The sequence below is a fragment of the Mus caroli genome, unplaced genomic scaffold (assembly GCF_978045245.1).
Source record: "Mus caroli unplaced genomic scaffold, Mus_caroli_1 scaffold_12, whole genome shotgun sequence".
NCBI classification, from domain to species: Eukaryota; Metazoa; Chordata; class Mammalia; order Rodentia; family Muridae; genus Mus; species Mus caroli.
Genome location: NW_028227267.1, coordinates 110360370 through 110432458, shown reverse-complemented (window position 1 = coordinate 110432458; position 72089 = coordinate 110360370).

The following is a 72089-nucleotide window of genomic DNA, read 5'->3' as shown; positions in this document are numbered from 1 at the left end:
AAATTCCCTTGGAAAGTGGTTGGTTAGACTACTGGGCTTGGCTATCTCATAGTTCAGCAGCACTAGACCTTTCCTCAGTAAACAGGAGATAACAGCAAATAAAGATATTACTTCAAGTCTACCTGTGACCTCCACATGCTCAACACACACACAGATACACACACAGATACCCCCTACACACACACACACACACACACACTCTCCTGTATGCATTGATACACACACATGAATACACACACTGACATACACATCATATACAAATTCAAAACTTGATAAAAGAGTACAGACGACTAATGTCAGTTTTATTAATAATGTGCAATTATCCTTTTTTCCTTTATTGTGGAAATGAAATGGAAATGGAAGGTAAATTATTTTTCTCCATTTTCAAGACTGCAGTTTCATAATCATAAATTTCATATTCTATTGTCGTGGAAAACATTAAGTTCTAAGAGGCTTATAGTATGACTAGATAATTTATTTTATTTTATCATATTCATTTAGTTACTTTTTGCACTCATATAATATATCCCAATTATGGTTTCCCTATCCTCTGCTAAATCCTTCCCATATTCCCTCCCCTGCGGTTTCAATCCTTTATGTCTCTATGAGAAAACAAGCAAGCCTAGTTAAGAGGGGAGGCCCTTGGTCCTGTGAGGGCTTGATGCCCCAGTATAGGGGAATGCCACTGTGATAGGTAGAAATGAGTAGGTGGGTGGGTGAGCACCATCATAGAAGCAGAGGGAGGAGGGATGGGATAGGAAGTTCCAGAGGAGGAACTGGGAAAAGGGATAACATTTGAAATGTAAATAAAGAAATACCAAATTTTTGGGAGCCAGCCTGCAGCTCTCAAGTCCGGGTTCGAGCCTGGAAGGCATCTTGGAACTGAAAGAGAGGGAAACTAGGCGATGAGAGAAAGATGGAACAAACACAACTAGTCTGATCAAGGTTCAAATGTTTAATGATGGACAGGCTTTATAAAAGAGGGGGGAAAATCCATTCCTGCCAATTCATTCTTGGAGCCTGGAACCAGCTACAGGTGAGGATGTCAGTCTCCTATGGAGAATATGCTCCCAGGGACCTCTCAGCAGGTAGCAGTATCTTGAAGGAGAACAGCTGCAGTGGCAGAACAATAGAGTGATCTAGGGAGGAATGCTCCACCCTAGATAAGCTCCTTAGTGGCAGCAAGGTCAAGTTCTGGCTTAGCCTGCTTCAGGCTTATGGGAGGCTACACAAATTTAAAGAAGAAGAAGACAAGCAGGCTTCAAAGTAATGATATTGAAATAAAATGTAATATTAAAAGGTCAAACGAAAGCTAATACATTGAAATATGCCAAACCAAACAAAGAAAAGGAGTACAAAAAAGACACCAAAAAAAGAAGCAGGTTAGAGAGCAACGCATTCCACCCTTGGGAATCCTATACAACATTAAACTGGAAGTTGCAAAATATCTCCAACGATCAGTGTTGAGGGTCCATATATGACTTAAGAAACGGTCATGCTGTTTTTATGAACTTGGGTGCAATCCTTATGTTAGTGCATAGATATCAAGAATTACATTGTTCTTTCCATGTATTTTTGCCTTTGATGATACCTATGGCTTCTAATTAGTTTCAGTTTCAAGTGCATTCTGTCAGGTATTAAGAAGGTTCCACCAGCTCTTCTTTTATCTTAAGGTGAAGTCTGTCCTGACTTTAACGTGTGTGCCAAGAAGGTAACAAAAAGATAGATACTTTTACTCACTCCATTCTGAAAGTTTGTTCTTTGTGGAGATAATTAAAGCCATTGACATTGAGAAATATCAGTGAGTAGTACTGGTTGATAACGGTTATTTTGTTATTGTTCTTGTGGTAGTGGTGATGGTCATGGTCGTGGTGTTGGTATGTATGTGTGTGGTTTTTTTCCTGTTTTGATTTCTTGGTCTGGAGTGATTTATTTCCTTATGTTTTCTTAGTATGTTTTTGTGGTTAATCTCTTTAGATAGAATTTTTCTTCTTGCATATTGTATAGGACTGAGTATGTGGATACCTTTTACTTACATTTTTTTTAACATGAATTGTGTTCATTTCTCCATGTGAATGAAAGTTTAGTCTGGGTGCAATGGTCTGGGTTGGCATCTATGTGAACATGGAGTTGGTGGTGTATCTGTCAGCACATTTGTCCAGGGCCCTGGATTTTACAGTTCCATTGAGAAGTTAGATCTGACATTATATTTTATTTGTTTATTTCCCCTTGTAAGCTGTCTTAGTCAGGGTTTCTATTCCTGGACAAAAACATCATGACCATCAAAGGCCATGGATGTTCCTTACTGGCTTGCTTCCCCTGGCTTGCTCAGCCTGCTCTCTTATAGAACCCAAAACTACCAGCCCAGGAATGGGCTGTGTGGCAGAAATTTTCCAGTCAACCCCAGTCTAGTCCTTCATGTCTGTACTGGCTAGTTTTGTGTCAACTTAACACAGCTGGTGTTATCACAGAGAAAGGAGCTTCAGTTGGGGAAATGCCTCCATGAGATCCAGCTCTAAGGCATTTTCTCAATTAGTGATCGAGGGGGAAGGGCCCCTTGTGGGTCAACCATTCAGGGGCTGGTAGTCTTGTTTCTATAAGAGAGCAGGCTGAGCAAGCCAGGGAAGCAAGCCAGTAAAGAACATCCCTCCATGGCCTCTGCATCAGCTTCTGCTTTCTTACCTGCTTGAATTCCAGTCCTGACTTCCTTGGTGATGAACAACAGTATGGAAGTGTAAGCTGAATAAACCCCTTCCTCCCCAATTTGCTTCTTGGTCATGATGTTTGTGCAGGAATAGAAACCCTGTCTAAGACAATGTCTGAGGAAGCAAGTACAGCTACCAGACTGGGTGATGACAGCTGTCCAGGTGAGGAGCTGTTCTTAGGCCAGATTTAGCAGATGAAAACCAGACCCACCCCCTTCCCTGTGTGGTGTGGGTCTTCTTCCTGCTTCTGTTGCTGTGACAGCCAAGTGCCAATTATCTCCCAAGCGTGAAAGCAATTATTGTGATAGCCTAAGAAACCTACCAAAGGGGACCAACCACAAGGGGACCTCCCAACTTGATCACTAATTGAGAAAATGCCCCACAGCTGGATCTCATGGAGATATTTCCCCAACTAAAGCTCCTTTCTCTGTGATAACTCTAGCCTTTGTCAAGTTAACACACAAAACCAGCCAGTACAATTGACCCCTTGTCAACTTGACACACAAACACATCACTAGTAAGACTCAACCCTTACATTCTTATTCATCCCAAAAATCTAAATAACTTTAAATGTCCCACAGTCTTTACATATTAAAAGTTCAATCCCTTTAAAATATCCAATATCTTTTAAAATTCAAAGTCTTGTAAAAATTCAGTCTCTTAACTGTGGCCTCCACTGAAATATTTTCTTCCTTCAAGAGAGAAAAATGTCAGGGCACAGTCACAATCAAAAGCAAAAATTAAACGCCAACTGTCCAATGTCTGGGATCCAACTCACAATTTTCTGGGCTCCTCCAAAGGCTTGGATCACTTGTCCAGCCCTGCCCTTTGTAGCACACAGCTTTTTCTCTAGGCTCCAGATGCCTGTACTCCACTGTTGCTGCTATTCTTGGTGGTCATTCATGGTCCAGACATCTCCAAAACACTGCATGACTCCTTCCGTCCTGGGCCATCAACTGCAACTGAGGCTGCACCTTCACCAATGGCCTTCCATGGCCTCTCACAGTGCGGAGCCTCAGCTGCTCTCCATGATCCCTTCATGCCTTCAAAACCAGTACCAACTGAGTGACCCTTACACATTACCAAGTCCTGCTGCAGCATGAGGTAAAACTTTGGCTATCTCTGGAACACAGCCTCTTTGTGCTTTCAAAAAACACTTCCCAGAAGATGCCCCCACAATGATGCTGGTCTCTTCTTAATTACTGCTAATCTCTTAGCTCCAGCTAACCAGCATCAATAGTTCCAGTAATGCAAAGTTTTCACTTTAGTAGTTCTGTATCTTGTTAATCACAGCTGATTATTCAGCCCCAGCCTACCAGAACCACAGAATCTTCACAATCAAAATAGCAATGGTCCTGAAAAGAGTCTTTAATTTTCCCTCTGAAATTTCACAAGCCAGACCTCCATCTTCTGCACTGTTGTCAACATTATCTTCCAAGCTCCTACACAATAGTCCACAAAGCTCTTAACACTGAATGGATCTTCTAGCCTAAAGTTCCAAAGTCCTTCCACAGTCCTCCCCAAAACATGATCAGGTTGTCACAGGAATACCCCACTATGCTGGTACCAATTTGTCTTAGTCAGGGTTTCTATTCCTGGACAAAAACATCATGACCAAGAAGCAAGTTGGGGAGGAAAGGGTTTATTCAGCTTACACTACCATACTGCTGTTCATCACCAAGGAAGTCAGGACTGGAACTCAAGCAGGTCAGGAAGCAGGAGCTGATGCAGAGGTCATGGTGGGATGTTCCTTACTGGCTTGCTTCCCCTGGCTTGCTCAGCCTGCTCTCTTATAGAACCCAAGACTATCAGCCCAGGGATGGTACCACCCACAAGGGGATCTCTCCCCTTGATCACTATCTGAGAAAATGCCCACAGCTGGATCTCATGGAGGCATTTCCCCAACTGAAGCTCCTTTCTCTGTGAAACTCCAGCCTATGTTAAGTTGACACACAAACCCAGCCAGTACACAAGCTTTGAATTTTTTCTTTGTTATGCACATTTAGGGAAGTGATTATTTTAGACTGAGGGGAATTTCTTTCTGGTCCAGTGTATTTGCTGTTCAGTTTGTTTCTTGTGTGTTGACAGGTATCTCCTTTGTTAGGTTAGGGAAATTTTCTTCTATAATTTTGATGAAAATATTTTCTGTACATTTTTCCTGGGTTTCTTCTTTTTCAGCTATTTCTATTATCCCTAGACTTGACGTTTTCATGGTTACTCAGACTTCCTGGATGTTTTGTGCCATGGGTTTTTCAGATTTAATATTTTCTTTGAACAAAGATACATTTCTTGTTTTTCAGTGCCTGGGAGTCTGTCTTCTGTCACTTGTATTCTGTTGGTGAGGCTTGCCTCTGAGATTCCTGTTGAATTTCCTAAATTTTTTATTTCCAGAGTATTTTCAGTTTAGGTTTACTTTATTAATTCTACTTGTACTTTTGGGTTTTGAATTGTTTTTATTTCCAATGTTTGCACTGTTATATATTACTTTAATAGAATTATTCATTTGTTCTTTAATGACCTCTATCTTATTCCTAAAAGCTATTTAAATGTTTTTATCTTGTACTTCAGCTATGTTGAAGATCTCAGTCTTCTGTAGTAGAGCTGCCAGGCTCTAGTGAAGACATATTGTCCTAGTTATTATTTATTATGATTTTATATTAGCATTTCCTCATCCTGGTTTTTTAAAAATTATAATTCTAGGTGCTGATTTCTTGCCTTATCTTTACTGTATAGCTGTTTTGCTCCTTGATATCTGTTGCCCTGGTTGTTAGGAGTGTGGATTGGCTATGTGTTTACTGATGGTGAAATGTTCCTGGACCCTGCTAGGTGTGGCCAGTGGTAGTTCTGGGTGAAATATGTTTTTTAGGTTTTGAAAGCTTATAATTAGGAAATGTGATTGGCTGAATGGGTGTAATAAGAAGGTCAACAAGAGGGAGGAAATGTGTGTGTTCCACCAGGATCTACTTAATTACTTGGGAATGGGGACAAAGAGTGAGGAGAGACCACAATAGTCATTCTGCTACAGAGGGCATGATGAGAATAGGGGAATGGATTTTGAAGAGAGACGGTAGGAATGAAGATATTAGGTTAGCCAGCTTGCTTTCCTGGCAGGAAGAGCCAGTCTGTTCCCAGGGACTGCCTGTAAGAGTTGTGAGCTGGGATAAAGAGATGAGTAGGGACAAGAAAGTTTTAGGGGAGCCCAGGGAGGCCATGGTGGTGGGGGAGATCTATGTGATCTATTGGGGGTGAAGTAAGAGAGACCACAGAGGCTTGTACACTGAAGAGCTCAGGGTGAGACTGGGAAAGTGAATTTGGAGGAGAGGAGAAAGATGCAAAGAGTGTCAACTAGCCCTATTAATTAACTTAATAACTAGTATTATTTCAAATTAATTATAAGAAATATTTAAACCATTAGTGTATTTAATAGGTTACATTGTTAACATAATGTTTAGTATAAATTAATTAACATGAATATCAATAATATTCTAAATATACTGAACTTATTATTTTAATCTTATTTTAATGTAATAAAATTATATACAAACATACTAGTAAAATTCAGATGTCAACTGTATATCTTTATGTCTTCAAAGTGAAAATATTTTTCTCTTAGCTAGGGAACTCAATCAACCTGAGTATTTTACAGGTTTTTAGTAGCATCACAGAGCTCCTTCTGCTCTTTCTGGGTGAGATAATTTTATTCAACTCTGGAAAACTTTTCCTGAGTTTCCATTTACTATTATACTCTGCAGAATCATTTATATTACATTTAAGTTTTGTATCAACTTCTACTAGAAAGAAAAATCATGATGCTAACCAATTGAATTTTAAATAATCTATTGACACTTTCAGTTTAAGTTAAGGTTCCCTTCCTAATATCTAATCTGCATAAAACACTTAGCATAGTTTAAATTTACTAAATATTCTTTTGTTTCAATCACACATTTTGTTTCATAGGGATAGGCAAACTTCCTGACAAACCTATTATGGCTGAAAATGTGAAATGCAGTGGGTGATCCATAAAGGACACACGCACGGTTCACAGTACTGTGTTGCATGTTCATCATCGGTAAGCTTCACCAAAGCCTGGCTGCCTATGCACCTCTACATGTTATCACCATCTTGTTCTTTAGGAAAGAATCACACTTGTCACTCCAGGTATAAAAGTACTGAATGCATGTAGTGGTGGTGGTGGTGGTGGTGGTGGTGGTGGTGGTGGTGGTGGTGGTGTGTGTGTGTGTGTGTGTGTGTGTGTGTGTGAAGTTGTTTAGCTTCTGAATGATGCAGGGTAAATACCAACACCTTAGACACTAATTCAGATGGTTAAATTGATCATATGTGTCTATTATAGTAGGCCTTTTTTTTCCAAATCTTATGTTTGTGACTCAGTTTTTATGAAAAGAACATAAGTAAGCATTCTTCTCTAAAGACATAGAGATGAGGTGGAACATGTTGAAAAGTTTGTGGCACAGAATGATGGAAAAAGGCAGACACAAGTCTTAGAGCCGAAAACCAGCTGCCCAGCATCAGGCTAGGTTATCATTCTCAGATTCTTCCCAGATTCATATCAATCATATCTTTTTTATAGAGGCTTTTAGCTACATGAATCTTATATGTTTTGTTAATGGAAATAATGAATAAGAAAGTCATGTTTGCATCTTAGCACAGAAGGAATAACCCATGTCTAATATTTTTGATTGGTAAAATAATTACATCCTGTAAGTGGAACTTTTACTAAATTCAAATATTTAATATCATTTAAGAAAATTCTTGAATAGCAGTCAAGGTAAAACAATTAATTACAGGGCACAGAAGCAATGGCCACTACTTCAAACATTAATAATTTCTCAAAATGCACATTAAAATTCCATCACATGAATTTATTATTTAAAATTCCAGTAAATTTAGTACTATTTCTAAAGCAACTGTTAGAGATGCATAATGGATTTCTTAATGGGATAGCATGTTAGTCACTGTAGACTGAGACTAATTAGACTGGAGGCTTGAGAACTAGCCAGTGTGTGAGATTATTCTAGTAATGATTTTGTGTATTCAAAAGAATGAAACAAAAATTATTCAAAGCATTGAAAGAAAATGCACAAACTACAAACTTCATTTACTACTGCTACTTTTAATAAGTATGATATATATCAGAATTTCTTTACATATATGTGTTGTGCCTTTTTGTTAAATTATTAATGTATTCACATTATAAAAATTAATTCAACTCACTCTTTGCATTTTAATTACTATTGTTACCTTTAGAGTCAGTACACTAGTGTGTGTAAAGAAACATATTTGAGGTAGGTTTCCTGTGTGCAGTATGGGATACAGGAATGAGAGATGTTCTAGATTATACATGGATGCTAGGATCTGAACTCAAGTTCTCATGATTGCATAAGTGTCTTAACCAGTGAGCCATCTCTCTAGCTGTTATTTTAATATTGTGTCTATTATCTAATATATTTTGATTTATACTTAGTTATATTATTTTCTCAAATAAATACATGATGTTTCTTAATGATGCTGGCTAAGTGTCTTTGTAGGAGAGATGTCTTTCCTAGAGGTACCCAACTACACAGACTTTTGATATAAATGTAACATTGTATTAACATTTGGGGGGGGGGTAAATTTGTTAACAAAATGTCCTTTTCTGCAAAGCATTGATGTTAAGGAAGTGATTTATGAAGTTCCAGTTTTGAGATTAAATAATACTAGTGTATTTGAAATAACACAATTAATAAAATTGGGCTCCATGGAAAACAGCCATATTATTGCTTTATTTAGCCAAGTATTAATGTATTCTCATCATTTTCAAGAGTCACTTTTTTTTTGTTACCGATTTCTTCATTTTCCATGGGTCTCTAGCTGTGAAAAATATCACAGCTTCATTCTGTAGATTAGCTGTCTTCTTTCAAGCTCCTAAACCAGAAAAAGAAAAAAAAAATCATTGAACAGGCTTCAGGAAGGGTTCATAAAACTGAAGAGAAGTTTTCAAAACCCGCATATTTAACATCTGGATCAGGAACACTGTGTTCCTGATTCCAACATTGGGTAGTTGGAGTATCTTCTTTTACTACTTTGTATTAGTGAGACCTCTACATTTATTTGATTTCTGACAACCCACCAAACAGTGCAACTACAAATGTCATATACACTGCAGTTTTTAAAAACTTTAACAGAAAGCCCAAGGTATTGATATTGTTCAATAATTTTTAAGAAATATTGTTATATATTTTAGAACATTCAGTGATTAAAATTTTTGTTTTTCTGCAGGTTGACTTCATTATACCTTTTCCTATCAAGTGAATTTCTCCTTTGTTTAAAATATTTTTAACTCTGAAAGCATACATATTTTTCCTCCAGTATTCAAAACAAATGTGATTAAAATGGTTAATTTTCCATAATTCAAACTATTAGGCAAATGATGTTGATGGCCATGACTGGGATTTAGTCATCAGCTGCCTGGACTTTCTTAGGATTCTCTACTCTAGATGGGCAGCTCCTGTGTGCAAGGATGCAAGCTATGACAAGCCTGAGTCCCACACTGCAATACTCCTCACAAGATGTAAAACAGATACAGGGAAAGCACTAATGTCTCTCACACCTTAACTAATTAATAAATCTATGTTATAAACCAACTTCTTGTCCACAATTAATTTGTATAACTGACTTTGAAAAGTATAAGATCAAAAATTAAAAGAAAATAGTATGAAATCAGATCTCCTCATTTGCTTATACTAAGCAAACATGAATATTTTATCCTGCATATAATTACTATGTACTCAAACTATCTTTTAAAAAAATTTTGGTAAAGAATGCAGTTATTTTAGATGTAGCCTGGAATGAGTTTCATAATATTGGAAAATATCTAATCAGTAATTAATTTGAGAATATCTGATAAGTCTTAAGTCTTGGTAAAATTACTTTTCCTTAAAGGTAGTTATGCATAATTCTAATAAAAATATTATCAATTCATTTCTCAGTTGCTGAACATTTTATTTAAAGTTTTCTGTCAATGAAATGATTTGTTAATATATTCTATTATCCTGTATGTCATCTGTAAAAATATGTGTAAAGAATATAGGACAATTCCAATGCCTTGAGGATTTGCATTAAAATTGAAATGATCTATAATATGACTTTTTGTAGTTTCAGGTTGTGGTGATTTATCTGAATTCAGATCAAACACAAGATGTTTCATTATACAATAATTCCTCTGTCAAGCTCCTGGGCTTTAAAAACACAAAATATCAAGCCACAAAATGTTCCTGAAAATACCAATCTATACTTCTCAGGGTTCTTATACTACATATGGATGATGTGTTCGCTACTTAACAATATCTCTTCTGTTGTAAGAATTTCCAACATTAAAAAGTTCCCTTTGCCAATCTCCTCCAACAGCGACATATCTATGTTTTCAAAGTACCATATTATTCCTGGCACACAAAAATGCTCAATAAATTACCTTCAGTAAATGGATGAGTAAGTGGATGGGGAAAGAGTAAGCTCAATTTTAAATCAGAGCAGGAATTAAATCAATCACTAGGGAAGACACTTGAGCCTCCATTTCATTAACGGGAATAATCACTTTTATAGAGTTGATCTGTGAATAAAATCGAATTATTTTTCTGAACACTACGTTTCTTTTTGGCACAAGTTATTTTAGGCTCATTTTTCCATTTCCTACCTCATCCCTGGAATATTCTGTGTCTCTGAAGAGAGCTAATTCATTATAGTAGACAGAGGATTGGCTTGCTAGATTTAGACTGTATTTTAAAGTTGAAGCTTGCAGATGAAAATCTTATCAGGTATATAAATCATCTTTCATAGCAGATGAGAGTGCTAAATAAGTAAATGATGGTGTATTTCATTAATTTTTATTTATAGTATCTTTATCACTCTGTACTTATATGTAATTATTTAGTATTGGCAGAAAATGCCTTAATATGACAAATATGTTAAATGCCAAAATCATTTACATGATTTACTCAGGAAAATAAAAATGAAATATCAGGCAAACATTAGTTGTTATTACTTTTAATTGTGTGTGTGCATGTTTGCATGTGCAAGTGTGTGTGTGTGTGTGTGTGTGTGTGTGTGTGTGTGTGTTTGCAGTTGGTCACAAGACCCAGTGTCTTTGGATATGTTAAAGCTGAAGTTATAGGCAGTTGTAAGCTTCTTAGTATAAGTGAAGGGAACAGAGTTCTTCCTGGTATCCCTCCTTCCTTTTATCTCATTAATACTATCAGGGATTGGTGTCCATCAGTGGGATGGATCCCAAGTTGGGCAGGTCATAGGTCATCCATTCATTAAGTCTCTGCTCCCTTTTTGTCCCTTAATTTCTTTTAAAGAGGAGCAATTTTGGATCAAAAGTTTTGTAGGTGGGTTGATGTCCCCATCCCTCCACTGGGGGTCTTGTCTGACAACTGGAGGTGGTCTCTTCAGGATCCATATCCCCACTGTTGGGCATTTCTGCTATGGTAACCCACAATGAGTCCTGTGAGCCTCCCAGATCCCAGGTCTCTGGGACTTCCTAGAGATTCCCCTCACCCCTTACCCCATGCAGCTGCTTATTTCCAGTCATTCACCTGGACCTCTGGGCAGCTCTTCTGTCTCTCCCCATACCAGATCCTACACCCCCCCATATTTTCCTGTCCCTCCTCTCTCCCACCCAGGTCCCTGATCCCCTCTGCCTCCCATGTCTATTTTGTTCCCCCTTCTAAGTGGAACTGAAGCATCCTCACTTTAGCCTTCCTTTATGATTACCTTCTTCGGGTCTGTGGGTTGTATCATGAGTAGTCTGTACTTTTTAGCCATTATCCATCCACTTATCAGTGAATACATACCATGCATGTCATTTGGGGTCTGATTTAACTCACTCAGGGTGATATTTTCTAGTTCTATTCACTCGCCTGCAAAATTCACGATGGCCTTATTTTAAATAACTAAATGGAAATGAACTGCATTTTCTATATCTATTCTTCAGTTAAGTAACATCTGGGTTGCTTTCAGTTTCTAGACTAGTTCACCAGAATATGACTTCAAGCTCCCTCTAGTCATGGTCCTCTCTTCAGTGAAATGAAGTAAACACTAACTTTCCTGAGCTTTTCACTAGACAAATACAGGTATCGGGTCAGTTGGCCCAAAGGAGAAAATAGAACAATATAATTGCATGTTGGCTCTTTCTTGCCATAAAATCATGATCTTGTCATTTTAACATGGAAACTCAAAAATGCGCTTGGGAAACATGTGTATATAGGGAGATTAAATATAACCATTTATTTCTGTTATATTTCTCAGTGATTGCATCTACATGATTAAAGCCTCTTGGGAGCCCATTATCAGGAATCCATATTATTACTCTAGTTTCCTTCTGTTGGATAATATTGGATATCAGGTGAAATTGGAAGTGACAAATTGAGTAAGCAAACTATTTTAGCTAGTACCTTAAAGGGTATGTATACCATACCTCAATTATGCAAGAAGAGACTGGAAGTTCTGTATAAAAAATCAATGGAAATTACCATAGTTTAATTCACCACTGAGTAAGATTTCTGCTATCTTCAACTGTTTTGCAGAAACTAATTAAACGCAGCAGAGGCTCCATCTAGCACCTGACTGAAACTCAAGGAGGCCCATAGCTAAACATCGGATGGGTCTTGGGGGCTTTTATGGAAGATCTGGGGGAAAGTTTGTAACCCTAAAGGGAATAAAACTTCACAGGAAAACCAGTGTCAACTACCCTGGACTCTTGGGGGTTCTCAGAGATTGAACCACCAAAACCAAAAATAACAGTGCTGAACCTAGACCCTGTGCACATGTATAGCAGATATGCAGCTTGGTCTTCATGTGGGTCTTTAACAACTGGAGGGGGTTCTACCCCAAAATATGTTGCCAGTATATGTGACATTTTCTCCTAGCTGAGCTGCCTTGTCTGACCTCAGTAAGAGAGGATGAGTCTAGACCCATAGAAACTTGATGTGCCAGAGTGGGGGATACTCAATGGGGTCTCCACCCTGTAGGAGGAGAAGGGAGAATGGGGGAAGGAAATGTAGAAAGGGGGACAGGAGGACATTATGATGTAAACAAAATAAATATGTAAATAAATAAATAGAAAACAACCCCCCCAAAAAAACAACAAAAATAGGCATCAGTTAAATGTTAAAGTGTTTTTAAAAAAATAAAAGTGAGAGCAACTGAATTCTGATCTGCCGTAATAGCAGTAAAAGCTCTGAACCACTGAGACATCTTTACAGCTTGGTTGGAAAATTGCTTTTGTTATTTGTAGTTTTCATGTTTATGTTTCTCTCTCTCTCTCTCTCTCTCTCTCTCTCTCTCTCTCTCTCTCTCTCTCTCTCTCTCTCTCTGTGTGTGTGTGTGTGTGTGTGTGTGTGTGTTCGTGTGTGCGTGCGTGCGTGCGTGCGTGTGTGATGTCCACTACTATATACTGATCATAAAAAAGTAGCATTCTCTTGCTGCTTTAGAGGCAATATATATGGAATGTGTACACGAAATTAGGAAGTATAAGTGAACTGAGATATTTACTATAATAAAATGGTCTAAAAATTAAAATACATGATCCTCACTTAACATTGTTTTGAGTGTTATTGAGCTTTTAAAATATTATAATTTCTCAGAAAAGAATCACTAATAATTCATATTTCTATGTGACACCGTAAGTCTCAGCTGTCAACTTAACAGAGACTTCCAATTAATTAGAAAGAAAGAACCCCAAGTTAAGAATTTCCTCCTTGAGTACACATGGAGGGACCCATAGCTGCAGTTGCATATGTAACAGAGGACTGCCTTGTTGGACAGGTTGGAGAGTTTCTTGGTCCTGTGAAGTCTTGATGCCCCGTTGTAGGGGAATGCCAGGACAGGTAAGCAGTAGTGGGTGAGTTGGTGAGCGGTGGACTTTGAAAACAAAACTGAAAACCTGTAGTTCAGAGATTCCTGGAAACAGCAATTTTCCAAAGGAGAAAGCTCTTGAGTGTTGTGACTCTGAGGCTATGAGCGGTTCAATGCCAACCACAAGAACCTCCAAGCTTGAGGCTGTGATGACCATCTCAGGAGCTTTTGCCAGTTTCTCAACTGAATACAGTCATAGCAGAAAGAAGGGAGAAGGAGGCTGAAAGATGGAAACTTTGTACATATAATGTAACATTATAATATATTATAAACAATATAATTAAATTAATATAACAAATTTCTTGGCCCTTTATTGTCTAGAGTATTTGTTAATTCTGCTGTAAATTTTCTAAGGACTAGTAACTATTGGCATAAAATACACTGTGAAACTTTCAGACACAGAATCCTATATGTTCTCTTTGAGATTCATTATTTATTTGTGATTTGTTGATACATATACAAATCTCTTTTATAAGAAAACTTAGTTGCATATAAAACCTTATTTAACAGAAGTTAATTTATGAGCTTCCATAGTTTTCTCACATAATTTTACAGAGATATAGATACAGATAGAGATAGATTTTGAGTATTTCCTTAAATAATCATTTTTCTATGTGTGAGTATGAAATTCACTGCACATATTTTGTGAAGGCTTATGGTGTCCTTCTGTAATAATTTCCATCTTGTCTTTTAAGCCAGGGATTCTCTCTGAACCTAACATTTGCACTTCTTGTTAGCCTGGCTGGTAAGTGAGCTTTAGCTATCTGTCTGTTGTAACATGCACAGCACTATGGTGGTAAGTGCATCCTGTCATATCTGGCTTGATAAGGGTATTAGAATGTAAATTCATGTCCTCGTGCTTAACAACAAATGCTTTACCCTCACATTCCTCCCTCCAACACCAGTATCTCTATATTTTAAATTTTAATTAATTTGAAATTGTTTTCAAATGGTTAAATTGTCTTTTTTTTTTTTTTTTCCAGAGCTGAGGACCGAACCCAGGGCCTTGTGCTTGCTAGGCAAGCGCTCTACCACTGAGCTAAATCCCCAACCCTTAAATTATCATCTATATATTTAAATGTCACATATGTGTGTGACACATGATAAGTATTTATATATAGATATGTGAAATATTTTTATATAACACATGTATAGAACATGTATATTATACATGTATTTATATATACATATATATATATGCACATTTATATTTTATGATCTAGCAATTTTATACTGGTTTTTACCTACATAAGCATGTTCTTTTTTGAACAATATAAAATTTTAGATTCCATATATGGAAATACACCTGAGTTAAAAAGGTTTATTTATAATATCTTTTAATATTTACCCAATAATATTTCTAATAGGTGGATTCTGGGGATGGAGGGAAGGGGAGGAATAAGGTTGACCAAAAGATTTGGTCTGCAAAAGATACCTGTAGCAGAATTGTAGAAACCAATAGGAATCATTGCTGCAAAATGAATTGAACTAGGACTCAAATCCTGTAGAATTCCTGTGCCAACCACTTACTGGTCTCACAGAGAGTTCCCCCTTCTGCCTTCCTCTGAGACTTTCACCCTGTCAGGTCTAGAGCTCATTGCTGATAGGCAGCAGTCTCTTGTCCTCCCACTGAGATTCTAACACTTTCCTCTGAGGAGATACCAGGATGACTCTTCTTACCCCAGGTGGGTCTCTGCCAGGAAAAGAGAAGCCAAGCTGAAACTTAAATGGAAACTTCCTTTCTGCTGGTGAGCTTTCAAGGAGTGAAGTGAAAGCTATGGAGGTGAAAAAGGCATTGGTGATCTTACCTATTGTGAACCATTGTGCCTAATTCCAAGATACCAGGACATTGATGTTCACCAATGTTATAATGGCATGGCCATTATGGAGAAAAATTATCACTCCCTGATTAGATTCGAGGCCATCTCTACAAGAGGCGCTTCATATCTGGAAAGTACTATTCAGTTATAACTGAAGAGGTTGTAGGCACTAGAGCAGATCTCAATATTGTTTTATATAAATGATCATGACTCCAAAATGTCTTCAAAATATTTATGTTTGTAACCATAGACAAATGCTACCACTCACTTTAATCTAAGAAACTGTTCTTTGAAAAGAACAGCCATGAATATAGAGACATATGCGTGTCTAAAGCACTGAGAATAAATGATGTTTGCTTACTTAGCCCTATAAAGAACCTTTATGACATGCCAAGACTCAGAGAACAACATGGAAGAGATGGCAGAAAAAGTAAAAACCTCATATATAAAGAAGAGATTAAAAAAAAAAAAAACTCTCTTCCATGCATACCAAGAAGAGTTCATTCATTATCTTACACTTCCTGTGGAAAGATGTGGGCCTATATAAGAGACTATTCATTAACAAGAAATTAAGAGTCCAAGAGGAGTTCTACATCTCTCTGCAAAACTAAAAACCCAGGTGAATCTCAGTAGCTCTAAGAAACTGTGAATTTCATTCTCAGTGCCTATATCAACTTATAAATCTAGTTTTAGGTCATTCAAAACATTATTCTGGCCTGTGGGAGCACAGTTTTCATAGTGGACAGTCACATATGAAAAAATATTTAATAGATTTAATTAAAAATAAATAAATAATATCATTAAAATTCGTAAAAATAAAAAACCCTGAATAACTATTTATGTTTATGATCACTAGCTTTAAAATACAATGTAACATAAGGCTATATATGGTTTGTATTGTATGCATAATTTTGTTATAAGAAGAAATCGAAAGTATCCATATTAAATATGAGATCAGGAACTATTCTGGGAACATGAATGGCAAATGAGTAAATGCCATAATTTACTTATTATCAATTGCAACTTTTAAATATAAAGAGTAGGTATATGAGTTAAATATCCAGGAACTTTATATATATATATATATATATCTACACATCATTATATGCTTCCAACACTAATAGATTATATTGGTAGGTTCCCTCAAAAATATTGAGCAATTAGTTCATAAATAAGTTTCAAATTATATTGGTTTTACTATATTCCTATTCAGTATATTGTTATGCATTTCTAAGGGTGCAAATCTTTATTAAAACTATATTGTCATCCTTCTCAGAGAATAAGTATTCAAAAACCAGTTTTAGTTCAACCAAAGAAAAAGAAAATGATCTCTTTGGTTTTTGAAGGAAAAACTTTTGAGTAGAAGTGACAATGTATTGAACCTCTGGGTAAGAAGAAAAACATAAGCTTCTTTTCATTAGGCAAGGGGCTATGACAAGTGGAACTTAAACTACCTCGTGGCTATAAACAGTGACTTCCTGCACAGCGAGCATGACAGAATGAGAACTCTCTTTTACAGCTGGAAATGGGGTGCTGAGGTATAGACCAGTGCATTCTCAGACACAGCCCATGCAAAAATAAAAATCAGGAATTCAAGTGCATTCTGCTACATAGGACATGCAAAATTAAAAAAAAACGGAAATTATCTATCAAACTTAAAATGATTATTATACAATGATCTCTACCAAAATATGTATGTACGGTATTATTATCCTCAGCAATGCATTATTCAGTACTTAAAATTATTTTTAATTACTCATTTTCACTCAAAATCAGAAGTACAAACATGAGAAATTCTGAAGGTTAAAAGGAAAATTTGCTGATTCTTCCAGCCAAAACTAATAAATATTACAGTGGTAAGAAGCTAGACACCAGAAACATTGATGAAAATATGAATCAACTTTTATGAAGTGTTTACCATACACTACTCATTTCCCAGAGTTTTTGCATACTACTTTATATATATATATATATATATATATATATATATATATGCTATTTATTTATATATGCTAAGATAAGCTTTCAGAGTTGGTACTATTGACATAGCAAGCTTTAAAATAATTTCATAAGTACCTCATTTTCGTTATATCCTATTTATAGTTTGAAATGCTTATTATAAAACAGTATGAGATTATTTAGTGTAGAAATATAAGAAAACACAGGCAATGAAAATTGGTGACCTGGAGAAATGGGTCAGTGGTCGTGACTTCTTGTTTTTCTTGTTGAGGAGCCTGCTTTGATTCTCAACATCCACTGGGTGGCTCACACCATCCATACGTCTACATCCAAGGGATCCAATGTCTTCTCTTAGGCTGTGCTAGCACCAGAAATGCTCATGATACACAGAGATATATGTGAACAGTTAATCCATACACACATAATAAAGTAAAACAAATTTAAAATTATTTATGATCATTATTGCTGTGACAGAATGAGAGACATGAAAATTCTGGTGCACGACAACAGTATTTGAGAGTGTCTCTATTTTAACTTTTTTCCTATGCTACTACTGCTGTGGATAATAACACTTACTTGTAAGCCATATCTGGAACACAAAGCAAAGTCTGGTTTGATGTATGCTACTGTTTGATTATCTTAATTCAGAAGTTTAAGGAAATTACAGACAAGCATGTTGATACTCTTGAGTGATCCAATACTGTAAAGGCTGAGGATTATAATTACAACATATCCTGGACCACCACCTACCTGTTCTCTGTATTCCACCTAACATAAAACCAAATGAATGAATAAATAAATAAATAAATATGTAAACAATCAAACAAATGTTTTAATTTAAAAATTATTCCCTGTGATATTAGAAAATATTTTAAAAGTCTCCCTATTTCTTCAATATTTATTTGATTGGTTTGATGATTTAAAAGCTGTTTTAAGAAAAAGCTATACAAATACAATTTCAAATAAGACACTTGAGAGCAAAATCATTGAAAAATAAAATAATACAAAAAAAATAATCTGAGCCTGCTGGAGTAGCCATTCTAATAGCGAATAAAATCACCTCTCAACCGAAATTGAGCAGAAAAGATAAGTAAGGACATCTCATGCTCATCACAAGAAAAAACTACCAAGATGAACTCTAAATTAGGAACATCTATGCTCCAAATGCAAGGGCACCCACATTCCTAACCGGAACTTTACAAAAGATCAAAGCATACATTGAACCTCACACAATAATAATGTGGGACTTCAACACCCCTCTCTCAGCAGGGAACTGATAATGGAAAAAGAAAATAAACAGAAGCACAGTGAAATTAACAGAAGTTATTAACCAAATGGATTTAACAGATATCTATACAATATTTTATCCTAAAGCAAGAGAATATACCTTCTTCTCAGCACCTCATAGTATTTTCTCCAAAACTGACCACATAACTGGTCAAAATTAGGCCTCACCAGATCAAGAAGAATGAAATAAAACCATATATTCTAATAGATCACCACAGACTAAGACTGGTCTTCAATAAAAAAACAAACAATACAAAACAAAACAAAAACAAAAACAACAGAAAGGTCACATAAACATGGAAGGTGAACAAAGCTATACTCAGTGATAACTTGGTCAAGGAAGAAATAAAGAAAGAAATTAAAAACTTTTTAGAATTTAATGAAAACAAAGGCACAACATACCTAAACTTATGGGACACAATGAAAGCAGTGCTAAGTGCAAAACTCATAGCACTGAGTGCCTCCCAAAAGAAAGCCTCTACTAGCAGCTTGATAGCACACCTGAAAGCTCTAGAACAAAAAGAAACAAATACATGCAAACTATTCCATAAAATAGAAACAAAAGGAATGCTTCCCAATTCATTCTATGAAGTCACAATTATGCTTAGACCTAAACCACACAAAGACCCAGCAAAGAAAGAGAGCTTCAGATCAATTTCCCTTATGAATATTGATGTTAATATACTCAATGAAGTTCTTACAAACCAAATGCAAGAACACATCAAAACAATCATTCATCAAGATCAAATAGCCTTCATCCCAGGGATGCAGGGATAGTTCAATATATAGAAATCCATCAACATAATCCACTACATAGACAAACTCAAAGGAAAAAAAAAACACATAGATATCTCATTAGATACTGAGAAAGTTTTTGACAAAATTCAATGCCCCTTCTTGGTAAAAGTCCTGGAAAGATCAGGAATTCAAGGCCCATACATAAACATAGTAAAAGCAGTATATAGCCAACCAGTAGTCAACATCAAAATAAATGGAGAAAAACTTGAAGCAATCCCACTAAAATCAGGGACTAGACAAGGCTGCCCACTCTCTCCCTACTTAATGAATATAGTACTTGAAGTCTAGAGCAATTACACAACAAAAGAAGTTTAAAGGGATACAAATTTGAAGTGAAGAAGTAAAAAAGTCGGTATTTGTAGATGATATGCTAGTATACTTAAGTGACTGTAAAAATTCTACCAGAGAACCCCTAACCCTGATAAACAACTTCAGCAAAGTGACTGTATATAAAATTAACTCAAACAAATCAGTAGCCTTACTTTATGCAAAGGATTACAAGGCTGAGAAAGAAATAAGGGAAATGACACCCTTCACAATAGAACAAGTAATAAAAAAAATACCTTGATGTGACTCTAACCAAAGAAGTGAAAAATCTGTATGACAAGAACTTTAAGTCTCTGAAGAAAGAAATTGAAGAAGACCACAGAAGATGGAAATATCTCCCATGCTCATGGATTGCAATGATTAATATAGTCAAAATGGCTAACCTGCTGAAAGCAATCTACAGATTCAATGCAACCCTCATCAAAATTCCCACTCAATTTTTCGAAGAGTTAGAACGAACAATTTGCAAATTCATTTAAAATAACAAAAAACTCAGGATAATGAAAACTATTTTCAACAATAAAAGAACTTCTAGGGGAATCACCATCCCTGACCTCAAGCTGTATTCCTGAGCAATACTGATAAAAACACTATAGTATTGGTACAGAGAGGTAGGTGGATCAATGGAATAGAATTGAAGACCCAGAAATGAACACACACACCTATGTTCACTTGATTTTGGCAAAGAAGCTAAAGCCATCCAGTGGAAAAGAGACAGTATTTTTAACAAATAGTACTGTTTCAACATAGGTCAGCAAGTACAAGAATGCAAATCGATCCATTCTTATTTCCTAGTACAAAACTCCAAGTCCAAGTGGATCAAGGACCTCCACATAAAACCCCATACACTGAAACAAATAGAAGAGAAAGTTGGGAAGACCCTTAAACACATGGGCATAGAGAAAATTTTTCTGAATAGAACACCAATGGTTTATGTTCTAAGAGCAACAATAGACAAATGAGACCTTATAAAATTGCAAATCTTCTGTATGGCATAGGACACTATCAATAGGACAAAGTGGTAACCAACAGATTGGAAAAGATCTTTAAAAATCCTACATCTGATAGAGGACTAACATCCAATATATACAAAGAACTCAAGAAGTTAGACTCCAGAGAATCCAATAACTCTAATTAAAATGGGGTACGGCACTAAACAAATAATTCTCAACAGAGGAATAACAAATGGCTGAGACGCACTTAAGAAAATTTCAACATCCTTAATCATCAGGGAAATGAAAATCAAAGCAACTTTGAGATTCTACCTCACACCAGTCAGAAGGGGTAAGTTTGAAAACAAAGGTGACAGCAGATGCTGGCCAGGATGTAGAGAAATAGGAACACTTGTCCATTGTTGGTAGGATTGCAAGCTCATACAAACACTCTGTAAATCAGTCTGACAGTTCCTCAGAAAATTGGACATAGTACTACCTGAGGACCCAGCTATAGCACTCCTGGACATATACCCAGAACATGCTCCTAAATATAACAAGGACACATGCTACACTATGTTCATAGTAGCCTTACTGATAAGAGCCATAAGCTATATACAACCCAGATGTCCTTCAACCGAAGAATGGACACAGAAAATGTGGTACATTTACACAATGGAGTACTACTCAGCTATTAAAAACAATGAATTCATGAAATTCTTAGGCAAATGGATGGAATTAGAAAATATCATCCTGAGTGAGGTAACCCAATCACAAAAGACCACACATGGTATGCACTCACTGAGAAGTGGATTTTAGCCCAAAACTTCGTCATACCCAAGATATAATTCACTGACCACATGAAGTACAAGAAGAAGGAAGACCAAAGTGTGGGTGTTTCAGTCCTTCTAAGAAGGGAGAATAAATTATTCATGGGAGCAGATACAGAGATAAACTGTGGAACAGAGAATGAAAGAAGGGCCATCCATAAACTGTCCCACCTGTGGATCCATTCCATATACAGTCACCCAAACTGGACACTATTGTATATGCCAACAAGTGCCTGCTGACAGGATCCTGATATACCTGTCTCCTGAGATGCTCTGCCAGATACTGACAAATACAGTGGTGGATGCTCACAGCCAACCATTTAACTGAGCATGGAGTTCCTAATGGAGGAGTTAGAGAGAAGACTAAAGGAGCTGAAGAGGTTTTCGACCCCATAGGAACAACAATATCAACCATCTAGACCCCCAGATCTCCCAGGAACTATACCACCAAGCAAGGAGTACTCATGGAGGGACCCACGTCTTCAGCTGCATATGTAGCAGAGGATATCCTTTTGTGACACAATGGGAGGAGAGGCCCTTGGTCCTATGAAGGCTAGATGTCCCCGTGTAGGGAAAAGCCAGGGTAGGGAGATGGGAGTATGTGTTTGTGTAGGGGGAAGTAATCCCCTGTTAGAAGCAGGGGAAGGGGGATCAGATAGGTACAGAGACAGACATGTTGATCAATGGAATAGAACTGAAGACCCAGAAATAAAACCATACACTTAACATCACTTGATCTTTGACAAATACGCCAAAAATATACAGTTTTAAGATGAAAATAATTGTGTAAACCTGGCTTCATTTCTGAGCTCAAAAAATTGTAATATATAATTTCAAATATTTTTCATTAGTTAGATAATATTGAACAGAACATACAGGTACAGGTCACACTCACAGGTATGAATAAAGTATAGAAACTTAATAAAAATAGTAATAAATATATTTTTCTGTCTGCAAAAACTAATGTAGAAGTTTCTGAGAATTCACAAGCAATTGCAAAAAGACCTTGACAGGCAGCCTTTCTGAAACAAAGAGCTACTTGCCTTGCTTCTTTCTTTATTTCTAAAAGTGATAGATCCAGAGAGTTCAGAAAACTTTGAAAAACCTACTTCACAAATAAGTGAAAGTTCTCTCCAATTGCATAGTGAAATAGAGGAAGAATTTCATTAAATCTTTTAATGCCTCATCAATGGCAAAACCGCTTTGTGATGAAGGAGTTTGGGGCCCATTCTTTCATTGTTCTTTAATTAGATATTGTTTAATTTGAAAGTCATGTGTGAGTTTAAATATTATATGTAAAGAAACATAAAATCACCATATATCATATTGGGGTGAATCCTGACAGTTTAAATAAATAGAAAAAATACATTATTTTTATATTTTTATTGTTTGTGTTTACAGAAGTATGTAACTCATTATTTTTTACATTAACAGTTAAAACGGGTAACATTTTGAAAAAATTATAAAATATTTTAAGACATTTATGTACCATAAGATTATACAATAAAGTAACATAATTTTCTAATTTTGGAAATATCAGAATATATTAAGCCACTGTATAAAAGTAGAATCTTTCACTAGTTAAATCACATCATGTGTACAAATTTCATCATTTGAGTTCTGTAATATTCCCTGTACTAAGTCATTTAGACTCTTCTGTTTCCTAATTTTGGTTCGTCAAAATGAATGGGTTGAATTGAATTGGTACAATTGGTACAGAGACAGACATGTTGATCAATGGAATAGAACTGAAGACCCAGAAATAAAACCATACACTTAACATCACTTGATCTTTGACAAATATGCCAAAAATATACAATGGAAAAATGGAACCATGAAAATTGAATGAAAATAGACCCATATTTGTCACCTTTGGTAAAAAGCTCAAGTTGTAGCTGTATCTACTCAGAAACCATCAGATCACAAGAACTCAGCCTGTGTTAAACCATCAGTAACAAAGTACCACCAAATAGGAACACAAGTACCATGCATGTCCTTTTGGGTCTCAGTTACCTCAATCAGGATGATCAATTCTAGTTCCATCCATTTGCCTGCAAAATTCAAGTTGTCCTTGTTCTTAATAGCTGAGAAGTATCCCATTGTGTAAATGAACCACATTTTCTATATCCATTCTTCTGTAGTGTGACATCTAGGTTTTTACCAGCTTCTAGCTATCACAAATAAGGCTGCTACAAACATTGTGGAACACATGCCCCTGTGACATGGCGGGGCATACTTTGGATATATTCAAAGTAAGAGTGGTATAGCTGTGTCTTCAGGTAGATCTATTTCCAGTTCTCTGAGGAACCTCCAGATTGATTTCCAGAGTGGTTGTTCCAGTTTGCAATCCCACCAGCAATAGAAGAGTTTCCTCTTTCTCCACATACTCTCCAACATATGTTGTCACCTGAGGTTTTGATCTTAGCCTTTCTGACTGGTGTAAGCCGTCTTACACCAGAATCTCAGGATTGTTTTGATTTGCATTTCTCTGATCACTAAGAACTTTGAATATTTCTTTAGGTGTTTCTCATCCATTCGAGATTCCTCAGTTGTGAATTCTCAGTTTAGTTCTATACCCCATTTTGTGATTGGGTTGTTTGGTTTTTTGGTGATAAACTTCTTGGGTTCTTTATATATTTTGGATGTTAGTTCTCTATCAGATGTGGGGTTATTGAAGATTTTTTTTCCAATCAGTAGGTTGCCAATTTATCTTATTGACTATGTCCTTTGCCTTATAGAAGCTTTCCAGTTTTATGAGTCCCCATTTATCAATTCTTGATCTTAGAGCATGAGCCATTGGAGTGTTGTTTAGGAAATTTCCCCCTGTGCCAATGAATTCAAGGCTCTTTCCAACTTTCCCTTCCATTAGATTTAGTGTATCTGGTTTTATGTTGAGGTCCTTGATCCACTTGGACTTAAGCTCTGTACCAAAGGTGATAAATATGCATCTATTTTCATTCTTCAACATACAGCCAGTTAGACCAGTACCATTTATTGAAGATGCTTTCTTATTTCCATTGTATATTTGGCATATTTGTCAAAGATCAAGTGATGTTAAGTGTATGGTTTTATTTCTGGGTCTTCAGTTCTATTCCATTGATCAACATGTCTGTCTCTGTACCAATACAATGACATCTTTATCACTATTGCTCTAGAGTAAAGCTTGAAGTCAGGGATGGTGATTACCCCAGCTGTTCTTTCATTGCTTTTTTATTAGATATTTTCTTCATTTACATTTCAAATGCTATCACCAAAGCCCCTATACTCTCCCCTGCCCTGCTCCCTAACCCTCCTACTCCTGCTTCCTGTCATTACCATGCACTGAGGCATATGATCTTCACAAGACCAAGGGCCTCTCCTCCTATTGATGGCCAACAAAGCCATCCTCTGCTACATATGCAACTAGAGACACAGCTCTGGGGGGTATTGGTTAGTTGATATCATTCCTTCTATAGGGTTACAGACCCCTTTAGCTCCTTGACTACTTTCTCTAGCTCCTTCATTAGGGGCCCTGTGTTCCATTCAATAAATGACTGTGAGAATCTTCTTCTGTACTTGCCAGGCATTGGCATAGACTCACAAGAGAGAGCTGTGTCAGGGTCCTGTCAGCAAAATCTTTCTGGCATATGCAATAGTGTTTGGGTTTGGTAGTTGTATATGGGATGGATGCCAGGGTGGAACAGTCTCTGGATGGTCTTTCCTTCCATCTTTGCTCCAAACTTTGTCTCTGTAACTTCTTCCATGGGTATTTTGTTCCCCATTCTAAGAAGGAGCAAAGTATCCACACTTTGGTCTTCCTTCTTCTTGAGTTTCATGTGTTTTGCAAACTGTATCTCAGATATTCTAAGTTTCTGGGCTAATATCTGCTTATCAGTGAGTTCTTTTGTGATTGGGTTACCTGACTCAGGATGAGCAGGTGAAAGAATAAGAGGCATCCCAAGTCACAATATTAGGAGTCCCAGAAGAACATCAGCTACCCAACAATAACAAATTTGTTAGAAGACCTTATACAGACACATGCAGGCTCTGTTGTTATCACTTAAGCCCCAATGATCCCATCTGAATACATTCTCTTGGCCATACTCTCATGGTGTCTTAATTGTTTTAGCAATGAAATTCATTTTAAAATGTATTTGAATTGTTTTGATATAGATTACATACTTCCTAGTCACAATTTTTTGACATAAAATAAAATTGAAGACAGACAAGTTGTGAGAGAACCAACTTTTATGTACATATTATTTTTGTATTAATTCAAAATCTAATTAGTTGACAGAGCATTATAGTATATGAAATAAATGCTTAATGGCTACCACATATTTCATTGGATACTAAAAGGACTCATAATCTCATCTCATCCACATGTTAATTATCTCTTTACAAATGATGTGTCTTTGCCATATAGTTATTAGATAAAATGCAGATAAGTTTGCATTTCCTAAATGTCAAATTGTCATGACCATCCAGAATATACGTAGAATAAGAAATAATGTCTCAAACTTAGCAAATTTTCAGTTTCAGTTTACTTTTACTTTTTGGAAATCAGATAAAAAAGAAAACATCTAAAAAGGCTGCTCCATCCATAATGTGCTGCGAGTAAGGATGCTTCAGTGTTTGCTTTGTTTCTAATGTTTATGTGATTTTAATGTTTTTCTGTAGGGAAGATTTTCCATGCATCAAATCCTTACCCAAAACTGTAGCATATGGGTCAATTAAAAAGGAATAAAGTAACATACTAAACATCATCATCCATTCCAATTCTGCTGCACATAGAATTTTATCAATGCCTATAGATTTCTAAAGGGAGATCGAACGTGTTGAATCAAATATAGAGTGTTCAAGATTTAATTGCATAAAACTATAGTAGTAAAAACTCACAGAAAACCCAAAAAATGCATTCTGTCTCATATCATACAGTTTTTAAGTAGATTCTATTTTTAAGAATGTAATATAGAAAGTTATTCATTTCCATAGGCTAACAATGTTTAGTATACTGAAAAGATAACAGTGCAGAGATGAATAGAAGAAAAAGAGAGCTGCCTGTGGTAACATACAGCTGTAATCTCAGGTACCGTGGGGGCTGAGGCAAGAGATCAAAGGTAGAGGCCAATACACACAATACAGAGTGTTCAAGGACATTTTATGTAACTTAGAGAGCCCTTGCCCCAGAATAAATATAAAAAGTAACTAGAGATGTAAATCTGAGATGAAGAAGTTGGTTTGCAAGTCAAAGCTTGAGGTCTATCTCAACCATTCGGGAGGAGGGGAAGTATTGCTACTTGTTCTTCCTATTTAAACCACTTGCTACTTTATGGTTAATTTTCCAGATATATAACTTTTATAAAAGTGCTTATCAATAATATCTGCTACTTTTGTTAAATAATTATTCCACTCTTAAGTTCAATTTGTCTTTTAAAATTCATAAGAAATGTGGTTTTTAATTACTAAAAAGTAAAATTCTAGTACAACATTACATATCTTCTAATATCTTCAATTTTTCCTTCATTTTTTCCATTTTCAATTTTTTCCCAGTTTTAGGAAATTTTTAATTTATTCCTCATAGAAAATTTTGAGTATGTTCATATGTGATTTGGAAAATCTTTTCCATAATTTATTTACTTAAAAATTGAAAAGAGGTTATTTATAACTTATCTCAAATATATCCATACCTAGATCTCCATTTATCATTAGCATGTTGTAGAAACACCTAAAGTCATCTTTAGTGGGATGTTTAAAAAAAAATGTCCTACAGGTATGTTTTTCTCTACTAGGCAGAAAATATACATATACTTTGAAAATCAAGAACCAAATTTACAGTCTCCTACTATATCTCTAATAAAGTCTGGTAATGTCTCTGTTTTTAAGTTCTTCAACTTTCCTGTGTAATGAACAAAACATCTCTCATAAGGAATAGAAATTATTTTATGTCTGATTAAGAACACTGGCCAATAATCATATGAAACTACTTTCCGTTTGCAAAGCCCCTTAGTAATTTAAATTGTACAAGAAAACTGTAGATTTTTTAATTCTACTTTTATATTTTATTGATGGCATGTCCTTCCAAAAGACTCATGTGCTGAAGAGTTGGTCTCAATTAGTGGTGCTTTTTAGGGGGGCAGGACTTAGCTGAGAAAATGTAACTGATAAAAGGTAATGTAGGACTTGCCTTTGAATATTATACCTCATCACTGGTCCTCTCCTCTTTCCCTGCATACTGTCTGGATTGATACTCACAAGCACCTTAGCAATACTATAGCCATGGTGTGCCTCTGCCCCATGACCCCTGGCTCAAAACATCCTTGTTCTAGAACTAAATCCTTGAGACTATGAGCTTAGGTGGTTTTTGTCAATTCCTGGGCATATAATGATGTAGTTATTTAAAATAACTACTCACAGACATGGGGCCAGTAGCAAGGAGTCAAGAACCTGTGTACAATATCTGACTTTGAGAGAGATGATAAATTGCCTGAAAGCATGTTTTCAATAAGTGTGATCTACTGTACTAGATGCTGCTCTTTGTATAATTTTAAGATAATGAATGTAATACTCATCAACCCCATATTCCATTTTTAAAAACTGTGCGACTATGATAGTTAAAATCTCTAACAACGTAGGACAAGATGATCATTTAAATGTCCTCTGTCAGATTCACTGAAAACCTGTTATTTGTCATTGACTAAAGAAAAGTCTATTAGCATGTCTAGCAATTATATCCGCCATAACACATTGTCGAATATTCCAGATACCTGGGTATTAGTCTGAGTATCAAATATGAAATTTCTTTTTCTCTTGGCAGAATTGTATGGTGAAAAGCCAAAAAAAATATGCCAGTTTTGTATGTATCAAAAAAAAAAAAAAAAGCCAACTACTATCTTATGCCTAATATGGATGTTTGGCTACTTTGAAAATAACTCACTAGCAATCTTAATTTAGAGAGTTTTTCAAGAATTTATTATGAGTTATTCCTGCTTTGGACATATTATATTTTGCTCCTTTTTGTGATACTATTTCAAGATAAGCAGTATTTGAGAAAACATTTTATATATATATTTTTTAATTTTTAATATTTTTATTACATATTTTCCCCAATTACATTTCCAATGCTATCCCAAAAGTCCCCCATACCCTCCCCCCTACTTCCCTACCCACCCATTCCCATTTTTTGGGCCCTGGCGTTCCCCTGTACTGGGGCATATAAAGTTTGTGTGTCCAATGGGCCTCTCTTTCCAGTGATGGCCGACTAGGCCATTTTTTGATACAAATGCAGCTAGAGTCAAGAGCTCCAGGGTACTGCTTAGTTCATATTGTTGTTCCACCTATAGGGTTGCAGATCCCTTTAGCTCCTTGGGTACTTTCTCTAGCTCCTCCATTGGGAGCCCTGGGATCCATCCACTAGCTGACTGTGACCATCCACTTCTGTGTTTGCTAGGCCCCGGCATAGTTGTATATTTTTCATAATTTTTATATGACAGATTAGGATAGAAGAAAAAAATCAATATCTTTCAGTAAATTAGATAATACAGTGTAACTGTGATATTAACTTAGTTAATACTTGATCTTTGTCTTAACTTTAATAATTGAAATAATAGAATTAAAATCAATCTTCCAAAGGTAAAATATAAGAAGAGTGAACTGCACTCACATACTTGATCTAATTCTAAGGTAGTGACAAAATTAAGGCATTTATATTCAAGACGAATTATTTTACTTATTTAGCATTCCCAATATGAGTATTCTAAATGTACAGAGTGAAAGGATGTTGCTCCAGTCCATTTATCTTTTTATCTCAGACACTCATAAATTCTCTCTATTAAGTGAATATATCAAGGCCTCTATTTTATAAAGAGAATTCATTTTTATTGAACACACATGTATGCTATGAATATAAATATTTGAAATGGTGTTTAATATCTGTAAGACTCAAAGTTTAATGCCAATAATTAGTAACAAATATAATCATAATGATACTATATTTATAAATCCATTTTCTGAAAGTTTGGGATAAACCACATCAAAATACTGGCTACTTATATTGTATACGTAACAAAATCACAATATAAATTCAAAGGAACACAGATGGCAGTGATGTTCAAAGAAAAAATAATAACATTACTCACTTTAAGTATATCTAATATTTTGCTATACATTTATTTTATACTTAACAATATTCTGGTCTCCATGGCCTGCTAATATTTATGCACCAAATATGTAAATGCTCACTAGGGACAAGAACTCATGAGTAGATATTTTAATAATATAACTTCATTAAGGATGAGATTAATTTCCAGCAATCTGATTAAAACAAATCCAACTTTAAGAATAAAATAATCTATACCAGCAATAAACACATATCTGACATTGTTCATATTAGCGTTTCATTAAGGCTTTAATATCATCACTGAAGTCAGCCTCATGAATACTCTTTAATGACAGAACTTGTTGCTGTTTTATGCCTACAAAAATTCCACTAAAATACATTTAATGATATCAATTAATAGCCTGCCTCTTCAATATACTATGGTAGCTACATTCTTTCATGTAAACAATCCAAGCGGTTAGAGGGAAAAGCTGCAAATAAACTGTCTGTACACTCAACTTCTTAGACTACTTCTCCGTCAGGATAAGAGCCCCAGATATCATACAGCATCGCAATAACAACAATGAAACAGTGTTCAATAAAATACAACCCTACAGAGAGCTAAATTTATGTAAGAGATAAGGTTGTTAGAACAGTTTTTTTTTTCAGTCATGAAAAACTAGTATTTATGTTTTTATATACTTTAATTTATAATCTCCAAATTCTTCCTGGTTAATTTGAGTCACATTATGTCCATAGACTTAAAGTATTTTTAAATACTATGTACACACAATGATAAATCAAAAATGCTTTAATTTTATCACCATTTAAGACACTGCTTTAAATTATTTTAATATCTTTTATTGGTGTGCTCTCTCTCTCTCTCTCTCTCTCTCTCTCTCTCTCTCTCCCTCTACCCTTCTGTATGTGAATAATGCATATTATAGACTATTTGAAATTTTACAAGATTATATGCTTTCACAATGTTTAATAATTTTATATTAACAAGAAAATTTGAATTCCTAATTTTCATATAATGAAGACATACAAAGCATATTAAAGGAGCTACTTACTATTCCTACATGTTGTTGATTACACATATGTTCATGAATGTAATTTGCATCCCTTACTTTTATTTATGTATGCCATTGGAAAATGTGAGACCAATCCACTTAATACTTCAGTATTGATTGCAACCAACTTTGGTTAGTCTAATCAAACATATAAATCTTTATTTTTAGACATACTTTATGAAGTACCTTCTCTGAATTCAATATACTCCAAAAAAGCCACATGGAAAGAAAATACATTATTTAATGAAATTTTCATAAAACGAATGCAAATAATAGTAAACAAACCATTTGAACAAAGTAAAGCCTTTCAAATACTAAGTCATATCATAGTGTATAATGAACTTTTTTGCATAAAAAAACGTGTTTAAAATGCACAGGAGAAATGACTGCTCAGAGCTTGTGGGAGTTGATAAACAATGACTGTTCTAATCTGAAGCCAAGGCCACTAGAGTGAGCTCATAACCTATAACCGACCCTGCGTGGAGGCCAGGATCTGGAAGCTGGATTGCTCTGAGCACTAGGATCGTACCAAACAAACTCATTGTGAGATGCTTCCTAATAACATTCTCCTGTATTTATAAGTCAGTGCCTAACCCAATCATCATCAGACATGATGGGAGCAGGTGGAGAGACCCACACCAATCAAGCTGAGGGTACCCTGCAGAAGAGGGAGAGAAAGAACTATAGGAGCCACAGGGGTCCAGGACACCAAGAGAACAGAATCCACAGAATCAACTAAGCAGGGCTTATAGGGGCTCATAGAAGCGGCAATCACGGAACCTGCAAAAATCTGTAGGCCCTCTGAACATGTTGTCGTTGTTTATCTTGGCAATTGTGTTAGACTACTAACAGTGGAAGGGAGGGTGGTGATGTCTGTGACTTTATTGCCTGCTCTTGGGACTTTTTTTCCTCCCTACTGGTTTGCCTTTTCAGATTTGATAAAGTTTTTACCTAGTGTTATTGCATCTTGTTGTCCTATATTCAGCTAATATCCCTATGAGGGGTGGTATTTTCAGAAGGGAATGGAGGAACAGTGCATCTTGGGGAGAGGGGAGTTGGGGGACACAGAGGAGGTATAAGGGGAGAGGTTTCAGTCCGGTTATATTGTAGAGAGAAAAACAAAATAAAGATATTTTTTAACGTTTCAAAAAGGCATGAAGAATTAACTAAATGTCACTAACAAATTTTGAACATATACAAGTTTGTTTTAGGGACTAATGTTAAAATTCTTAGCAATAGATGACCACCAAAAAAAAATTGAACTCCAGGGTCTGTTTTGAATTTCATTTTAGTCTTATATTTCTTTGTGCATTTTTTCCTACTGAAATTTTTCTTGCATATTATGGTTTTAGTATGTGTTTTTTTAATATGTGTATGTGTGTGTTGAATGTGTAAATGTAAGGATATATATATATATATATATATATATATATATATATATATATATGCAGATAAGTTTTCTTCCTTTAGTTTTGTTTGTATATTTTGTTTTGTTCTTGTTTGCCTTTAAATTTTTCTATTAATTTTGTTTAAAAAAACAAAACAAAACAAAAAACAGAAGGCATGGAGTTGTAAGGGTAATGAGGCACAGAGGCTCTGAGAGGACATGGGAGAGGGGAAAACATTATTAGAAAATATTTTATGAAACACAGGAGACTAAGGTATTTTAATGAAAAGCTTAATGAATCAAAAGCATCATGCTTCAAGTTGTTGGAAAGGCTCTAAGAGAGCATAGTAAACCAATTTTATTTTTGTTGTTGCTGTTGCTGCTGCTGCTGTTTAGTTGTGTTGTGTATAAATACACACTATTGGCGCAATTACTCTGGTGAAGCTGAAAGAGGTTCTGGAGAGTCTCGGGTATAGCTAAGAACATGGTGTGCACACTGCGATGGAACAATACATAAAGTAATTGCATAGATCTCAACCAGTGAAAGAGCAGCCTCTGCTGTGCTTCAGAACTTAGGAATTATTCCAAATTCCAGGAATTTGTTTTGAACTTTGAAAAGAGGTTGAAACCTAAGGTTGTTATTCACTAAGTGTTTCTTCTTCCACCTGAGACCATGCCTCAGTAAAATAGGATTGTACAATATCATCCTAGAAAGGGTTAAAATTGTTTGGAAGATCGACAGAGCCCCTTTCTCATTCTTTCTTCGAAAGGCAGAAGTGTTTGCTGTTTTGTATGCACCTCTCTCAGTGCAAAGCTTGAACAAAAGTTGACTGTTTAAATGACTGGCTAAAAGTGATGCTGCTGCTGGCATTGGGTTGTCTGTACACACCGTGGATCCAGCTTCTTATTGAGGAAGCTGCAACAGTAACACAGAATTTGACCCTTCATTTCTATCTTGTCACTGAGCTTATTTTACCTACCTAAATTCTGAATTGATAATATTGAGCATGGGCAGGTGAAAAGGAGGTATTCTTGTTTATGATATAGTTACTACTAAGGAGCACACACAGCTGAACTGTGCCAGTAGTGGGTGCCCTGTCATGAATTCCCAAGATTATCCAGATTCACCTTCTTAGTCACAGAGATGAAGGTTGAGGAAGGACAGAGGAAACTGCAGATCTTTTACATAGAGATGTTTGTAAGCTAATGAGGTGAAGCCATGGCTAGAGCATATATTGGTAGATAAAGTCTGAAAATATGAGAAACCATATCAGATTTTCTTTCTCAATGGGGATAATGTAAAATAGGACAAGAGAAAGGATTATTTTGGGAATGGAGAAAAGGTCTTTCATTATGAGTAGGAAATGAAGAATTTATATTATTCTTTTATCTTGCTATCTCTACTAATTCTAATAGATATTTATGATGGCCTCTGCAGTTCTGTCATTGCTGATATGTGTATCGAGTGTGCTGCATGAGAAGTAATGGGTGTGGTTGTCTCCTCTTCATTAACAGTGCTATTTTTTTTTTTTTTGATTTGCTGATTTGCCTTTCCTTTGCATAGGAAACTTGTTTAAATTGTATGGGCACCTGATTATTCTCTAAACTAATATTTATGTGATCTCTAATAATGAATTACATAACATGTTATTCATTTAATACATAGGAATGACAAATTGTAATGCTGATTACCTCAATAAAATATATTTCTTCTCTTCATGTGATTCCCTTCTTTCCTCTTGTTTGGTTTTCTAATAATTTTAAATTTTCTCAACTGTTTTTATTTCTAAGTTTGATGCCAGTTAAAATGTGCTCTACTTGGTCTGAAACTCAGGATGTGTATTTGAGATAGGAAATCGTTAGCCATATTTGTTACTCTAAGTTTAACATTAAGCTTTGGATCACTGCAAAGCTTCACGCCTGTTGGTTCATCTCAATATTTCAGTTTCAACAAGTTTCTGTGCCACTGGCTTAATGTCACTGGCAGACAGTCACAAGAGGTTTGCATTTATTTGTTTGTTTGTTTGTTTGTTTTCTATTACAATGCTGGTAAGCCTCCTTCCCCTGTTTCCTAACTTACTTTTACCACAATTATGACAGCACTATTAACTATTTGCACATTAATGAAAGAAAATAAAATAGTTCTTTTTAAAAGAATATGAATACAAATACCTCTTCCTAAAACCTTTTGTAATGGATACTACAACTATTTGATATTAAAGGGAAATTTCTCTAACCAAAAGATTAAATATACTAAACGACAAAATCATTTTCTCATATAAAATACAGCATACACCCTCAATGATGATACGGTGAACTGTTGTTTCTAATGCCTGAGATGACAAATTCTACAGCACACGTATAGTTTATCTAATTACATGGCCTTTAAAAATACTATTCCAAGACTAAATTTGTTTCAGAGTATAAATCTATAGATTCAAGCCTTCAACATTGTTACGTTTGGAAAAGTTATACATTTTCCTACATACTCAGTACTCTCTCAGTAGTGCTTCTTAGTACCCAGAGAGCAAGCTTCTAACCTGGTCTCAGCGATTAGAACTATCTCATTTACGCTCTTTCTACTTTCTTTTATGCCCAACTATTATATTTCATATTCATGACTAGCCCTTCTTCTACTCAGGAGAATATATCCAAAAAGCATACTCCCTTACCATGAAATGGCATGCAACAGAGCTATATACATGCATCAATCTTCAATCTTAAGTATACTTGGTGTACAATATAAGTTTGAAAATTACTACTAAACTAAATTATTTTGGAAAGAATGAATCATTATTTGGATATTTTTTTGAATGCAGAATCCTATTTCTTAGTACTTAGAGGAAGTCCATTTGGAGATGGATTTTGTCTTCCATAAAATCAAATAGTTGTAGTATCCATTACAAAAGGTTTTAGGAAGAGGTATTTGTATTCATATTCTTTTAAAAAGAACTATTTTATTTTCTTTCATTAATGTGCAAATAGGTTTCTTATGCTTCAGCAAGAAAGAAGGATAAAGCAATGAGGAAGGAAATACCTCAGCAGTCCTTGCAGAGGCTTCCTCTGAATCTTCAACAAATCATCTAAAAGCACTTGAACTTGTTTGATCTGAATTTCACACACACACACACACACACACAAAATCACTGAGAAATTATATGAACGAAATCAGATATAGTCAAAATCTTATTTATTTTTTTATTTATTTCTCTTGGTATTTGCTCATGTACTGATTTAGTTCTCACTCGATATGCCATTGTTTAAATCACCTTATATTTGGAAGTCTCTTATAATATTGAAACTAGTTATTTGAGAAACATATTTTAAATATATGAGCTTGAATAAAATGTGATTTTTATCAAGTATCCAGCCATGATAGCATAGCTAGAATTTCAAAATTATTTTGAAATAATTCATACATTTAATTTATTATCTAAATGTGTTGTATTTTATTAGCTCAATGTCAAAGTAAGAAAGAATTAGTTTCTGTAATTTCACCTAGTATTATTTGAAAAATATAATGTGTTGGTTTTAATAAGCTTATCTCATTAGGAGTGGCAATATTAGGAGGTATGGCCTTTTTAGAGTAGGTGTAGTCTGGTTGAAGGAAGTATATCACTGTGGGGTTGGGCTTTGAGATCCTATGATCAAGTTCTACCCAGTAGGAAGAGACAGTCCTCCTGGCTACCTGCAGAAGGATCTCCTTGTGGTTGCCTTCTGATCAAGATCTAGAACTCTCTGCTCTTCCAGTGCCATGTCTGCCTGGACACTGCCAATCTGTCCTCCATGATGACAATGGACTGAACCTCTGAAACTGTAAGAGGTCCTAAATTAAATGGTGTCCTTTAAGAATTTCCTTGTTCAGGGGTGTCTCTTCACAGAAAAAAAATACCCTAAGACATATAAATTAGTTTTTCCTTCTATTAAACAAAACTATGGAAAATCGTTACTTATTTTTTAATGTTAACTTTGCCATTCTCGGCAACGGTTTATCCTGCAGAACCCAGAAATTCAGTTCAAAGAACAAGCCCACACTCTGCAGATAAATAAACAGTCAGGTTATAATACTTATTTTTGTCCTATGGAATTGTCTTAACATTAAAAATAAAGAGATGAAAGTGAAAGTCTGCATGTATCAACAATACCACATTTCTGGACATGGATGCTAATTCATGTTAAGAGCAGGGAGTGCAACACATACGTTGAGAGATGGAAAATGAATAAATTACAGTCTTGTCCCACACTGAGGGAAGAAAATGAACCACTGCAATTTATATAAGAAATTAAACAGAAAGCTGTGATATTTGCATAAGTATGTTTAGTTGTTGCCACAGATACCCAGTATCAGAAGTAAGTTTCTGATAACAGACCAAGAACCCTGATGAGAGAAAATTTTATATAAAGAATCGCATTTCTAGTAGAAATTTTTACCCAAGAGGCCTTTTTACCCTATTTGCAATTATTATATGAAAAAGATAAATATAAATAAATAAATAAATAAATAAATAAATAAATAAAATAAAAGGCAAAAACCTAATGATGATAAAGGAGATGCTAACCAAAGACAATATATATTCTTAATATTAAAGTTAAACACATTTCTTCTTTATGATGATATATTGATTTTTTTTTATTTTATGCATATGGATATCTTGCCTGTGTGTATGTTGGTGTAACACAAGTGTTCTATGTCTGCAGAGGCCAGGAGAAATTGAAGCTATAGATTGTTGTGAGCTGCTATGTGGGTACTGGGAATTAAACCAGGTCTTCTGAAGGAGCAGGCAATATTCTTGCCTGGTGGCTCTCAAGCCTTCACAAGACATTTGTAATTCTGATGTGTTTGTTTGATCTTTTAAGGTATCAAGGTCCCACTCTGCATGCCAAGATGGCCTTAAACTTATAGCAATCCTCCTGCCTTGACTTTTTGAATGCTGCTTTAGCGGCATGAACCACAACACCTGGTACCCTACCTAATACATTTGCAGTTCTGTTGATTCTATTTAGCTCCTCAATTCTTCAAACAGTAGCTATAAAATTAGGTGTTATCTGTGCTTCTGTCCCTTTGTGATAGAGGTAAATGTTATAAATGACACTAATGGATTGACAAAATTATTCCATAGGAATAAAAATTGAATTCTATTGAACGTGTATTCTCCTATTATTACCATTTAATTGAATTGATACTCTCAGTAAATGAGGTCTTTTAATGCAGGAATTCATTGCATTTTTTAAATCATAAGTGGCCATTTTCAATAGCAAAGTGGAGCATAAATGAAAGAGACAAGGCTAAGATCTTCACCTGCTGCTAGTCAAATACTGCATGTGGATGTAAGTTAACTCAGTGATTTCAGGACACCACAAAGAATGCCAATTTAATATCATCCTGTGATATAGTGCATTCTAGGCACTTATGTAAGTATGTGGTTAAGTCCCTTTAGCAAATAATCTCAATTTTTTCTTTATAGCTTTTCCTTCTCTACTGTCAATCTGTTAGCTGTTATTTTTCATTGTTACCAATATATGTTACACTATAGCCTACCATTTTCACATTTCACCTTCATGTCTTCATGTTCTATAAAAATAGCGAAGATTGTTAAATTAATATTGTTGAGCACTCTCCTCTCTCTCTCTCTGGTGTGTGTGTGTTTGAGAGAGAGAGAGAGAGAGACAGACAGACAGAGAGACAGAGAGAGAGACAGAGAGAGAGAGACAGAGAGAGATAGGCTTATAAGGTTTAAATTAAGGAACATTTATTTTGAAAAATAAAGCCCTAAACACTGGACTCATTTATAACAATGGCAAAGCACTTTTTATGAACACAAAGACTAAAATTTTTCTTAATAAGTAAAAGAATTAAATGCAGGCTTTTAAAAAGAAGTTATCTGAGCTTATTCATTCATTATTTTGCTAGTCTGCAAGTATGATTTACTGTAAGCTAACAGTCAAAATTAAGTGTATATTAACTAAAATTCCAGTGTTTCATCTTAATTAAATACTTTAATCAGACATCTTAATAGATGCTTTCATTAGCACCATATTTTAATAACTTTATATTTATTTTATTTATAATTGTAGAAGTATGTTCATATAATCACATTATTAAACTTATTAAATACATATAATTAGTATTTATTATACTAATACCTCATTTATAAAATGAAAGTGATTGAAAATATCATAAGCAAAACTATTTTTGAAAGAAAAGGGAGATATAAAATAGGGAGAGAGAGTAAAAAGTAAAAGACAAAGAGAGCAAGACTCAGAGTCAGGTAGAAGTGTCTAAATTTGGAAAGCAATCCACAAAATAAATTTGTAGAATGTTATCTTGCTATCTAGACCATAATAAATTATAGCTGATAAATAAAGAGAATCAAATACGATAGTGCAATGTTACAGATATGGTGAATGCATCAAATAAATATTTAATATGCATTTTAGATGGAAGAGTAACCATAATTAGATTTTAAATATTGATAATCCTAATAAAGGAAAATGATACAGTTGGACACATTTGAAGACTGGTCAATAGTAAACACATGAGTGTAAGATTAACCAGTAGCTAATGACTTAGCAAGTGAAAAGCAGAAATGGGCACAGGGTCTGTCCAGAGAGGATCTTTCAAAATACTTTAAATGCAGCAAATTAGCTACAGTAAAGATCAGGTGGACACAATATCCCATGAATATAGGATCACATATGTAAAACTGTAAAAATCACCTTTACTTGCCAGATGTAATTTTTGTCACAGAAGCTTACTGCTGATTAAATTTACCCTTTCTAGCTCTTTCTGAAAGCTGCCTGGCTGGTTCCACTCAGCTATTCTGGCTCAAACTTCTCTCCAAGCTGACTGATTCATTCTGGCTTCTCTCAGCTTCTGACTGAATTGCTCTGCTTTATCTCAAACTATATAATCTCTGATTCCTTCTCATTATCTGGTTCATTTTTGTCTTGACCTGCAACCTGTCTCTGTAAAACTGTTCTAGTAAAATCTCTCTCTCTCTCTCTCTCTCTCTCTCTCTCTCTCTCTCTCTCTCTCTCTCTCTCTCTCTCTCTCCCTGCCCCTGTGTCTGTATATGTTGTGTTGCTCTCTTAAGTAGTTTCTTTTTGTGCTGCTCTTTTGAGAGCTGGAAGTATCCTAGCCAGAAGGATTAAAGGCATAAGTATTCTAAACGCTTCTGAGTATTCTAGCCAGAGTACACAGACATAGAAGGTGTTTGGATATGATCCCTTGGCAGAGCAGCCATATTGCTGGGTTGAAATTCCTCTAGATAAATCCCCTTCAGAGTATAGGAGGGTTTTAGTTAACTAAGTACTATCAAAGCAATGCACATATCTCAATTCACAAACATGACTACATGAAAATATAAACTGCATAGCATCTAAGCAAAGCAAAAAATAAGACAGGATGAACCTCAACTTTAATTACAATCATCTTGTCATAATGCACAGACAGAAATTAAACTACCATATTAGAAGATATTTAGAGAGTGAAAAGCTGATGTGAGAAAATCAATTATCAGAAGTTAAAGTCCCAAAATTGAGCAACTTGAAGATTATGAAACAATACCAGTGCAAAAGGTAATCAAATATCTCCTAATAAGTTTGTGATAAAGGGTTCGATGAAGTTCAAACGGTTAATTCAAATAATAGCTGAAAAACTATTCACCAATGCTGAAATAACTATAAACTAATACGCATGATGCTAAAATTAGATAGCAAATGAACTAAAAAAAAATCTACCAGGCAGCACAAAAATAAACTAAAAGCACAAAAATGTGAAAAATCCTAAAATATTTGTGATATAGAAAACATCAGGATAAGGTTGACAAAGGTGGTCTCCATGAGCCTGGACTTTCTCAGATAGAATGACTTATAGAATTTAAAGATTATTTTTTCTATCTGAGGAGGGACTATAAATGAGAAAGAACCATATCCACTCAGTTTTCAAGGTTACATTAGTCTTGAAACATCCAACTCTGTGGAAATTTTCAGTGTAATGTCTTCAAATACAAAAAGCTTCTATTCTATAACAGATAGAAAAATCACTCACAGGCCCAGGCCTAGAATCCAAAAGAAATCAAGACTATTCAGTTGTAATTTCTTGGTTAGATTTAAGCAATACCTTGGAACAGCTATTTTTACCTAGCCTATCCTTTCTATTAGAAGAAAATAGATCAGTGGAAATTTTTATATTCTTGCATGATGGGTGGTGTTGGTGAAGAGAACGCTAATTTTAAGAGGTAACATTCAGTTTTGAATTTATTCTAGGCAGAGGTTCTCAACCTGTTCATCATAACCACTTGAAAAGACATTTTTCCCCCCAGTGGTCTTAGGAACTGAGACAGTGCTTGGTAGCAGAATTAGCTACATAGTAGCAACAAAAATAATTTTGTGGTTGAGAGTCATTGCAACATGAGGATATATATAAAATTAATGTTTCCCAGCATTATGAAGGTTGCAAACCACTTGCTAGGGTCTCTCTTTAATAGATCGTTCACACCCTGAATCTTTACCTAAAAAGGCGAGTGTTTTGACAATTAGTGTTTGTTGTCGTAGGACCTTGGGGCTGAATATATTTACAATGTCTTTAAAATATTACAGCGTTTTCATTGCTAATACAGAATATGCAAATTGTATTTAATATATAATGTATTACTGAATATGTATATATTTCCTTGAGTACTGGCCAAATAAGTGATATGCTGTAGAAGCTAATATACTGGAGAGAAGTGTTATGACTTAGGCAGGCTCACATGAGATGTGAAATCAGTACTTAATCAAATGGGAAATTATTTTAACGCATTTGAATGAATCAAGAAAAATACTTTTAAACAGGACACAGGAACACACATCTTCCCTGTGGTATGATATTAAAGTTTTATAGCTTATTCTAAAATTGTCTTCCAATGAACAAGAATACCTTGAATGCACATAGCTTGAAAACTAAATGTCAAAAGGAACACAGGTCAACTTTCATCACAGTTCGTGTATTTGGTTTTTGGAGGTTTATTAGTGTGAGGATCTAACTTGTGGTCTCACTCCCTGAGTGACGTGTCTAGTGACTCAATTGACATCTTGATTATAATCATACAGCACTGAACCAACCATTCTTTATAAGTGTTATCAGTTGATCCAGGAAAGTTGAAGTATGACTGATCAGTGGCTTTGATCAACTAAGTTTCTGTACCTTGTTGTCTTGAAGTAGAGACTGTGTAGACTAGAGTTTCTTCTCTCTTTTCAGTTTTTTTCTCTCATTTACATGGGTAACTTTATTTTTATTTTTTCTTTTTAAATTTTTATATAACTTAAATATTTTTGTTGAGGCTGTTTAAATACTTTTTAAGTTAAATTTTCAAATAAAAATATAGTGACAAAATTTTTCCTCTTTCCTTCTACCCTCCAACATCACTGATGCTAACCCTTATTCCCTCTCGTATTGATGACCTTTCAGTCAGGGATAATTGCCAATATATAAATGCACATATACATATTCACACACACACACACATATATATATATGTATACATATATATATGTATTCCTATGAATGTATAAATACATAAAAACCTGAGGAATCTGTTAATGTCAATTGGGTATTATTTTAAAGTTTTGGAATGCCACATTGACGTGAAAATTCTTCTTGTTCATCCACATTCACAATATTTCATGTTGAGCATTTTTGGCCACATAAATTGGATAACCTATATTACCCACTAGTCAATTCCAACACTTTTAGATGGATATGACTTACCATGGCTTTCCAAAATATTGGGTATCCTTTTTTTTTCTCTGTCCTCACCACAGTTGTGCCCTTTGCTTAAACTGTGGCCTAGAAATCAGAAAGATGTGTGAACTAGGCAGTGTTTTGATGTCTAGTCTTCCCTTGACCTATAATGAATTCTTCACTTTTGTACTAAGGGTTCCCATCTCTGTCAAATTCAGGCTTTATTGTAAAAGGAAGTTTTACTAGTATATAAATATATCAGCTCCTCCTTATTTCAACTAAAAGATGATCACAAATTTACTATCTTTTACCTTCACAATGTCTAAAATTATTAAATAAGGTAAGATTTAAGATTTATGAGAAAACACTGACAGCTGCCTGCAGAGTATATGTTCACTAAGCTGGACAACCAGAAAGTGGCTTTGACATTCTATTGAGAGTTTTGAACATAGGGAGTTTCATGAAATGGTCATTTTGTACAAGGGCAAAATACCGAATCAAAAGGTATTATGTTTGAACTGCATTAAAAAACATTCATAATAAACTTGCAGTACTAATGGAATCATATTAAGAGACAGGATACCAACTAGATGCTTGCTTTTAAATATGTAATTAAAACAAACTCAGATAGCTCCCAGCTGAGTGTGAAGACCAAGCAGAAACATTCCGCAGAGAGTAATTTTTGTTTTGCTTTATTTTATGTCTCCATGGCTGGATATTAGAAATCTAAGGAATGAACTAGACATGCAAAACTTTGACTAAGTAGAATATTTCCAGTTTGGAAAAAAAAACCACATATTTTCAATTACATCAATTACATCAACATTTTCTCACAGTATTTACCAAAATCCATAATTTTATCATTTAAATTACATTGAATCCATGCACTACAATAAGACTGACAAAACACTTGGCAATTTTTATTAATTTGACTGAAGGACATTGTATTAGCATTCACAATTGTTTCTTTAGTCTGCTATGTAAACTCTTAGAGGATTTAATTTTATTCTTAAGTTAAAAAAGTAATCTAAAGGAGAATGCTGAAAATAGATTTTCATATTGAAATATTAACTAATTGTTTCACTAAAATAATATTTTAATATAAAGCTCACTATTATTTAAGTGAGAAGCACTTTAAAATACAATTAACTATTGCTTAAAGTACTCAAGCAAAGAGAAAATTTGTGATGGCCTCTGTCAACACATTTCAAAAACGTCTTATCTATTAGGTGTTTTCATTCTGTTTATTTTAAAAGTTTCCAAAATTCATAGGAGTTTCTGGTCAAATTTTCAAGAAGTGGTCAGATGACATAAAATCCTCTTCTAAAAGTCAACTACAAATGCAGAGATGAGCAAGATCTAGGGTCCTGCCTTGATCTTAAAACTGACTTTGGGTGCTGTGCTGTTCAATTTTCTCTGCCTTTGAGGGCCTGATCTTTTAAGTACTACCCTATTTCTTTTCCTCCTATATTGGAAAGCACAAAAGCCCAGCCAGCATTTTCTCAGTGCATCTCTCCAGAAATGAGAATCCTGTGTGGCTGACGCCCCGCTCAGGGCTTGCATTACCCGTCGTCCTTTTCACCTTGCTTTGGTATCCTGTCTCTGACTATGTTCTTCATTTACTGGCTTTATTTCTCTGCTCCGAATACGTGCTTTTGCTGGAACTCCTAGCAGCACATCTAGACTTCCTGCCTTCGTTTTTGGCAGCACACGTAAATCTGAGAAAGATGCGCACTCTCTCTCCTCCTCCTCATGGAACCCATTTCCTACTCCCTGTAATTTATTCCTGACAGTGAAGGAGAACATAGAGCTTTTTCATCAACAAAGGATAAAGCACATTTCTTCTACAATTTCAGATATAAAAGCATATCCCATATCCCACATGTCACTTTGTTATTCAAATTGTAGAATAACATTTTATTTTAAACACACACACAGACAAACACAGAGAGACATAAACGCACCACACACACACACACACACAGAGAAAGAGAGAGAGAGAGAGAGAGAGAGAGAGAGAGAGAGAGAGAGAGAGAGTCAGACAGACAGACAGAGACAGAGAAAGAAGAGAGAGAGGGAGAGAGAGGGAGAGAGAGAGAGAGAGAGAGACATTCAGACAGACAGACAGAGACAGAGAAAGAAGAGAGAGAGGGAGAGAGGGGGAAGAAAAAGACAGAGAGGGAGAGGGAGAGGGAGAGGGAGAGAGAGACAGAGAGAGAGAGGAGAGAGAGAGAGAGAGAGAGAGAGAGAGAACTGATTTCTTGTTAATTTTAAAGCAGTTCACTGAAGTAAGTATTAAAGCACAGTAAACTTTATATGCCTCAGTATGGGGAGCGTCAGGGCCAAAAAGTGGGAGTGATGGGTGGGGGAGGGGGGTCTGGGGACTTTTGGGATAGCATTTGAAATGTAAATGAAGAAAATACCTAATTAAAAAATAAATTAAAAAAAAGAAACTATATAGGCTACCAAATAATCTTTCAGAGACTTATGAAAAGACCTTCCAATGAAGGTAATGTTTAGAATAATTTTTTCTGTGCTCTTATGCTTCTATGAGTTTTAGTTTGAGTTACGATTTTAGAGCTTAATAATGTGGTAACAGTCCTGTTATAATCTTAACGAATATATCTTTACTTAATTGAGTCTAATTTTTTTAAAATTTAGTTTAATATGACATATATATATATACATATACATATATATATATATATATATATATTCACAATGTATCCCAGTTATTTGGAGCAGTGATCAATTTTTCAAATGACGAAGGTTCCTAAAGTCAGAAAGCCCCTGTGAGATACTCTATTGGATGTTTTACCTATGAGTCTTATAAAATTTACAAGGTGTGTTTTATTCTCTACATCAGCTTAGGTGTCAGGGATGATATACGTAGCAATCAGTGGACTAGTAGACAAAACATTGGTGAGCTGACAGGTGTTAGATATGTGCTATCTTTTTAAAGATACTGCATTGCATGTGATTAAATTCCTATCTCTGCTTTCACAGGATATGTATGCCTGTAAGCACAGCGATGGGAAATAAAATTGCTCTAATGAGGACCTAAAGTCTGTGTACCCTGAGGGTGTCATTGCAGAGATAGGGCAGGATTTGTTTAAAAATATTTCAGAGAATTCTGAGCCTATGATCAGCTCTGCACTGGTTTGGAAGCTCAGTGCTGTGGTATAGAAATGGAAGCCTAGTTAATATTAGTTGTCTAATTCTAATTAACACTCACAAGTATACTATTTACTGCGAGAACTCTCTTTACATGCTACAGGTCAGTGTTAGTATAGAAAGTAACTCCAAAGCATTGTGCAACAATGCCCTTCTTTGATGCCTAAGCCTGTGCTCTCCCTAGCAGAGAGCCTGTCTCTTATACAGGTTCCAGAGCACAACGTCCTCTGCTTGCTATCAAGAGTGCATGATTTTAATGTGCGGTCATCTAATTCATTGAGAACTTTACTCTCAAATCTGCACACCATTTCTTTTGCTGAACCTTCATGAACTCTATTCACAAGTCTAGGGTTCTACCCTGGTTACTGTTTCCCTAATTTAAACCACTACCAGTTTAGTAATGAGATAAGTTCTGTGCTCTTTCCAAATGTACACACTTACCACGTAGTAACAAATCCCTCTGATCACTCTGCACGGAGACAGTCATATTTAATTTTTAGCATGCACTTTGCACCATGCCCCAAATTTCAGGAAAACTTTCTCAGAAAACTCTAATTAACAAGAAACAGAATAATTTTGGTACAATTCTAATCTGTAATCATTTCCTCCTTCATCAACTCTATGCCTAAGTACTAGTAATCATTCATTCATTCATTCATTCATTCATTCATTTGATTAATAATACAAGTTCTTCCATCTACTCTTAACAGTTTGGTTATTTTAAACCACATGTAGTTTTATATTATCTACAAGAGTTATAAATACTACCTTTTTACATGAAGTCCTTCTAGTAGATGTAGAACAGAGACTTCTGGCACATGCCTGGAATGTCAGGAACGAGAAGGGTGAAGCAGAAGTGTGTCTGAGGGCTTAAGCTCAGCATGCGCTTCACATGGATTCCCGGGACCTGAGCCTCAGGATGTGTATGGAGTTCTCATCAAACAGACAGAGAAACAATTTATATAATGGAGTTACAAGATCCGGGACTTTGTTTTCATATTTAATTTATAGTAATATAGTTGTTCTGGCCAAGGGTCTTTAAATTATAAAGTATCTTCTGAATAAGACAATGGCAGTTTATTACTGTGAAGGATCGCTACACACTCCAATGCACATGGTGATGTACATTGAATTTTAATTAAAATTTTTTAATATCCAGTGCTTTGAGCTGTGTACATATTTTGAATTTTACATTATTATATATATTTTAATAATATATGACCCCATATAAGCTTCGTAAAAACAAAAATACATATTTTTATAATTATATTTACAAATATTTTATAATAATGAAAATTAAAATCAAATTTAGAACTTATACAAGATTTTCATCTTTATGTTAATCTCTTGCTTCTATGACTAAAATGTTTTCCTGCTCGTTTTATAAAGTACAAATTATCTCAATTATTTTCACTCTTTTTTTGATATGTTGTAGGTTGTATTGTCTCCTTTGTAAATATTACCTAGGTAGTAGCATTAAATCATACATATTAATTCATTATGTTGATAATACAAAATGTTCAATCTATATGATCTGTTTATTTTAAATTAGTTATAATTGTACATTATATACAAGAATTGTAAATAATACTTACTGTAGATGATTACCTGAAATAAATATGGAGCTGAGTGTGCTGACACATACCTCACTCCTCCTTCTTTCTTACATCCCTCTGAGACCTCTCACATACCCACCTTTATCATTTTCATGGTCTCTTTTCATTAACTGTTCATATATCTCTTTCTATATCTATAGCATTTATATCTATATCTTGATCTACATCTATATAAATCTATATCTTTGTATATATATGTTTGTGTGTGTATGTGTATGTGTACCTGTATATATGCATATTTATAATACAAATGTACAACTCCTTCAGTCTGTACGTACAATGTGACAGGTGTGTGTATTTTCAGGGATGGCCATTTGTTACTGATGTGCTCATTCCTGATAAGACTATTTTGGTCCCACTCTCAGCATCCTTTAATTACCTATGGTGTTTACATGCAGAGCTGAAGCCAAATGAGCTTCCCCTACCCACTTAGCATATCTACAGATCCGGTCCTTGTTCAGTTCAACTTTGCTCATCCATGTGGATGGAACTGTGTGTCTGGAGCCTCTGCATTACTCAGAGACACAATATCACAGCAAACTGAGTATTTCCTTGTTTGGTGTTTTTGTTTGTTTTGTTTTGTTTTATTCTTTTTAATCTGTTTGTCTCCTCTTCCTCACTGATCTCAGAATCCTTGCTGGGGTGTTTGTAGATGCATCTTTTGGGCCTGGGCTCTACAACTTGGCAATTATATCGGTTTTGGGTTTCAGTAATGATTTCCATCTGCTGAAAAGAGAAGTTTCCTTAATGAGGAATGAGGATCAAATTTATCTATGTGTAAATGAACAAATGTTTAGAATTTAGTTAGAAATTGTGCTGGTTCCATAAAGCGGTAGTTGTAAGTTCTTCTTCAAAACCCACGTCTTCACTAGCACTGTGTAGGTGAGAAGGTCTCCAGTACCAGACATGCTTTCCTCTCTTTGATCAGGTCTTTAGTCCAATTAGAAAGCTGTTTGTCACTAGTGAGGTGCCAATGCTGGACAACTTGGGTTATCATGCCATGTTGGTCACTGTGGTGGTTCACAGGCATCATCGCTGGGTAAGACTGTTGGTTGCCTCTTTGCTTTGGGAGCGTGGATGCAACTGGTAAAATAAATTCTAGTCCTCATGCAAAAGACTTTCAATTTCAATTCAGATCAAGGGCCTCTGAGCCCCAAGTCTGACATGCATGGTATCTACTCATTTTAGAACACAATATAAGTTTGGTAGTTCATAGTATGAATGGCGTTTAGAATGCAAGAGATAGAAAATAATGTGAATACATTAGATCAAATGCAATTATATTAAAAAAATAAAATCAGTAGTGGAAATATGGTCACTCTTCTAAACAGAAGAAGAAGAAGAAGAAGAAGAAGAAGAAGAAGAAGAAGAAGAAGAAGAAGAAGAAGAAGAAGAAGAAGAAGAAGAAGAAGCAGAAGCAGAAGCAGAAGCAGAAGCAGAAGCAGAAGCAGAAGCAGAAGCAGAAGCAGAAGAAGAAGAAGAAGAAGAAGAAGAAGAAGAAGAAGAAGAAGAAGAAGAAGAAGAAGAAGATGCAGAAGCAGAAGCAGAAGCAGAAGCAGAAGCAGAAGCAGAAGCAGAAGCAGAAGCAGAAGCAGAAGAAGAAGAAGAAGAAGAAGAAGAAGAAGAAGAAGAAGAAGAAGAAGAAGAAGAAGAAGAAAAGGAAAAAATACAGGGTGAATGGAAGCTCAGGTATGTGGATCAAGATTCCACGGCTCTAGAAGCTAATGCTGCCAGAAGAGACTTCAACTTTTAAGTAGAAACATGATATGGGAATGAGGGCATGGGAACATGAGAATTAAGTCTCTCTACATGGGAATAAAAATGGGGACTAAGAGGGGAAGAGACATAACAGAGGGTTATGGCAGGTTGATCGCAGTACACTTGTTTGAAATTGTCAAAAAATATTTTGTAAAGATAAATCTTCAAATCTTGCCTGATGCTTAGTGAAAATGGAATACAAAACTCAATACTGGGTAAAAGTAACAGTTTGCTTCCAACCTAAAGACTTAAGTATGTTGAAGAATCCTGACTAAGAGAAAAATCCCCAAAATACCTTAATTTCTTAACATAGAGGAAAACACTGTTACTGTTGTCAGTGGACAAAGGAACTCAGAATTGAGTCAGATTAAGAGAGGGTAGCCTGAATAAAACCAAATTATCAATAAAGATCCTGTGTCCTAAAGGTAAATGACCTGCCCACAGCAAACACTGGGAGTTATTTTTCCCAGATGAGAAAATGTGTCAGAATGAGATATTGAATCCTTGCATTTTGCTGGTATACAGAAAAACAGGCAAAACCAGGAGAAAACAGGGAAACAAAATTAACTCTACCATTTCTTTAATCTAGTTTCATGGGTTTATTGATGTACATTCAGATACAAATAAACTATATACATACAATCCATGCAAATACCTACTGAAATGCATTGTATTTGCTAAACATAAAGACATCAAAATAAGCAGCGAGGTATGCAAATATTTCTTAGAATATGTGGAAAATTAAAATAAGAACCAGGATTGCCTCCTTTAATGATTTGATTCATCCTGTTTATTACTTATATTTTCATAGCTATAAGTGAACTCTTCAACATACTATGCTGTTGACTTTATGATTTTGCAGCATATAAATATACAGGCACAGTTAGGCATAGAGATGTACTGAACAGAAATGTGGTAAGTGGGAGGGAGGAAGGGAGGGAGGGAGGGAGTCTGGCAGGGGTTTAACAAGCACTCTGATTACACTCACCGAAGCTCTTTTAGCCTGGAAGCTTTCCTCACTCACAGCACGAGATTTTTGTTCAAGTGGGGTTGCTACATCTCAGACATCACAAGCACATGGGTGGAGAGAGGCTTACTTCTCCTCCGTAGGGAGCCATGTTACATGGCCTCCCACTGCGCTTCAGTACCCTCCATAGTCTCCTTGAAGCTCTCTATCATAGATGTTACAAGGCACTGCTCCTGTTCCTCCCACACTTGTTGAGAGCAACTGTTTCGAGGGGATCTTTGCTGGTGCAGCAAAGGACAGCCTAGAGAATGCTTCCTTCTTAGAAGGGAGTGAGTCTCATACACAATACTATAAGTGTAGAATTCTGGAAAGTATTGTGACACAAATATAACAACAACAAAAAATTACCTATGGTCTGCTGTTTTGCGACTGAAAAGAATAATTTAAGTATTTTAATCCCTATTTTTGTATTTTATTTAATTTCTTCTTCAAGTTTTTAGGAAGATGAATAGTAAAATCATCTTGTGTCAACTTACTTTGGTAACTAGCCTCTCACTTTAGCCAGCCTGCTGGCTATTCATACAGCATTATGTAAGAGGCACATGAGTTCCGTATTAAGCAACACTTTTCCTCTACAGAATGCTACTAAAACTCTGTACCCTGTAGCTAAATAACTTCCATTTCTCTATGTTGTAGCTGTTTAATCTTGCTCAAGTTCATTTTACTATTTTTATGTTTTTGAGAATTTGATGACATAGATAGATAGATAGATAGATAGATAGATAGATAGATAGATAGATAGATAGATATGTCTTAATCAGGGTTTCTATTCCTGCACAAACATCATGACCAATAATCAAGTTGGGGAGGAAAGGGTTTATTCAGCTTACATTTCCACATTGCTATTCATCACTAAAGGAAGTCGGGACTGGAACTCATGCAGGTCAAAAAGCAGGAGCTGATGCAGAGGCTGTGGAGGGATGTTACTTACTGGCTTGCTTCCCCTGGGTTGCTCAGCTTGCTCTCTTATAGAACCAAGACTACCAGCCCCTGAATGGTCGACCCACAAAGGGCCCTTCTCCTTTGATCACTAATTGAGAAAATGTCCTACAGCTGGATCTTGTGGAGGCATTTCCCCAACTGAAGCTCCTTTCTCTATTATAACTCCAGCCTGTGTCAAGTTGACACAAAACTAGCCAGTACAATATATATATATATATGTATATGTGTGTATGTATATATATGTACATATATTGTATATATACATATATTGTGTGTGTGTATATATATATATATAGATAGATAGATAGATATATAGATATATAGATATAGATCAGGCTGGCCTTGAACTCAGAAATCCGCCTGCCTCTGCCTCCCAAGTAGTGGCATTAAAGGCATGCGCCACCACTGCCCAGCTATGAGTAATGTATTTATATTATTTTCCCTCTCCTTCTCCTTCTACTTTCTCTTACCACCCTTCCATTCGTTTTTGAAACTCATGTTATAGTATTCTTTAAGTGTGTGTGTGTGTGTGTGTGTGTGTGTGTGTGTTATAGCAATTGTTATACACAAACAGCTTTCTAAGTTCTTAAGTGTTGTTCATATGTATATGTGGATTTTGGGCTAGCCGCAGAATTGGATAACCTGTTAGATGTCTCATTTCATTAGAGCCTGATTCTTTGCCTCTTGTCAGTAGTTAGATACATACTACTCCTCATCCATAGTGGCACTTTGCACGCTTTCCTCATTGTTGGAGGAATGTCAACTGATGGTCATTTCTTAGGGCTTGGATAGGCCTATCATTGAGATTTCATGAGAGCAGTTTCCTGTCATAATAGGAGATACTATCTCTCGATGGAATTCTTGGTCCCTAGGATCCTATAATTTTTCTTTTGCCTCTACTGGTTATATTTCCTGAGCCTTAGGTGTAGGACTTATATGGAAAATGTGCTGAGTCTCCCCTTCTAAATGGTGCATTGTTCTCTGAATTTTGACCATGTTATAGATTTCTGTAATGGCTTCTTGCATATAAATAGTTTCCTTAATAAGGAGTGAAACCTAACCTTATCTGTGCGTACAAGTACATATTTAGAATACAGTTAAAATTCATACTTGGGAAAGTAGCAGTAGTATAATCTCATCTAGGGTCCATGGCTTCAAAAGCCCTGGGTAGATGCCTTTGTTTACAGTAGCAGCCATGAACCTACTTGTACTGAACAGGCCTTAAGTTTAATTTTAAGGCTTTTAATTATTACTAGGATATAAGCTTCACTATTATTCCTTTTGTGGAATCTTGCCTTTTCCAAATGTCCCATAAAGACTTATTTCTTTAGGTTTATCAACTATAAAATAGGATTATTACTAATAGATGTTAATGCTTTAAAAGCATCAATAGTTTATTTTGCTATATCGACTTTAAGTTCAGATACCTAATAAGCACCAAGTGCTAGAGATTGTCATATTTAATATATCTATTTCAGTACTTAAAACATTACTATTCCCCTTATGCCTTCTAAACTGTGACTATCAGTAAGTTAGAAATTTATGTTGCTTATTTTATTAATATTTTGAAAAATCACCCTATATTCATTTTATTCTGAGATTTTTTTTATACACAAAATTAACAAAATTAACATGTAATTTTCTAGAAAATACTATGTTTCACCAATCAGGAAACAGAAGCACAACTCTGTTTTTGGTAACAACAGCCTTTCAGAGTAAAATTTTTTAAGAACTTTGGTTCAGTCTAAACTGAGATTTATGTTCAGAAAGAAAAAAAAAAAACAAGACTATCTGCTATGAAGATTTGAGGTCTAAGAAATATAGTTATATAGATTTAAGCTATAGTGGTAAGAGAAAGAAAGGTGGTCAGATACAGAGAGACATCAGAGAAATGAGAGAGACAGTTAATTTTCCTTTACAATAAGTAGATATTGCACTTTGATAAGTTTTGAACGTGGTATCATCAGAAGATAGCTAAGGAAGCTAATAATACAAGGTGTCTCTTAAAGACCTTGTGGCAAAATTACAATAAAAAGACATAAATTTAGGTCACAAGAGTATTTGATGAATGCTACTTCTACTGTACAAAGTTAACAGTGTTGTCTGAGACAATCAGAAAACATCTGAGGAAGCATGGAATGTCATTCCCGATGTTAAAACATTAAGGCCTTGCTAATTCATTGCTATTTTGAGATATTTTTTTTTATGTAGAAAGAGAATATTATCTCTATGTAAACAAGGATGTAGAAAAGAAATGTTAATTTTCTTGGAATCTTGCGAGATGCTTAGATCTAATTCCTTGATGATGGCTCATTTTCTTTCCAATGTGCACATATATCTGTCTACCTTTTTGTTCCCCCTTATATCTATGACTGAATAAGCTGTATATTTTCAAACATTTTCCCAAATGTTTGCTATACTTGGTGACACACTTTATTTGACAAGGACATAAATGTTGTAACACCTTCACAGGAACTTTCTTAAAATAAAGGCAGGTCAGTGGGTGTCTCCTTCTCTATGGCTGGAGAGGATGACCAGGAAATTCAAATTATAAAATGAGATTTATTACAAAATTTTCTGTGGAATAACACTATGTGCTGGTTATCTAGGTTATATGGTAATTAGAAAACAAATGTCCTCATCAACATATCTAACTACATGTATACGAATATAGTGAATAAATAAATAAATAAAAAAAACCCTGGAAAAGAGTTTGAAGAGCCACAAAAATGAACATATTCCACTACCATTATTAGGCTTTTAAATGTTAGAAATGTATAATCAGAACTTGTTAGAAGAAAGTTGAAGGGGAGTGTTGTAACCTGATATAGTTGGATTCGATCCTCAAATTCTGCACAGCCTTCCAGGCCAGTAGAAGGAACTTCTCTGCCTATGTTCCCTACAATTTCCTCTTCACTTGAAAAATATATAATGTCATAAACAAGAAGTTTCTATTTAAAGGGCTACATTAGTTTTCTTGCTTTGAGATAAAAAATTCTGTAATTCATAGCAACTTCCATGAATGGCAAACGTTACCTACAGAGGTCTAGGGATCACGTGAGAGAATATAAATTTAAAACACAACCAGTTAATGTACCTGGGCTCACTAATCCTAGAAGCTGCAACCTATGTGTTAGTTTGTACTGAACACTAACAACCTGGACAGAAAATCTTACTAGGGTGAAATCTGAACGTAATTAAAGTTTAACTTAAATTAAACTTATGCCCATCATTGGTATATTACAAATGAAGATATCAAATATCTTAGGGAGACTGCTTCTCTTTTAGAGTGGGTTCCTCTAGATATTCTATCTTTTCCTATGAAGAAGAACGAGACAATATTTTGGCTCACTGTAAATGCAATGAATCCTGACATTGAACTAGTCTCCCAAATTTAACATATCAAAAAATTTAAAGCAAAGCCAGGGTCATCATTTTAATGGACTTCACTGTCAGTATGATAATCAGAGTAATCTGTCCCACAGATATCACATTTGATTGACAAGAAGAGAAATCAGCCTGCTGTAATAATCATGAAACAGGAACAGATAGGAGTTGTGAGGAAAGTGTCACTTAGCATACGATGTGAACTATTCGGAAGTCAGAGAACACAAGCATGTCTCCAATCTTGTTAAGTTATGAATCCTCAGTCAGTTATCTGTCTCGAGACAGATCACAGACCCCCCCAAGCTTCTTAAATATGTAGGACACTGAACTTCAGTGTGCAAAGAACCAATAACAGTTCAAACGCATGTATTATGACTATATTACATGTCACTTCCAAGGAACTTGTAGTGATTCAACAAGTAGTGGATTCATGAAAGACAAATAAAAATCCATTGGAAAATAGTATCAACTCAAGAATAATGTTAATTCTGAGAAAAATCAACATGCCTTAGTAGACTCCAAATCAGAGGCAAAATCAAGAAAAATAATGGAATTTTCATTTAGTCGGTGACAATTTCAGTCCAGCATTTCCTCAAGATCATCCTACTATTATTTTCCTACTCTTGGGAATTTATAATTAGATATGTGAAGACAAGCATATCCAGACAGTGTAGTGAAATATATCTGCTTAAAAACTGACAGTGAGTAAGAATGGGACAGGGAGCCCCCTGGCTCCTTAGGAAAGCAGCAGGCAAATGTTAGAAGAGATTATGTCTTAAAGTTACTGGAGATATCTCATAATGACTCATTCAAACTATTTCTGTATAGTGATTTGTACTGTACAACTACTTGAGTAATCTGAGTGACCTTTGTAGAAGCAGATAGATTTTGGAAAGTTACAAAGAATCATTTTCAATATAAATTAGAGACCAGTTGTGTCTAACTTTCCAAACATGTGTGGAGTCCCAGGTCAAGTTAATATAGTTTTGAATCCTTGGTAAAAAGCTATGACCTAGGAAACACCTTATCTATCATTTATCTATTAATGGTGAAAATTGGATGAGTTTATACTAGAACTGAAAATTTTAAAAAATGTTTCATATCTGTGGGCACGTTAAAAATCTTTTCTTAAATTAAATTGAAGACTTTACTTTTACACCTTTCCAATGATGTACATTGGAACTGCTGAAGAAGTTGAAGCATCTAAGAATATCTATAAGACATAAGGCAGAGGTAAAGCAGGTTCCATGAACTTACAGAGACTTGCAACATCACCATATTCATTCCTTATTATGGCTGTCCTTTCTCCTAGATACTAGTTCCAGACATGGAATGCTTGCTTTGAACTTGGAAGCAGTGTAAAATAGAATATATAAGCATATTCTTTTAATTTAACATTTTCCTATAATTCTGTCTTACAGAATAAATTATGTTTTGTGGTAGAAGTCAGCAAAAATATGACCAAACACATATTCTCATAGAGTCATTCCAAGGAGACAGATTGAAATAGCAGCTTTAGTGCATCACAACAAAAATACTTAGGATGTGGTATACAAATATCTATCACCAGACATCTTCCTAAAGATCCACATAATAGAAAATTTTTCTAGACTATGATTTTAGTTACCAAGACAACATTGAATAGGACTACTCTTCAAAAAAGCTAAGCATTGTCTAAATAAGTACAAAAACAAGCATACATTATTACCTGTAATCAAAAGAAAAATGTGTGTTTGAGTGCACGTTTTATCATATTCTTGAGACAGAGTACATTGTCAAATAAGAGACTTAAATACCCAGGTTTTTTTCTATACTTCTCTTTGTATTTTCTCATCTGAATTCAGACACCTTTGGTCAACATGTTGAATAAGAACCAATGACTTTGGTTGACATATGGTTTTGCATTCCATTTTGATACCTTTGGGAAGAAACCCATCCCAGAGTGGTTCTTTTTTTTTTTTTTTTTTCATTTCCGTTTTTTTAATTAGGTATTTTCTTCATTTACATTTCAAATGCTATCCCAAAAGTCCCCCATACCCTCCTGCCCCACCTCTCCCCTACCCTCCCACTCCCTCTTCTTGGCCCTGGCATTTCCCTGTACTGAGTCATATAAAGTTTGCAAGACCAAGATGGTCTCTCTTTCCACTGATGGCCAACTAGGCCATCTTCTGCTACATATGCAGCTAGAGACAAGAGCTCCGGGGTACTGGTTAGTTCATAATGTTGTTCCACCTATAGGGTTGCAGACCCCTTTAGCTCCTTGGGTACTTAAGAATGGCAGAAAGGAGAAATTCTTCTGGTGGCAGATTTTCCAAATGTTAGAACTGATCTTTCATTTATATTGAAGGGTCAGTCACTGATCTAGAGATAAGCACTGTTATATGAGCTGTGATTACCAGTTTGACTTACAAGAAAGATTCAAAGTACACACTTGGCAACTATACTACAGATTTATCAAGAAATACCTTGAAGGTAACTTTAATTCAGATGATCACATAATGTGAAGAGACTTGTATCACAAGCTTTTGCTCATCAAAGGAAAATTTAAGTTACAAGGTTGTGATGCCTTGAGAGAGATTCAGTAATTCACTCGCCCAGCCATTTTTATCAATGTCTAATACCCCCAGAAACAAAGTACCCATAGTGGCAGGGATATAAATTGAACATGAGGTAAGAAACATAGGTGTCCACTCGCAGAGATAGATGTGGCTGTTGCCACTGTGGAATGTCCTGTCTGATAATATCCAGGATCAGCACTGATCCAGAGATTCCCCCAGGGCTATCAGCCATATATATTTTGGCAGGCTGATAGATAGCGCCAGCTCCATCATGGAAACTTTGTTCTAGCTCAATGAGAGGATTCATTGTCAGTGAAATAGACAACTATTCTTGAAAGGGATTTGTCTTCTTTCTGTCAATAGTTCTTTCAAATAACTATCTGTGGACATAGACAGTCACTTATCTTCTCTCATGCTGTTTTGTGCTACATTGCCTCTGACCATGGAACTCATCTTACAGCAAGTGGATGGTAGAAATGACCTTACAGTCGTTGCTTTTACTATTTTCTCCACCATCCTGAAACAACTATTTTAACAGTATTTTAAAATGGACCTTAGGAAAAAAATGGTTAATGTGACAACTTGGGCCAAAAGCTTGGAAAATTGGTTCTGTGTTGCCCAAGATTTGCAATATACTCTAAATCCTAACACCATATACTCTGATGTCTCTCATGGCTGCGTTTCACCAATGTAGAAACTGAGTAGTAGAGATAGGCTAGATTTTATTTGCTATTATTCTGAGTGACCAAGAAGAAAATGTTTGTTTCAGAATTCTGAAGTATTGAGCTTTCAGGGCACAAAATAGTTTTTGTTCTCAAATACATGGTCTCTCATTATAGGCCCTAACAGTAATTTTACTAGCATAGAAATTGAAACTGAAATGTAGACTGCTTAGATTATCCATGTCCACAAGTCAACCAACAAAAGTGGAGTTAATCTCCAGTCAAAGAATATTGACATCTGAGGTACACCTCGAGTTATTGTCAAGCATCTGAGGTAAGGAGTATGGCTAGCACATAGACAGTCCCTGTGTGTTATTTAGTACTACTACAGGAGGGTAGAAAGTGTGGAACATAGTATGAAAAAATCACCTATAATCACAAATGTAGCTTCAAAAACAAAATTGAAATAGTTATAAGCAGGCCACAAACATTTTGTATGAATGCATGTTAATATATAAATGTACTTCATCTTTAATTCCCCAAATCAAGAACAAGAGAGAAAAATAATAGTAGTCACTTTATATATCAACATTCAAATTACAATTACTATGATGTAACTCAGGTACAAAAGCCACAGACAATCAAAAAAAAAAAGAAATTATTTTATCTCAGGAAAATAAATGTGGCCCTATGTGCATGTGTGATACCGGACTCATGTCTATTTTAAACCTGACTCCCATATTATCTTCATTTCTATCTATCTGTCGGTTACCACTTATCCATCTCTGTGTGTGTATGTATGTATGTATGTATGTATGTATGTATGTATCTATCTATCTATCTCTCTATCTATCTATCTACCTACCTATCTAGAGATAGCTGTTTATGTTTAATAGCTTCTTACTTATATACAATATATTATGATAATTATTTCCCAATAACCTTCCTGCATCTCTCCACCACTACACCTTACCCCTTTCTTGACCCCCCAACTAGTCATTTTTTCTTATTTTTTGCCTCTATATACAGGTCTTGTGCAGTGAATATGGCTAGCATGTGTTTTAATTCTCGTGTCTATGCTAATTTACTTTGAGTATATGTATTGTAGAAAATAATAAATTTGTTATGATGCCTTCATATGTATATCCACCACACATTTATCCAACACTAGCTTTTCCATTCTCTGCCTCTATTTTCCCCCAAATAATTTATGTGGTCTTTAATAGAATGGGGAAAGCATGTAATATTTGTGTCAGTCAGGATATCTTAGTTTAACATGATCATATGAAGTTTCATGTGCCTGGAAATGACTTGGTTTCAGTATTTGCTTGGCTCTTGAGCTCCGTTTGGGTCCAGGTTTTATGAGTTGCCCTGAGCAGACAACTCTCAAGCTGGCCCCCTAAATTACGTTTCCTCAGATTTCCCTACCAGACTTTTCTGCTTAAGGAAAACCATGAGAGATTTTTTGGTAAGATTTGGATGGTGGAACTGAAGCAACCCTCACCTTAATTTCTCCATCAGAAGACTGCAGTGGAAGGATGCTACTTAGCTCAGGTACGCTATCCGCAGCTAAGGAGTTGTCACATCAGATCAGGGAGGAGGGTAACATACATGAGCCTAAGTACTTGACTACTGAAGCCTTCTGATCCTGAAATCAGCATGAGTGCTGGGTCAGCACAAGTGACCTGAGTTCTCACTGATAAACATAATGTCAAGTTTTCCACTTATTTTTAGTATATGATTTCACATATCTTACATATATGTTCCTCCTTCATAGCCTGTTCTTCCATTTCAAGATAATGCATCAACTGAAGAAGAGAAAAAATATGAAAAGAAAAGTGTGACAGATTTTTCACAGATTATTTCAGTTATTTTTCATAAAATCTTTGCAACAAGGCACGTGGTCATTTTGTTTTCAGTACAAATTTTGTTTTATTCACATGGTTACAGTTGTTAACACTTATTATAAAATCTCTAAGGTTTATACAGTAAATTACAGGATTCTGAGTAGATATGACAATATAGAATGTTAGATATGCTAGTAGCTCATATGGAAATTTAACATTGTATGATGTGGCATCTTAAGTTGGTAACCAAATGGGGAGTTAAATATATACAGTGTTAAAATACCTAGTAGGCTATTACAGAAAAATATAAGTTGTGTGTATTTTTCATTCTGTATACAAATTGTACACCCAACAGTACTGAAGCAACTGCTAATTTTATGCCAAGCTGTTTAGTATCTGTTACAAACCATAAAATGATTTTAATTACTGAATATAAATCAAAATATTTCCATCTGCATATGTGTGCAATTGTACATTTAGGTAAAATATAATTAATAATAATAAGTAGCATGCCATATGCTATGAATTAGAAATATCACAGCTTGTCACAGATAAATGGTATACAATAAAATATTAAATGTCTATCACTATTATTCATACATTAAAATGTTTTTAATTATGTATATCGATGTGTCTTTTTGTGTGTGCATGTAAGTGCAGGTATGCACAGAGTAAAGAGGAAATTTATTCTACTGAATTTGACCAAGTAAGCTACTTGACCTGGTTTCTGGGAACTGAACTCTGGCTGTCTGCAAGACAACTCACTCCTAATCTCTCAGTCATTTCTCCAACCTCCCTCTCTTCTTTCATGTTAGTTATGGTGACCTTATCTCCAGCATAATTATGGATAAAAAGGCCAATATTGTATCAAACTTTTAATTAAGTAATTTTGATCTGAAAACTTTGACCCTTTTACCTTCTGATTCGCATCATTCTTTTTTTTTAAAGGTTTTACATTTTGTTTATTTATTTTTATTTTTTTAATTTTTAATATTTTTTATTACATATTTTCCTCAATTACATTTCCAATGCTATCCTAAAGTCCCCCATACCGCTCCCCACTTCCCTACCCACCCATTCCCATTCTTTTGGCCCTGGCATTCCCCTATATTGGGGCATATAAAGTTTGCAAGTCCAATGGGCCTCTCTTTCCAGTGATGGTCGCATCATTCTTTAATATTGGTATGTATCTACTACTTTATTTTGGTTACAACTAAATAATACTTGGGTATATCTAGTACTTTACCTTGATTATAACTAAAAATAGCATAAGTAGCCATGTGCCTTTATTCACAAAACCTGAAGGCCATTTTTTTTAAATTTTTAATATTTTTATTACATATTTTCCTCAATTACATTTGCAATGCTATCCCAAAAGTCCCCCATAGCGCCCCCCACTTCCCTACCCACCCATTCCCATTCTTTTGGCCCTGGCATTCCCCTATATTGGGGCATATAAAGTTTGCAAGTCCAATGGGCCTCTCTTTCCATTGATGGCCGACTAGGTCATCTTTCGATACATATGCAGCTAGAGACAAGAGCTCCGAGGTTCTGGTTAGTACATCCTGTTGTTCCAACAGTAGGGTTGCAGATCCCTTTAGCTCCTTGGGTACTTTCTCTAGCTTCTCCATTGGGAGCCCTGTGATACATCCAATAGCTGACTGTGAACATCCACTCCTGTGATTGCTAGGCCCCGGCATCATCTCACAAGAGACAGCTATATTTGGGTCCTTTCAGCAAAATCTTGCTAGTGTATGCAATGGTGTCAGCGTTTAGAAGCTGATTATGAGATGGATCCCTGGATACGGCAGTCTCTAAATGGTCCATCCTTTCATCACAGCTCCGAACTTTGTCTCTGTAACTCCTTCCCTGGGTGTTTTGTTCCCAATTCTAAGAAGGGGCACAGTGTCCACACTTCGGTCTTCATTCTTCTTGAGTTTCATGCGTTTAGCAAATTGTATCTTATATCTTGGGTATCCTAAGTTTTGGGCTAATATCCACTTATCAGTGAATACATATTGTGTGAGTTCTTTTGTGATTGTGTTACTTCACTCAAGAAGATGCCCTCCAGGTCCATCCATTTGGCTAGGAATTTCATAAATTCATTCTTTTTAATTGCTGAGTAGTACTCCATTGTGTAAATGTACCATAAATTCTGTATCCATTCCTCTGTTGAGGGACATCTGGGTTCTTTCCAGCTTCTGGCTATTATAAATAGGGCTGCTATGAACATAGTGGAGCAGGTGTCCTTTTTACCAGTTGGGACATCTTCTGGATATATGCCCAGGAGAGGTATTGCTGGATCCTCCGGTAGTACTATGTCCAATTTTCTGAGGAACCACCAGACTGATTTCCAGAGTGGTTGTACAAGCTTGCAATCCCACCAACAATGGAGAAGTGTTCCTCTTTCTCCACATCCTCGCCAGCATCTGCTGTCACCTGAATTTTTGATCTTAGCCATTCTGACTGGTGTGAGGTGGAATCTCAGGGTTGTTTTGATTTGCATTTCCCTGATGATTAAGGATGTTGAACATTTTTTCAGGTGCTTCTCTGCCATTCGGTATTCCTCAGGTGAGAATTCTTTGTTCAGTTCTGAGCCCCATTTTTTAATGGGGTTATTTGACTTTCTGGAGTCCACCTTCTTGAGTTCTTTATATATATTGGATATTAGTCCCTTATCTGATTTAGGATAGGTGAAGATCCTTTCCCAATCTGTTGGTGGTTTTTTGGTCTTATTGATGGTGTCTTTAGCCTTGCAGAAGCTTTGTAGTTTCATGAGGTCCCACTTGTCAATTCTCGATCTTACAGCACAAGCCACTGCTGTTCTATTCAGGAATTTTTCCCCTGTGCCCATATCTTCAAGGCTTTTCCCCAGTTTCTCCTCTATAAGTTTCAGTGTCTCTGGTTTTATGTGAAGTTCCTTGATCCACTTAGACTTGACCTTACTACAAGGAGATAGGAATGGATTGATTCCCATTCTTCTACATGTTAATAACCAGTTGTGCCAGCACCATTTGTTGAAAATGCTGTCTTTCTTCCACTGGATGTTTTTAGCTCCCTTATTGAAGATCAAGTGACCATAGGTGTGTGGGTTCATTTCTGGGTCTTCAATTCTCTTCCATTGGTCTATTTGTCTGTCACTATACCAGTACCATGCAGTTTTTATCACAATTGCTCTGTAGTAGAGCTTTAGGTCCGGCATGGTGATTCCACCAGAGGTTCTTTTATCCTTGAGAAGAGTTTTTGCTATCCTAAGTTTTTTGTTACTCCAGATGAATTTGCAGATTGCACTTTCTAATTCGTTGAAGAATTGATTTGGAATTTTGATGGGGATTGCATTGAATCTGTAGATTGCTTTTGGCAAGATAGCCATTTTTACAATGTTGATCCTGCCAATCCATGAGCAAGGGAGATCTTTCCATCTTCTGAGATCTTCTATAATTTCTTTCTTCAGAGACTTGAAGTTTTTATTATACAGATCTTTCACTTCCTTAGTTAGAGTCACGCCAAGATATTTTATATTATTTGTGAGTATTGAGAAGGGTGTTGTTTCCCTAATTTCTTTCTCAGCCTGTTTATTCTTTGTGTAGAGAAAGGCCATTGATTTGTTTGAGTTAATTTTATATCCAGCTACTTCACCGAAGCTGTTTATCAGGCTTAGGAGTTCTCTGGTGGAATTTTTAGGGTCACTTATATATACTATCATATCATCTGCAAAGAGTGATATTTTGACTTCATCTTTTCCAATTTGTATCCCTTTTATCTCCTTTTGTTGTTGAATTGGTCTGGCTAGGACTTCAAGTACAATGTTGAATAGGTATGGAGAAAGTGGACAGCCTTGTCTAGTCCCTGATTTTAGAGGGATTGCTTCAAGCTTCTCACCATTTACTTTGATGTTGGCTACTGGTTTGCTGTAGATTGCTTTTATCATGTTTAGGTATGGGCCTTGAATTCCTGATCTTTCCAAGACTTTTATCATGAATGGGTGTTGGATCTTGTCAAATGCTTTTTCCGCATCTAACAAGATGACCATGTGGTTTTTGTCTTTAAGTTTGTTTATATACTGGATTACGTTGATGGATTTCCGTATATTGAACCATCCCTGCATCCCTGGGATGAAACCTACTTGGTCAGGATGGATGATTGTTTTGATGTGTTCTTGGATTCGGTTAGCAAGAACTTTATTGAGGATTTTTGCATCAATATTCATAAGGGATATTGGTCTGAAGTTTTCTATCTTTGTTGGGTCTTTTTGTGGTTTAGGTATCAGAGTAATTGTGGCTTCATAGAATGAGTTGGGTAGAGTACCTTCTGTTTCTATTTTGTGGAATATTTTGTGAAGAACTGGGATTAGATCTTCTTTGAAGGTCTGATAGAACTCTGCACTAAACCCATCTGGTCCTGGGCTTTTTTTAGTTGGGAGACTATTAATGACTGCTTCTATTTCTTTGGGGGATATAGGGCTGTTTAGATCATTAACCTGATCTTGATTCAACTTTAGTACCTGGTATCTGTCTAGGAACTTCTCCATTTCATCCAGGTTCTCCAGTTTTGTTGAGTATAGCCTTTGGTAGAAGGATCTGATGGTGTTTTGGATGTCTTCAGGATCTGTTGTTATGTCTCCTTTTTCATTTCTGATTTTGTTAATTAGGATGCTTTCCCTGTGCCCTCTAGTGAGTCTGGCTAAGGGTTTATCTATCTTGTTGATTTTCTCAAAGAACCAGCTCCTTGATTGGTTGATTCTTTGAATAGTTTTTCTTGTTTCCACTTGGTTGATTTCGCCCCTGAGTTTGATTATTTCCTGCTGTCTACTCCTCTTGGGTGAATTTGCTTCCTTTTGTTCTAGTGCTTTTTGGTATGTTGTCAAGCTGCTAATGTGTGCTCTCTCTAGTTTCCTTTTGGAGGCACTCAGAGCTATGAGTTTTCCTCTTAGAAATGCTTTCATTGCGTCCCATAAGTTTGGGTATGTTGTGGCTTCATTTTCATTGAACTCTAAAAAGTCCTTAATTTCTTTCTTTATTCCTTCCTTGACCAAGGTATCATTGAGAAGAGTGTTGTTCAGTTTCCACGTGAAGGTTGGCTTTCTATTATTTATTTAGTTATTGAAGATCAGCCTTAGTCCATGGTGATCTGATAGGATGCATGGGACAATTTCAATATTTTTGTATCTGTTGAGGCCTGTTTTGTGACCAATTATGTGGTCAATTTTCGAGAAGGTACCATGAGGTGCTGAGAAGAAGGTATATCCTTTTGTTTTAGGATAGAATGTTCTGTAGATATCTGCCAGATCCATTTGATTCATAATTTCTCTTAGTTTCTCTGTGTCCCTGTTTAGTTTCTGTTTCCATGATCTGTCCATTGGTGAAAGTGGTGTGTTGAAGTCTCCCACTATTATTGTATGAGGTGCAATGTGTGCTTTGAGATTTACTAAAGTTTCTTTAATGAATGTGGCTGCCTTTGTATTTGGAGCATAGATATTCAGGATTGATAGTTCCTCTTGGAGGATTTTACTTTTGATGAGTATGAAGTGTCCCTCCCTGTCTTTTTTAATGACTTTGGGTTGGAAGTCAATCTTATCAGATATTAGAATGTCTACTCCAGCTTGTTTCTTCATACCATTTGCTTGGAAAATTGTTTTCCAGCCTTTCATTCTGAGGTAGTGTCTATCTTTTTCTCTGAGATGAGTTTCCTGTAAGCAGCAAAATGTTGGGTCTTGTTTGTGTAGCCAGTTTGTTAGTCTATGTCTTTTTATCGGGGAGTTGAGTCCATTGATATTAAGAGATATTAAGGAAAAGTAATTGTTGTTTCCTGTTATTTTTGTTGTTAGAGTTGGCATTCCGTTCTTGTGGCTGTCTTCTTTTAGGTTTGTTGAGGGATTACCTTCTTGTTGTTTCTAGGGCGTGGTTCCTGTCCTTGTATTGGTTTTTTTCTGTTATTATCCTTTGAAGGGCTGGATTCGTGGAGAGATAATGTGTGAATTTGGTTTTGTTGTGGAATACTTTGGTTTCTCCATCTATGTTAATTGAGAGTTTGGCTGGGTATAGTAGCCTGGGCTGGAATTTGTGTTCTTTTAGTGTCTGTATAACATCCGTCCAGGATCTTCTGGCTTTCATAGTCTCTGGTGAAAAATCTGGTGTAATTCTGATAGGCTTGCCTTTATATGTTACTTGGCCTTTTTCTCTTACTGCTTTTAGTATTCTATCTTTATTTAGAGCATTTGTTGTTCTGATTATTATGTGTCGGGAGGTATTTCTTTTCTGGTCCAGTCTATTTGGACTTCTGTAGGCTTCTTGTATGTTCATGGGCATTTCTTTCTTTAGATTTTGGAAGTTTTCTTCTATAATTTTGTTGAAGATGTTTGCTGGTCCTTTGAGTTGAAATTCTTCATTCTCATCCACTCCTATTATCCGTAGGTTTGGTCTTCTCATTGTGTCCTGTATTTCTTGGATGTTTTGAGTTAGGATCTTTTTGCATTTTACATTTTCCTTGATTGTTGTGCCGATGTTCTCTATGGAATCTTCTGCACCTGAGATTCTCTCTTCCATCTCTTGTATTCTGTTGCTGATGCTGGTATCTATGGTTCCAGATTTCTTTCCTAGGGCTTCTATCTCCAGTGTTGCCTCATTTTGGGTTTTCTTTATTGTGTCTACTTCCCTTTTTAGGTCTAGTATGATTTTGTTCATTTCTATCATCTGTTTGGATGTGTTTTCCTGTTTTTCATTAAGGACTTCTACCTGTTTGATTAGGTTATCCTGTTTTTCTTTAAGGATTTGTAACTCTTTAGCAGTGTTCTCCTGCAATTCTTTAAGGGATTTTTGTGCTTCCTCTTTATTGTCTTCTACCGGTTTACCAGTGTTCCTTTGTATTTCTTTAAGTGTGTTATTAAAGTCCTTCTTGAAGTCCTCTACCATCATCAGGAGATATGCTTTTAGATCCGTGTCTACCTTTTCCGGTGTGTTGGGGTGCCCTGGACTGGGCAAAGTGGGAGTGCTGGGTTCTGATGATGGTGAGTTTTCTTGGTTTCTGTTAGTAAGATTATTACGTTTACCTTTCGCCATCTGGTAATCTCTGGGGTTAGTTGTTGTCATTGTCACTGTTTAAAGATTGGAGCAGAAGCTGTGTTCCACTCACCAGCAGTCTCAAAAACCTGTGGCGGGGGTCGTGGGTAGCTGGCAGTACCCAGGTGCTGGTCCAGCAGGAAGAGGCCTGTGGTCCTACTCAGGCCGGTTTCCTGCTTCCCTAACTAATGCAGTCTCAGGTCCTGCGCGCAATTGGATTGGAGCAGAAGCTGTGTTCCACTTACCAGAAGTCTTAAGATCCTGTGGCGGGTGTTGTGGGTAGCTGGTGAGTGTCAGCCGACTCTGTGCCCTAGCTACCCCAGTGCTTTTCTGACTGGAAGAGGCTTGTGGCCCTATGTAGGCCGGATTTCTCTCTCCCCAACCAGAGCAGTCTCAGGTCCCGCGTGATTGGACTGGAGCAGAAGCTGTGTTCCACTCACCAGCAGTCTCAAAATCCTGTGGTGGGGGTCGTGGGTAGCTGGCGGGTGTCAGCTGACCCTGCGCTCTAGTTACCCTGTGCTGATCCGGCCGGATGAGGCCTGTGGCCCTCCCTGAAGGCCATTTTACAGTCTTTTTAAAATGTCATGGTTGTCCAATCACAAAAGAAGTCATTAGATATGCACTCACTGATAAGTAGATATTAGTCCAGAAACATAGAACACCCAATATACAATTTGCAAAACACAAGAAAATCAAGAAGAGGGAAAACCAATGGGTGGATACTTGGTTCCTCCTTAGAATTGGGAACAAAATACTCATGAAAGAAGTTACAGAGATAAAGTTTAGAGCTAAGACGAAAGAATGGACTATCCAGAGACTACCCCACCAAGGGATCAATCCCATAATCAGCCACCAAACTCAGACACTATTGCATATGCAGAGAAGATTTTGCTGAAGGGACACTGTTATAGCTGTCTCATATGAGGCTATGCCAGTGCCTAGCAAATACAGAAGTGGATGCTCACAGTCATCTATAAAATGGAGCACAGGGCCCCCATTGGAGAAGCTAGAGAAAGCACCCAAGGAGTGGAAGGGGTCTGCAACCCTATAGGTGGAACAACAATATGAACTAACCAGTACCCACAGAGCTCGTGTCTCTAACTGCATATGTAGCAGAAGATGTAGTCCACATCACTGGGAAGAAAGACCCCTTGGTATTGCAAACTTTATATGCCCCACTACAGGAGAATGCCAGGGCCAAGAAGTGGGAGTGGGTGGGTAAAGGAGCAGGGCGGGGCGAGGGTCTGGGGGACTTTCAGGATAGCATTTGTAATTTGAAGTGCATATAAAGAAAATATCTAATTAAAGAAAGAAAAAGAAAAAGAAAAACCATCATGGTTGTGACCTTGACCAATCACATGAGGTTAAATGTGAATGTTTCCTTGCTGTCATAGCAAAGTTTTAGAATTTAGATTTTATATTATTTAGGATTGCACAGTGGGAATTAAGGTTTCAAGCAGACTTTAGCTTGAAGAGAATTGGGAAAGGTGACTGTGAATGTGTATGAAGCAAAAACAAACATATAGAAAAAAATCCAAAGAAACAAACACTAAATAAAACACAAATTAAACCCATGCATGTGAATCTCATAAAAGCGTTTGGGTCAAAAAATGACTGGTATCTGATGAATCACAATTAACTGCTACCATTCCAAAGATTTAAAAAGTAATTGTCATATCATTTTGAAAGATGCATTGAACAGTTTTATGAAAATAGTTAATTAAAGTCACTCTTAATGAAAGCTTTCAAATTAAAAGAAATATTTTATAGAAATCAACTAGTAATAGCACAGACCCTAATTACATCACCACTGATATGAATGTAACTTCTCTGTTTAATTCTCTTGTCTTAAAGACAGTTTTCTCTCCTAATTATAATTTTCATACATCCATCAAATATCAAATTATACAATACAGCTCTTCTTCCTGTTTTAAAGATATGTATACAATTTAAAGCTACTATATTTTCTCAGCAAGTTAATGATGTTATGTTGCTGCTAATCTCACAAGATGCCTCCCTCCGCAATGTAATATCGTATTAAAGACATGAGGACATTTGATTTAAATTACCTGTCCAGCTTCAGTGTTCCACTTCTGTGTAAGCCAATGAGTATCTGGAAAATAACATGTTTATTACATTAGAAGTTTACAGAAACATAAAGGTTAATTAATGGTAGATAGAATAATATAAAAGAAACTATAATATTTATCAAACTTTAAAAGTTAGTAAAACAAAATTAAAAGTCTAATTAAACAAAAATTCTGATATACTACAGTAAACTATGTGATGCCATACCACAATAAAGGCTATTATTATTTTAAAGGTGTCACTAAAAGTCTTAATTTCCATGCTGAAGTTTAAATTAACACAAATAATTTTCTAGAGTACTCATTTATTACAAGAGTTAAACATAGAGGGAGGTTACGAGAACACATGAAGCATCTCTGACTGGGGTTGTGTGGTAGGTGACTATTAACATAAATTTGTCACCTGAGTAATCTCTTGCTGAGTAGGATATGGGAAGCAATGGAGGCCGGGAAATGAGTTCCTGAGACTTAGACTCAAAACCATGATTCCTGTGTCACAGCATTCAACTACTCAGAATATTTTTGATATAATGAAGTTTTTTATGTAATTTAAAATGTGTAACATCAGTATACATTTTGTGTGAATGCTGTAAAGTCATACATGCTATCTTTATGTTTTACATATGCATCACTTAACAATGTCCAGAATATTATAAAGGTTTTATATGTGAGTATGTATATGTCAAATAATTGCAAAAGAATGAATTTTATTGGTCTACTTTGTTTTGAGTTGTCTTATCTTCTTTATTGATTAATGGGGTATTTCACAGGAACCCCAAGTACCCTCACCTTCCCACTCCTCCACTGTCTGTTTTCTTTCCTTTTCTTTTCTTTGTTTTTTTTGTTTGTTTGGTTTTTGGGGGGTTTTGTTGTTGTTGTTTGTTGTTTTTTGTTTGTTTGTTTGTTTTGTTTTGTTTTGTTTTGTTTTGTTTTGTTTTGTTTTGTTTTGTTTTGTTTGAGACAGGGTTTCTCTGTATAGCTCTGACCGTTCTGGAACTCACTTTGTAGACTAGGCTGGCCTCAACCCTAAAAATCCACCTGCCTCTGCCTCCCAAGTGCTGGCATTAAATGAGTGTGCAACCACTGCCTGGCTCACTGTCTGTTTTCTAACCTTTAGACTTCCGAGCAAAAAATAAATAAAAGGAAGGAAAAGAAAACTAAGTCTGATTTTTGTTGCCCATATACTCCCTGGAGTATGGTCAAACCCCAGTGACCAGCCCCTTAAAAAGACTGAGTTTTTCTCAACTGCATCCTCAATAGAAATCATCAATTGCAGAGAGCTACACATTAGCATCTTTATCTCAACGATGAAGAGTTCTCTTCTATGGCTCTTCGAGGTTGATACATCTTTTAGGAAGGGAGGAGGGAATGACCAAGGCCATCAATATGGCATTCTGCCACTACATGGGCTGGGGCACTATCAGATCCCTGATGGCATCATGGAACAAGGAAATCACCATGGCTGCTGGTGACATTGAAGCCTCTCACATTAATATGGCTCTCAGTGGCAGCCCTGCCCATGGACATCAACATGACTTTGGAGTTTATTTGTTTGCTTGTTTTTAAAGATGGTCTGTTTCTTTTTCCCTTACATATACAAAATCCGTATAATTTGGCATGGAAAATACATTCAGAAGATGACTTTAAATATTCTTTTTTTAAGAAAATAATTATTAAAATGTAAATTTAGGGAATAGTGAATTATAGGTAAATTGGTTAAAATTCTTATTTAAAAGAATATATAAATGTAAGTTGTGGATTTTCTGATGTGTACCATGGTGGCAGTACTTGAGTGAAGTATTAAATCTTGTTCTGAACTTTGAAAGGCTAATTTTAGCTTCAGTAAATTAAATGTCTCATACTTTTTCTTCCTTCATAGGACTGCAAAGGAAACATCTCTCAAGTGGGTGCCAACAAGCCTGTGACTATTCTGTTTGTGTGTTTGTGGGACAAGATGACTACACTAGAACTCACTATAACGACTAAAGTAGTTTCAAGTACATGGACCTCCTTCCTACTCAACTTCTCCACAGTGCTGAGATCACAGGTATTAGCAATGCTTCCTGCTTTGGGATGGAACTTATCACAACATGTTTCAAATAAAGTTGGTAAAACAGGAATACTTTGTACTCCAGCCCAATCATTTGCTTCTACATCTAATAAGAAAAAACCCAGGACCAGTACTACATGCCTAACCTCTGCTGCCTGTTTCTCTTGGAGCCAATTCTGTCCTCAGAATACACTTTTGAACTGAAACAGTCCCCTCTGTCCTTTATGGCTTGATTCTTTGACCAAAAAGTCAAGAGGAGGGCAATCAATCGATGCCATCAGCGTTTCTGGCATGCTCTGCATCATGGAGAGCTTCAGTTGAGTGACTGTCATAGAGTGAATAAAGAGGAAGAAGCGCATGAATTATGATTTGTTCCACTTGGTAAGGAAGTGGGCAGAGTGCAAAAAGAATTATGCCCAGTTTCTTCTTGAAAGGTGAGGTTGCACTTCAGAGGACCAGAAGAAAGAGGACTTCATTCTCAGAACAACCAATAATGCTTTGACCATCATGCTGAGACAGAGAAAGGGGATCATGGCTTCTTGTCATTGCTATTACTGGTATTTGGGAGATCCAATTTAACTACATCATCACTTGAGATAAGTCTTTTTCAGACGTACAAGTCATGTAAGTACTTGTCAGTGGATTATTTATTTTAATAACTCAGGCCCTGCACTCAAGGAAACAAGCATAATGAATGTGTGTTAATGTTTCTGGATGAAAAAAGCAAACAAACAAACAAACAAATTACCTAAAGGGTCAAGGTGAGAGAAGAAAGATGCATACTATAATCAGTTATTGGGTGTTTTCCTAGGGAGGAGACATCATGCCTTCAAGGTACAATTCTAGAATTCAACCATTACTTGAATCATATGTTTCAGTAAACTTAAGAATTAAGATAGTAAAAAGGAGCTAGAAAAAAAAAAGAGGGAAGAGAATTGAGTGAAACAAAGTCCATGAAGCAACTATTATTGTGGGACATGTGCTCTGGGAGCCTACTGTGCAAAATCATCTAAAGATTTCTATACACAGGGGACAGTGATAAAAGAAACAAGGACAGTTCCTGTTGTAGGCTATAAGGAATGCAGATTTAATTTTGGAACAAGAACACTTTAATAAGAGAATAACAGTATGTGTGTAAGATGATGGGAGCAGCTATAAAAGTCCACTAGCAATCAAATATTTCATTATAATTAAATGGTAATTATTTTTCCCTGAAACACAGTAATGAATCCCATGAAAGTACAAAGCTATGAGAAAACACTTACTATAGAATTTCAGTTAAATGAAATGTTTGAAAGAAGAATATATGAACTTAATCCCAAAGAGACGTCATTGTTATGAAACAAGTTCCTCAGAGAAAATAATAATTGATACATATGTTCATAAATATGAATATATATGTATATATATATACATATAGAGAAAGCTGAGCTTTCTTTCATGAGTGTGTGCGTGTCTGTGTGTGTGTGTGTGTGTGTGTGTGTGTGTGTGTGTGCATGTGCATAGATGAGTGTGTGAGGCCCATTTGAATGTCTACTGAAGCAAAGTATAGAAATTCCATCTTTTATTGCATCCATGTTCGAAATTCAGGCCCTTCTCATCTTAAAGAAAAGTCCAACAAATTAAATTGGAAACAGAACTCTCATAGTGCATGCCTGCACTAGGTCATGGATGCAGAGAATGTGAAATGATACGAAGTGAACAACTGCAAAAAGATGTGTGGATATGTCTCCAAATGCCCAATTGAAATGAAACGCCTGTATGAACAGTTTCTTCCAGAAAGTGACATTTGTAATGGCTATGTCTATCTAAGCAGCACGTGTTTATTTTAATGTCATCACCCATTTCGATAGGACCCTATTGTGTGAAGTGTGACTCCTGCTGACAAAAGCTTACCATCTTTCGTACTGAAGCTTGTGACGGCAGTGATAACATGCAGTCTGTTTCTCCACTGTCTGTTCTCTATTTCATGAACGCAGTCACAGATCGTGTGTTCTGAAGACTTGCAGACTCTCTTCCTCAGCTGATGCAGAGGTCCAGGGACAGATTAGGAGTTGGTGCAGAGGGACGCAGATGGAGACACAAACGTCTGA